We start from the raw sequence: 72,089 nt of genomic DNA, 5'->3' as shown, positions 1-72,089 counted from the left end.
TCCTTATTATTATTTTTTATTTCAATTGATTATTTACTTAGGAGAACAGACACCTATGTTGTGGGCTCGAACACTCACATCTCGCTCTCTTAATTTCTATTTCTAATTCTATATCTATTGCTACTCTATTTCTGATGTGAGACTGGCGAATGGAGGTTAAGACTGATAGACGGTATATCCCAACTGCAATGTGGGTCCCATTTCCTTAGTCACCTCCAAAACCTAGGGTGCATTTTATAATTCCACATCATAACTTGGAATATTTTCAGTTAATGCAGCGTTTTTTGTTTAATTTGTTTTTGTTTCGGCTTGTTTTTGAGCTAACTTATTGAACAGCTCAATATTTCAGCTGAATGGGCATTATATGGAATTTAATTACTATTTAGTTAGACGCAGGCACGAGGATAACATAAGCTACTATATCTAGGTATTGGAGTTATCGTTTAGCCTGTTAATACCAAGAATCACGTAAGATACCATTTAGTTTAAAATTTCTTTGTTGCTATGTACAAAGCGACACAACATCTGTGCTCTGCCCCCCATGGGTATCGAAACCCGATTTTTAGTAGTATAAATCCGCACTGTGCCACTGGGGTCAGTTTGGAAGTACCATAATAATGCTTTTAAACAGTTTAAGGCCCTAATGTTTGGCCCGAATTGGACCAGCGGTAACTTTACGGACTGAAATCCGGGCTCATTTCCACTGAGGATCGAGCTAAAAAGCAGCAACAACTAACAATTCATTGTAAAACAGATATAATTCTATAAAAAAATAACCAAAAAGCAGATGTGTAGTGCTTTCAGATAGTAAGTAGATGGTGGTTTCAGTTATAGGTTATTTTGAAGCAATTTGTGTTTATCGAGTACTTCATTATTAAAATAAAGTAGTCATCCGGAGACGCTAGACACGCATTCTAATTGGTTACTTCAGGCGGAGCTAGATCACCAAATAGCATCAGAGAGCGAAATACTTGGATTGGTATTATAGTTAGATATTAGAGGGCTTGTTGGTAGGGACGCATTATTAGAAGGTATAGTTCCACTAGAACATAATGCACGCACAGGAGCAAACCACTAACTTGACATCAATTGTATAGTTTTTGCTTCAGTAAGAACCAAAATTCTAAAACTAATATTTTATTTAATTTATGTAACATTGTTTTTACATTTGTTGGTACTGACGATTATCATTACTACAGTTTTACTTTATAAGTAAAACTACATTAAATCTATTGTTCTGAACTAGCATCCTACAAAGTTTGGTTGGGATTGGCCCTGTGATTTAGGATTAGTTAGATAATGGACAAACACAAAGAAGCATATATTTTTGTGTTTTTTATGTAAATATCAAGATCGTTCAAAGCAAAAATCCCTAATTTCATGAATTGAGCAATTTAAATGTATTTTCATGATCCACTTGGTATTCTAACTTGAATAATCTTGAATTGTATAACGAATAATTTAGAAATGAAGTTGGCTCTGTTAAATTATTATTAGTAGTGATTAGCATAATTACATTAACTAATGTTTGTTTGTTTTCTTATCACATGCAACGTTGTTTTAAAACGGATTTAAAAAAAAACATAGTATAAATTTGGCTAAATGCATAGTATATTCACAGAATAAACAACTTGGTATAAAATATTTTTAAAGTTTCCTTTGTTATGCCTGAAACAATAAACAAAATTGAATTCTCTCTTATAGTATGTCACTACTGTGTACGATTTTGGTGAAATTTTATTTATTATTTCTGTCACGTTCAGCGATTTTTAGCAACTTTGTTAAACATTTGTCTATAATTTAGGATGTTTTTATTTCTTACAAACGGAACAGAATTACTCTGCTGTACAAAATGATAGCAGTTTGTTATGGTAGGTAATAAGGGTTTAACACATATTTCATAATGATTCACTGGCTGACCAAACACTTGTGAAAACATTTAATACTTTGACACGTGCAAAATAAACTGACCATGTGCTGTAATACCAGGTGGTGCTTGATCCCTATAAGTTTACAGTTATGTAATCACATTGTGATTTAAGGCAGTGCATAAACCTTCCAAAGAGCATTACTGGTGCTCGTTTAACAGAAAAGTCATTATCAAAGCTTGTTTCATTGGTCAAATGGTCAAAGAAATCTGTCATCAGGATTTGTTAGTGGCAATTGAAAGGAGATACACAACCTATTTTTTATGGCCAAGATATTACTGATATTGTAAAAATTGTGTGTAGCAGTGAACAACCAGTTTCAAAACTGCTAATCGCAGATGACAATGTAAAGTACAAATGTAATGGTATTTAAAATGCATAGTGTGACCAGTGATTAGCTAAAATAGTGCGATACTGATTGGTGAACCATGTTTCATTCCTTTTTCCCAAAGACATTAGTGTGAATATACGAAAAAAAAAACAAATTAACTAGAAACAACGTATAACAATCGTCGCTTTGTTTTTGTTTCTTGCGAAATTTAACTATTAGAATCAATTTAGTGGTATGAAGAATGTTCTCACTAGAGAAGCTGGAGTCTTTGATTGTTTGAGGAGACATGGAACATTAATTGTGATAACAATTATCTCCACAACACTAGTTTTCTACCTTGAGAACTCTTCTAGGATGATAATGCAACAATCCCTTGCACTCATATTGAGTTGAGTTGTCTTGGCCAGCACAATCTTAGGATCTTTCAAATCTATTTTAAAAATAAAAATATGAAGTCGGCAGGAAATTCTGCAGGTAACTTGACAGGTAATGGTTTGCGTTACGGCATCCTTTCCTACATATGTCACGATGTTTTACTAAGTTACATTAACAATTTAATTAAACTACTTTTTCCTCGTGGTATTCAAATAATCTTGACAAAGAAAATAGTTAATAATCCAAATTTTGTTTGTTTGTTTTTGAATTTCGCACAAAGCTACTCGAGGGCTATCTGTGCTAGCCGTCCCTAATTTAGCAGTGTAAGATTAGAGGGAAGGCAGATAGTCATCACCACCCACCGCCAACTCTTGGGCTACTCTTTTACCAACGAATAGTGGGATTTACCGTCACATTATAACGCCCCCACGGCTGGGAGGGCGAGCATGTTTGGCGCGACTCGGACGCGAACCCGCGACCCTCAGATTACGAAGCGTACGCCTTAACGCGCTAGGCCATGCCAGGCCCAAATTTTAATATTATATAAGTTTTAAATTATTAATTTTGTATGACAATATCAAACAAAACTCTGAATTTCCTTTTGTAAGATAATTGTAACATTTTATCTCCTCTGTAGGCATCTCTTTTTCTCTAATGTATTTACTACCCCTCTGAGAAGTCCGAAATTTAACGTTAATTACTTATTATAAGATTGTCATCACTCAAGCAAAACATATTTTTTTATAACCTTCAATCTTATTTGGTTACAGAGCCATAAGCTAAATATCAGACCCATTTTGCCACATCCACCAGTCACGTCTTCTCTTTCAAAACTGTCAAAAGCTCTCTCTCTCTCTTGTTTAATACTATATTATTTACAACCAAAAGTAAGATACAGTTTTAGTCTGTCATGTGATGTATCTTATTACGTTTCTTGCTGTATAGAAAACTATTTATTTTGTTTTCAATTCAAACTTTATTCCTACGAGAAAGGCGTGGACGACCTTAGCTGAGCTTTTAACATTTTTTTTTGTTTCATAGTTAGAAATCAAAAAAAAAACTGTGATAGCTATAGGGCATTCTCTGTTTTTTGCGGTTTATTATTATATCTTCTTTAGTGTAGCACTGTCATTAACATAAAAACTTTTGTCAACAGATAAAAACAAGAAGACCCAAGTAATGAATACATTTCTTGTTCTTCATGTGTGTTATTTACTTATTATTACAAAATTAACTAAAATGTAAAAATGAGAAAACTTTCAAGCTAGATAAGATAAAATAAAAGAATAATAAAAAAATATTCTGCTACGTACGCTCGCTAGCAACGCACGAGTAGCCCGTGTTTTACCTAGTTCGATAGAGTGACATGAACTACATGTTCGCCAAGTGATTTGCAACTTTTATAGTGTGAATATTACAATTCAATAAAAAACAATAAAATTTAAATATAAACAGAGTTATGCCATTACGTGTTTAAAGCCATTTAGGATAAATAAATGTTGTTTCATGTTACAGTCTGAAGTCATTCTAAAAGGTAAAAGGATCATTTAGATTTATTTTTATTTTTTCTCGTTTGGTGTTTATGATTGTTTGTTTTGATGTTAATATATCTTGGATTTTGCACTTTACATAACAATGCAGAAAACTAAATGTACATTCATGAACTTATCAATATTTGATGGTATTATAGGCTAGTGCATTCTGTTTCTAAGTTGCTTCTCTCTATTTTGGAACTTCAACTTACTTGCTCTTTAAATATAACCTTACAAATATTTATATAAATAAGTTGTACTCTTCACTATACTTTAATTCTGACATTGAAGAAAAATTTATGTATGTCACTGAGAACGTTCCTATAAATTCACACAATATTAACCCAAGTTTCGAAGTTTATTTGTTATTAGAATATTATAAAGTGAAAACAAAATCCTTATTATCATCTTCAAAGCACCGTATGCTCGTGGGTTTTCTATAGTTTGATTTTTCCCCTTAGTAATAAATAATCTCGTGCTTTTTTACACTAAATTGATAGCTGTGACACATTATAACACTCTATTTTGGTATTAAAGGCTAATACAAATTAAAATTATTCTTAAAACCAAAATTATCTCTGAAAGTTAGTCTCAGTCGCACTCATCATGCGGTATAGAAATTTCATCTACTGAGATTATAATTATTAATAACAAAAGTTGCAAAATAAAAGTGCACATGACCACTAATAATCTCCCAAGTATGTACATATATTTACAGACAGTTTCACATTTCAAAGAAATGGGTTATTTTGTTAAATACATTCTATTATAATAAACATTTCAAGTGTGATTCTTTGTGAGAGATTTTTATTGTAAACATGGTATTTATGTGTATATTGTAATATTCTACTTGTTCTAAAACGTTTCCAAGTAGACTGCATAAAATTGTTAATCCAGAAATCATAAAGCACAGCTAAGAACATTTGTTATTAAAACAATTCTAACTGTACACTAATTACAATAGGTTTTATGATTTACTAATTGTCTTTCTATGATTAGTGGTTTTTTATTTATTTTCTTAGTTTATATAAATATTTTATCTCATTCTTAAACAATTTTAAAAAATATGTTTTGAAAGGCAACTTGGAGAGTGGATTCAAAGTCTTTAAAGAAAGCCAAATACTAAGTTAAACGTTCTTTTATGAAACGAAAGTAATTATACGATTTTTATTTTTGTAATATTAGACTATTAGTGATGATATACTAAAAACATAGATTAAAAACATAAATTGACGTTCATAGTCTTATTGAATAATATTGATATTTTTGTTTATTTGTTGAATTTGGCGTAAAGCTGCACAACTGCACTTGTCCTATCGCAATCCTTGTCAGACAGAATAGAGTGGAGTTGACCGTCACACATATAACGCACCCATGACCCTAAAGAGTAGAGTGCGAATTTTAAAATGTACAATGTTTACATTTTTAGACTGCTATAGACTCAGAAGCACCACTCTATGTAAACATAAGTTAGTGGTAATATAAAATATGCTGCATAAAATTCAAAAAAATAAAACTAGATTTCATTAGTTCATCAGTTCATTATGCCACTTGTTAAGTGTATTTTCAGTCATAATTTAATTTTATGTTTTAATTAGTTTTTAATGCCTAATTTGAAGATACATATCACATTTCTCTAATTTTGCGAGGCTTATATGATATTTTCTATAGTTATTTTAATTCTATTCTTTACTTTCTTAAATTCTTTAGAAAGTTTGGTATTTTACTGAAGTATGTTATTATATTATTAAACTAAAATATAATGCATTTCAGCTATAAAAACCTCACTTTAAACTCTGAAACTGTTTACTGTCTTTGCTTTTATATTATGAAAGAAGTTTTTAATTTAGCAATTATGTGAAATATTCTAGAAATTAAAAAGATTTGCTGCATTTAGGAGTTTTACTTACAACTATTTTATATGACAGATTTTAGATGAAATTGGTGTTTAAGTCAGATTTCTGAAAATGAGTAAATCCCAAAACTGTAGTGTAGTCGTGATACAATTACTGTACACTCTTTTATATCTTGAAAATCCTTAAGGGACTTTTGTTCGTTTTTTTTTAATTTCGCTCAAAGTTACTCGAGGGCTATATGCACTAGCCGTCCCTAATTTAACAGTGTACGACTAGAAGGAAGGCATCTAGCTAGTCATCACCACCCACCTCCAACTCTTGGGCTATTTTTTTACCAACGAATAGTGAGATTGGCAGTAACATTATAACGCCTCCACCTTACCCACCTGGCCATGCCAGGCCCCTTAAGGGGCTAGAAAAATAATGTAGGACTTAAAATGTAATGGGCCTAATACTAAATATTTAAGTATGGTTAAACAAAATTTTAATGAAAGTTTATTATGTAATGTACAATCTATTTTCGTCATTCATTTTTTATTATTTTAGATATGTTATTTTGAATCTTTTGAATACAATTATTTTTCGTTTTGTAGTTTCTTGATATTCTATAGTTTGCAGAAGTGAAACTTAGCAATAACTTAGCAGTTTTTTCTATCATTTATATATTTACATATGTTTCCGATATTCTTTGTTGAAGTAATAAAACCCCTAATCAAACACAATCCCACGAAGACATAAATACTTTTGTACCATATTTGACTACATATGGTTCCCATGTTTCATGAATTATTTAATAACTATAAATGAAATCTGCAAGAACCAGATTTCTTTACAATTTATAAATAGAGAAATACATCTGTAAACCTAGTCTAGTTGCCCAGCGTAAATTATGGTTCTTAGATGAACGTTTAATTGGATGTGCAACACTAAATAATACGTAAAAGGAAGCTAATGAAATGAAAGCTGCTCACCGGGCCTTTTGTTCTATCTTTCCTTCTCGCCTGACTGATCGATATTTGTTGAATGTTGGTTGATAAGTATCAGAGAACCAGTATTATGTAAGGAACACATTTCCTTTTGATATATTTGGAGGTGTTTGCCAGAGTTATGGTCATTTTGAGCCTAATGCATCATAATTGTATAGGAGAAAGTTAAGTGAAAGTTTCTTGAAATGGAGTATATAAGGAGATTGTGTATAGAGAAAGATAATTAAAAGTGACAATAAATACACAAGGCTGTATATTAAACAAGATATGTCAAAGTTTTGTATACCATTGTTACCTGTGAAGGCAAACACTTAAATTAACATTACGTGAAATACGTCGTGACTGTGTGCAATCTAAAATATTTATATTAATCTTGTATGTTCATATTCATCAAGAGATGAGATATCAAGAAGTATATGTTTATATTTTAGATAGGTTATGTCTTTAGCGTAAAATATATAGGATCACAAATAATATTTTGTTAGATTTTACAACTGATTCTACATTTTCTGGATGTGTAAGAAAAATATGTGTGTGGAACTAAAAATATAGAAAAATGGAGTTGGAAAATTCTGAAATGTAAATTACAAAGTAATTTGGTTAATGGTAAGATTCAGTTATTCGAAAAGGTAAATCATCCAATGTAATATTCCAAGTTATAAAAGCAGACTTACAGTTAAAATTTTTAATAAATTCAAACTAGCATTTAGGAACGTTTACGACATACGCACATTAAATCACGATTAAAATGTTATAAAGTGGCATAAAATCTACAAACTTGTACATCTAAAGATAATTATATTTTCAGTACATACATATTAAATCAATGTATTTCTAATTTGGACAGCTAATGTCTTTCTATAAGGGACAAGGAATGGCCTAATGACTAGCCTACCGGTATATGAAACTGAGAGTCATTGGTTTTGCAAAATTATACTATACACTTTGAGACTACAGGTGCATTATAGGAGTGATGGTTAAATCCCATTATTTGATTAGGATAGCTCAAACTTTAGCCGTATATGCTGTTTGATAGCTGTGTTTTCTCTGGTCTATCAGTTCAAAACTAGGGTTTGTTTGTTTGGAATTAAGTACAAAGCTGCATAATGGGCTATCTGTGTTCTGCCCATCACGGGTATCTAAACCTAATTTTTAATGATATCGGTCCGCAGATATACCGCTGTGCCACTAGGGAGGTGTTTATGTTTTAGAATTCTCTCTTTCTTTTTAAGTCACTTTGTAACTTTTTTTTTCAATTAAGCTAAGAATACATTTGGTATAGGCCAAGCATGGCCAGGTGGTTAAAGCGCTCTACTCGTAAATCGACGGTCGCAGGTTCGAATCCCCGTTACACCAAACATGCTCGTCCTTTCAGCCGTGGACGCATTATAATGTCACGGTCAATCCTACTATTAGTTGGTAAAAGAGTAGTCCAAGAGTTGGCGGTGGACGATGATGACTAGCTGCCTTCCCTCCAGTGTTACACTGCTAAATTAGGAGCGGCCAGCGCAGATAGCTCTCGTGTAGCTTAATTCAAAAATCAAACAAACAAACATTTGATATAACAATTTTCAGGTTCCAAGATTGGTAAATATATTAATAAAGCAACGTAACAGTTTAAGTTGGCAAACTCTTCCTTCAACAATAACAACGTTGTTTTGCTTTCTATTTATGGGCACTTTTATGGTAGATAGAAATATTGGAGTACTGAGATGTATGTATGAGAAAACGTATAATATCAGTAAGTGGTCAAGCTATTTCACCGGCTCGTAGTTTATTCTAGATAGCAAACAGAGGATAAAATGATGTGATGATTCTCGTAATTTATTGACAATCCTTTGTGCGCAACAACATAGGGCGTGCAATTAACTTTTAATGAAAGATTAAAGCGATAAAAGCGTTCATGGAAAGATCACGCAATTTACTGTAAAGAATAATTAAACTGCTAAAAAAAAGCTTAAATAAGATATGTACATAAGGAATAAAAATTTTAATGGTAAAACGTGTTACTTAAATATCGTCTAAGACCACATGACTAAGTTACTTAAGAATAAAGTGTAAAAAAAGAGTTTTACTTGGCATGCCTAATTAAACACAATATCTTATTCACTTATGGGTTATTAATTTTTGCCACTCTAATAGAGCTTTATATCTAGTGTAACGTATTAAAAAGACTCTCGAGAATTAATTAGTGCTCTGATAATTTTTGTATGGGATAATTTTGTAGATGAGTTAACTTACACTACTAAATTACAAATCACGATCCAGCGCAATTGAATTTCAAATACAGCTTAAAAATCTTTAAAAATATGTTGCTTAGCGTTACGTTTGAAATATTTACCGGACCCCATTAATATAATTTTGCTGAAACGTATTTATCATTTTCCTTCTTCTTTCAAAGTATATTAACATTCCGCAAATATGCTTATTGGGATCCAGTAGCATGCAAAATGTTTCATACAATTAAACCAACAAATAAATAAATAAATAAAAACATTCAGCAAATTGAAAATATAGCGTGTGTGTGTTTTATAACAAAGCTAAATCGGGCTAACGACTGCATCCACCAAGGGGAATAAACCCCCTGATTTTAGCGTTGTAAATTCGTATACTGGAGGACAAGATACACTACAAATTACAATGTAGACTGTACCCTAGTAAGAAATATTGCTTCGAAACTCTTCGTACAGCGGTAAGGAAACACTATGTGATTTAACGTTTGTTCTCAGATATTATAAGTGAAATAGCGTTTGAACCACAAAGGATATTTTTATAGATTAATAATAAATAATGAAGCCCACAACGCCTCACATCTAAAACATCTAATTATCGTTTTCAGTCAGTTATGGGAAGGAAAGTTTTCCTAAAGAACAGAAAAGCAAAGGAAGAAAGTTAAAGAATAATACAAGTTGTACTTTCAATGTAAATATACTCATTCTGTCCATCGTGAAGATTCGAATCCAGATGTTAATATTTTAAGTCCTTAGAGTTACCCATTAACCCACTTGTATGAACAGCATAATAAAACTTGAATTGTATAAAACAATAATTACTACCATTATAAAAATTAAAACTGAAACGAACTCTGTGACTAGCAAATACTTGCAAACATGTAGAAAGTAATTTTAGTTCGTTAACTTCACGAGAATGGTTAGAAGGTGTGTATGCGCGTTATTTACCATACAAGCCTATCAAATAATATTGACAATAAGAAACAATAGTATCTTAAACGTGCGACATAAATGTCACATTATTTAGGCGTTGGTTTCTATAGTAAATACTGAAATTACTGTCAAGCTCGAACCTATGGAGCGTTCATTTGAGTTTCTCTACCACATTCGGTATAAAATGGTTCAATCAGTTTCTTATAACGACTTGTGATACCACGACATCAAAGAGCCAGACAAACGAACAACTTTACATAGAGACACAGTGTGTCTCCTTCCTAAAGTGGGTATTCATTTATATAAACAAACTTAAATAACCTTGCATGTTTTTAATACGTGTGCTCAAGTTCCTAAATGTGAATATGATATTTGATGAGTGTCACAGCAAGAACACAAGGAAACCTACACAGAGCCTTTACTGATTATGAACTAACTAACTAGAGAGAAGGCAGCTAGTCAACAGCATTTACTCCGACAACACCTTACACACACGCTGACCTGAAGACGAAAGGCGGAAGACTTTCGAAACGTCGTCCTTTAAACTTGTGTCTCCACAACAGGTAGTTGCTATTCATTCTACAAAGTTTCATCATGAATATTCTGCCTAAACAATCTACCAAAGAATAGCATTCACCCCTAACTGTTGGAAAACTCTTGAATAACAAAATAGTCACTCTTACAATTTACCTGTGACTCGGAAGGGCAAAGCGTGCTTTTGTGGTAATGGGTTGCAAATCATGGGTTTTCTAATTTACAATCCAATTACGGTAGACCATTAGGCTCTGTTTGGCCTTGTTATAATTGAACTAATGAGTGTTAATGTTTTTACTGTAGATATTTTACACTCTAACATTGTTATTTTTCTACATTGAGTAACAATTTTGAATACTTATCATTGAATTTTGTGATGAAATATCCATACATGGTACAAAACCAAATAATCATTATGACTAAATTAAAATTTATAAAACATACTGATCACTTTGTGTAATTTCTTCATTTGTTAGATCCTGAAATTATGATATCGAGAAATTTATTGTCCCTATTCTTAAATCCTTGACTTCTAATGACTTTACCAATTATTATTTTACTTATTATATTCTTTAATTATGACATCGAGAAATTATTGATCCTATTATTAAGCCCTTGACTTTTAATGACTTCATTATTTAGGACTCTTTCTTGTATTCACCAACCAGATATATATATATATCAAACAACCTATTTCAAAGTAATCTTAGTTAGTATTAAAAATGTAATCAATTAGAACTGTCTGTTGAGCAAAAACAACAAAAACAGAAAACGATTTGACGTTTCGGAATCGATGTAATACTTAAGTATTGAGGCCAAAATGTCGATTTCTCTTCATTCAACAGACAGTTGCAGTTCATTAAAGCTCTTAAACCAAGTATGTGTATTCTGCCTAAGTTCCACTGAAACACAACGGCAATCTTAACCAATAGTTTTCTCCGCCACCAAGACCACTCTTGATTATACAATTGCTCGCTTGATATCAAACCTGTTTTATTTAAGCACTACATCGACGACTTGTTTATATGGTTTTGTTCTGTTAACCACATTCATGTCACATTGAAATTCTTGGTACTTTAAGTTTTAGTCGACTTCTGAACTTGAAGAAAACAGATCATTTTATTTTCTGTATACGAAGATAAATAGCGAAGGTAATAGATTTTATGGTTCTGTATACGTAAGAACACTATCAATAGTTTGAATACTAACTATAACAGCTTCATTCCTGTAATCTTTAAACATAGTCAAGGAACATCCCTTTTAAACGAAATCAGTTTTAATCATTACTCAAACGACACGCTTTATATTTGAAGAAATTAGTCTGACGTATAAACTGTAAAACCTTTTCTCTAAAAGTTCTCTAACTAATCCCACCAGCATGTTTGTGTTATCCGGAATAGTTTCTTCCAATACGTAATACAGAATATATCTTTATTTGTGCAATTTTTGTTATACTGCATGTATTTATTAAATATTTGTTAACTGAATGTCAAAGAGGTTGTAAACATGTGCTAGCCTTCCTATTATAATGTACCCCGCTGGTACAGCGGTAAGTCTACGGATTTGCAACGCAAAAGTGAGACGTTCGATTCCCCTCGATGGACTCAGCATATAGCCTGATGTGGCTTTGCTATAAGCAAAACACACACACACACACACACACACACACACCCTATTCTAATAAATATTACATATAACAATTTCTAGAAGCTCTTAACGCTTTGGCCCAATTGTAAGAAATTAAACAGATACTTCTGCAATATGATATGCGTTCGAGGTGTTAACGGGATCACTCATTGTTCTTTGCAGTTTTGGATTATTGTATACTGCACTTAGACCCGTTTTCTAATTGATTTGTTTTGAATTTACGCGCAAAGCTACACGAGGGCTATCTGCTTTAGCCCTTCCTAATTTTGCAATGGAAGACTAGAGGAAAGGTAACTAGTCATCACCACCCACCGCCAACTCTTTGGCTACTCTTTCACCCACGAATAGTAGGATTGACTGTCACATTACAATGGCTCCACAGCAAATAGGGCGAGCATGTTTGATGTGACGGGACTCGAACCCACGACCCTCAGATTACGAGTCGAGAACCTTAACCATCTGGCCCTGCCGGGCCTTTCTGATTGAAAATTGTGATGTACCAGAATTATTCTTATCTTTTTAGTTAATGTTATCAATTTGAAAATTTATAAATGAATCTGTAATGCCCTTATATTTAATGTATTTCTTGCATCAAAGTTATTTCCGGATCCACAACAACCCGGCGTTTTACATGAGATAAATTTGTATTGGTATAATCAATAGAAATCTAACGGTTTGTTTTGTACTCCTTCTATATACACACATAATACCATGATATGTTAAATTCACGTTTTAAGAAATAACCAAGTGTGACAGAATAGTTAGTGCTCTAGTCTGTGGGGCTGATTTGCGGATTTGCGTCCCGTTACGCAAAAAAACCTAAAACACTCCCCAAATTGGTGCAGTGATTGCATTATAAGAGTGACGATTATATTTAATTTTTATGTTTTGAAGGTAATCCTGTAATTATAATTGGGTGGTGTTGATTAACTGCCTCATTTCAAGAGGCCCGGCATAGTCAGGTGTGTTAAGGTGCTCGACTCGTAATCTGAGGGTCGTGGGTTCGAAGCTCCGTCACACCAAACATGCTTGCTTTTTTAGCCGTGGGGGCATTGTAATGTGACGGTCAATCCCACTATTCGTGGGATAAAGAGTAGCCCAAGAGTTGGCGGTGGGTGGTGACGACTAGCTGCCTTCCCATAGGGACGGCTAGCGCAGATAGTTCTCGTGTAGCTTTGCGCAAAATTAAAAAAAAAAGCCTCCTTTCAAATCTGTCATTTCAAAATTAGGGACAACAACTCAGATAATCCTTCTGTAGTTTTATGCGAAACACAATAAAGATATAAGCACGTATATGATTTTGCGTATTAATAAATAACCTAACTCACAAACTCGAAATTATACCGCAATTGGGATATTTTTATTTGTTAAAGAAACATGAATCTCCTTGAGCTTTTTCACAGAGTTTTCTATTATGAGTTTTATTCTTGTAAAGCTCTAATATATAGCTTAAATATGTATATCATAAATATTTGAAATAAAACATCTCACTCACAGTAGTTTAAAGCTTTCGAATATGTTTCTTTAGCCTTCATATTGCAAAACAGGTTCTTTTTTACATTTGTATATTCGAATAATAATAACAATATTGCTCTAAGCACTTGGCAACTGACTGAAGTAGGCTGTGAATTAGCGATAGCATTAAAATTGTATTACCTCAGATTTAAATTAGAGGTGTGTATCAGCAGATAACGCTTATGAAGCGTTGCGCGAAAAATCTAATTAAACGCATTTCATAATGGCAAAGTAATTTTATGTACATTAATTATAAATTGTGGAAAACATTTATCTGAATATTTTTATTAGAAACTTTGAGATTTATATTTAAATTCAGTTGCTTTGAATAAGTTTTCTTTTATGATGTTCGTTTATCCTGTGTATCATCATCGTACGAGGTCTGTTCAAAAAATACGAGGACTGACGTCATAAAACAAAATGTACTTTATTTAGAAGTTACAGATCTGGGACCCCTTCAAAGTACGCTCCTCCCCAACGCACACACTTATCCCAACGGTGTTTCTACTTGTTGAAACAGTCCTGGTACGCTTCTTTTGTAATGTCCTCCAGCTCCTTCGTCGCATTTGCCTTAATCTCGGGAATCGTATCAAATCTTCTTCCTTCCAAGGGTCTTTTGAGTTTGGGGAACAAGAAAAAATTGCAAGGAGCAAGGTCAGGTGAGTAGGGGGTGGGAAAGAACAGTGATCGAGTGTTTGGCCAAAAACTCACGAGTTCTGAGGGCTGAATTTCGCAGCAACGCGGTGCATCTTCAATTTTTCGGTCAAAATCTCGTAACAAGATCCAACTGATATCCCACACTCTTCAGCAAGTTCCCTGACAGTCAGACGTCGATTTGCCCGCACCAGGGTGTTGATTTTGTCGACGTGTGGGTCGTCAATTGACGTGGAAGGACGTCCAGGACGCTCATCATCTTCAATGGACTGTCGATCATCCTTAAAACGTTCATGCCACTTGAAACATGCCGTATGATTCATAGCAACATCACCGTAAGCCGTGTTAAGCGAAGCAAAAGTTTCAGTCGCAGATTTTCCAAGTTTAACACAAAATTTCACAGCAAGTCGTTGCTCCTTCAGGTCATTCATTCTGAAATCCGCCAAACGAAAAAATCGCACTTCACTTAAAACGGCGTAGCTAATACACAAATGAAGATATCTGCAATCGGGAAATGGCGTCGTAATCAGCTGATCTGTGCAAACCCAGCGACACCAAGCGGGTTCCCCGGAAACCAACTGGAGTTGCGCAATTCAAACAGTCCGCGTATTTTTTGAACAGCCCTCGTATATAAGGCACAAAATTGAAGTATTTGAGTTTTTGAGACGAATATCACGTAATACGAAAGCTCGTATTGATAGCTAGACTAGTCTTTTTAAAGTTATTAATCTAAACCTAGATTACAGACTACTGCACATGAATATTTTATTGAAATATTCAAGAAATATGACAACATTCATAAATCCAATACGTTATTTCCTCTCTAAGATGCCCCAGCATGGCCAGGTGGTTAAGGCACTCGACTCGTAATCTAAGGGTCGCGGGTTCGAATCCCGTCACACCAAACATGCTCGCTCTTTCAGCCGTGGTAGCGTTATAAAGTGACGACCAATCCCACTATTCACTGGTAAAAGAGTAGCCCAAGAGTTGGCGGTGGGTGGTGATGACTAGTTGCCTTCCCTCTAGTCTTACACTGCTAAATTAGGGACGGCTAGCACAGATAGCCCTCGAGTAGCTTTGTGCGAAATTCCCAAACAAACAAACAAAACTCTCAGATTCGAATTCAAGCCACGTTGATGGAAAAAAGTGCATGCAAACGGCTTTAGAGAGAAAAAAAGATAAAATCGTTTGCTGTGAAACACTTAAATAGATGATTGAGAACAGTTTAAAGCTGTTACTCAATAAACTTCATGCTCAACGACTGACACGAGATATGGAAGCCGTCGACATAGATCCTGTTTGTAATGTTAGCAGGAAGTTGTCCAGTGATACCATTAATCTTCACACTCAAAAGTTGGACACTCAAGACATAGCCTTGATGGACCCCAAATTCCTGTGAGAAAGAATGGGAAAGTATCAAACCCACACGGACTTTACCGGTCCATTATTTTTTTTTTATAAAAGTGAGTAAATGTCGAAGAATACAAAAAAAAAAGATGCTGTCACTTAAGAAACGCTTCTCTAACTGATGTTTCAAGTTAAATCAGGTGGTCCATAGTGTAGTACTGTCGTAGAAACCCACATTGGTTTGGCATGAGCAGACTGTTTGATTTGAATAACCAAACAAGACAAACATTAACCATCCTCTCTAAGTTTTTTTACAGATACGGCTCATCAAAGCAATTAGACGATAGTTTGAAGGAATCTTTGGATCCTTCCCAGGCCTAGAAAAACGAAATGCAATAGCCTGGTGCCAAGCATCAGGGAAAGCACTCTCCTGCTGCATGCAGTTAAAACAATCAGAAGAATAGCAAGAGAAGCAGGAGAGAAATGGCGAAGCATCTCGTAATGAATATAATAATGTTCAACCAATGTACTGTCAGACCAATTAAGAACAAGATTGAGCTCCATCAGTGTAAAGAGACACAGTCATCTATCAATGCCATACAGAGGACGGCAAGATTAAATTCTGAGATAGCAGTAAAAGAGGGCTAGTTATCCTGGTCCATCTTCTATTCTGGCACATAGGTCGTGTAACACTGACCACGGTCAGTCTCCCTCAAAATGATAGGAAAATGATCACTTCTCTTGAGGGTCATTGTGAACTCCAAAGAGAAGTGAGAAAATAGTGAAGGAAAGCAGAAAGAGAAACAAATAGCATTAAAATACTGACAAGGTGCATGAAAATAAGTATACAAACCAATACTGAAGAGAGAAAGGTTGCGATCCGAAAGCATACACTGTATGGAATTATCTCTCCCATGAATATCAGCAACACCCCAGAGGGAATTATGTCCATTAAAATTCCCACACGATTAACAAGGGAGATGGAAACTGTTCAATGAGGGCATCAAGGTCTCATTGATCATAGGTCTCTTTAGGAGACAGGCAGAGAGAACAAACAGTGATGGCACGACCCAAGAAAATACTGATGGCTATAACCTCCAAGAGTGGCAAAGCTAGAGCGGGCACATGCTGGTCGACCAGAAGTGCCACACCTCCATGCACTCGTTCATCACGCAACCTGTCTTTGCAGTACAAAGAAAACTGCTAAAAGCTGACTGACCGTATTAGCAGGTTTCAAAAACGTTTACTGTAAGAAAAGTCACACAGGGTAATAAGAGTCAATAAGCACCTTGATGTCTTTTAAATTAGAATGGAATCTTCGATAGTTCTATTGTATCAAAATGGCCATTTTTACTTAGGTGGAGGATAATTGGGCGGAGAGCTCATCTGTTTTCGACCACGTCGTTTCTCTTTTTCAGAGGATGTCTGTCGTCGTTTATGGATCCTGCCCTGGGTCGGGTGGGCAGGTTTCTATTAGTAGACGAAGATTCTAGCGACTGAGAGTATGAATGAATAATCGTTCTGTATCTCGGGGCCGAAGAAGAGGAAAATAAACCCGAGGAAATGCCAGAACCTATAGCCAAAGGAAGTAGATCCAGTGAGCCACTGGAAGCTGTTGTGGGAACAGAAATGGGAGTAGACGTCGACTCGTCAATTCTTTTAACCATGGAGGGCAAAAGACTCTACAAATTATTTAAGAACACTTCTATCAGAGGCGCAGAAAAATCTGTCTGCACTCCCATTGTAACAGTGGAGCATAGTGCAGCAGCATATGTCCTAGATGGACTGGGGAACAGTTACTTCCGAGCCTCTTAGTAAAAAGTATTGTTCACTGCATTCAAACGTTGGACCTATTATGGTAACAACGAAAGTAAAAATGGTGAGAACCACTACAGTTAATACAGTTAGGTTCCAGTTCGCATTCGTAGGCGTCGCGTTTTTTGCCATCACAACGAGCACACGTTAAAGGCCTACGACAAGACGTTTTTGAATGACCGAATTTCTGACGCTGGAAAAATTGAAAAGGGTTTGGAAAACATGCCCATATCTCACAGTTTAAGTAACCTGCCTTGATAGTGGAAAGTGGGCATAGTGGTATAAACATTAAAATAAAAACATTGGTAAACAGCATTATTCCATCCTTACGGTGGAGATACAGCGCACCACTGAAACATCATGGCTGGAGAAACCAGCAAAGATTTCTGACTCAGGAATGTTCATTAAATCCTTTTGAACAATAATTCATCTTGAAGTATTCAAAGTTGCATGGGGAGTAACCTCAATGGCTATAACCCCAACGGTTTTCAAAGTCAGGAGGAGTTTAGTGTGTTGTGAGGTTGATGTTTCCATCAAAATGTCTCCAGAGCACAACTTCATTACTGACTTGGGGGAGCCAGCAAGCCATTTTAATCCCAGTTGGATGAAAAAGGGTGACATCTGGTCTAAGGATTTCTTGGATAAGGAATGCACAATGAGAAATCGAGGTACGGAATCCGACTGTGATAGTGACTGTGCAACAGTGTCGTCCATGCGTGGTTATTTTCCAATGATCTGTTTTTATCAGTTTTATTTATTATTTTTTTTCATGGATGAGAGTATTCATAATAAATAGAATACATTTCAGTGCCCACTAATCCCACTCACCATGGAACCCTAGAAGAGGATGTACTTCAATGCAAAATAAGGACACTGCAACAAACACTTGTTTTCTTGAACACTATATCCAAACACCAACATCAGACACATTTTCCACAAGACTCGTTCAGAACGTCCAACACTTGACTGTACTAGCCAACTGAACCGGGGGACACTCTAAGACCACCTGTCTACAGGAATTCAAAGCCAAACACCACGATCTTCTCCTTCCCTTCACGAGTCCCCAAGCACGCAAAACACGTGGGTAAAGTGAAAATACAGAACCGTCTCTGCGAGGTCCTCTCACCACGTATAAGAATCTACCTCGTTGGGTTGTATGGCACTCTCTGAAACGAATGTACACCGCCACCTTTCTAGAATGGAGTAACACCTGATGAAATTATAATAAGTACGCCTAACTTACACTGAATGTTTTAATTTTGTTTGGTTAAGAATAATATCTAATTTAATTTCTAGACTTATTCTGTTGCTTATGAAAAGTAGACTACTCGTCTAGAGTTAACACAATTTTCGTGAAACTCAAGAAAAAGTACTTTGCCTTTGCTACAACTTAGATAAAAAAAAACAAGATATTATTCCCAGTTAAAAGTGGCTAGGGAAGCGGGAGGTACTAATAGTCTACCTGTAGGTAATCGTAAATGATTAGAACGTCCGCGGTGTGTACCATTACGTGTGTGGGTGGGTGTAAAGTAGAAAAAAAAGCAAAATACAGGAAAGCAGAAGGTCTGTATCCTGCAAGTCTCATTGCAATTATGTAGTGATCAGCCACTAACTTCTTTAGTGCTTTGAAGTTGTCTATTCAATTATCTTGTTTTTTCGAGAGTAATATCGAAATTAATTAATTTTCTGCTGTCTTAGTCTGTAGTTTCTAAGAGAAACTAAAAAAATGAATCAATGTTTGGAGAATGGAAATTTGTAACGCCATATCTTCATTATTCAAAAAAACTAGATATCGAAAGCACACAAGACTGAGTAAGTTATGTTAAAACAACTGTGAATATGAAAATCAACACGTCGAGTGGCAACAGAGCCAATATAAAATCTCGATGGTACAGTTTGTATAAGAACCACATTTTGACATTGCTTATCGTTTTGTGAAGAGTGTGGTGTCAGTGAAAATGAATTGTTTAGGGAAAAGCTATGTAACAACTTTTTGACGAAAAACATTTATGGACTCAGGTCATAAAAATGCGTTCAGATCGGAGATATAAAATTTCCAAGAGAGAAATATATCTTGTAATTAATGATGTTGCAAAAAAGAAGATGAATATTGGGGTACCAGAATGAATCAGGAAGAGACCTGCAATAAGTTGTGCCTCAGACGGGGTAAACAAAGCAGAGTATTTTGTAATAGATAAGAGTACATGAACAAAAAGGCAAAATCCGTCCATGTGCCATAGACATAATAGTATGTAACATGTAAAAAGACATACAAGTCATGCCTACAGAAGCCTCCTCCACGACATGTACGTTCAAATAGTACAAGCCTCGAGTAGTTCAAGAATGAGCGGTAATGCTTGTTACTTCATACGCAGACATATTTGTTAAGTCTACGGAGGCTTAATCTATAGATTTTTGTTCGATCGGATTTAAGAGTACTTGGGTAACAGTCGTGCTTTTATATAAGATGGATTATGGAAATTAATCAGGAAGGGAAATATGCTTTGTAAATTAAGCCAGTGGAAACTACAGTGTAGGACCGTTTTCAATACGCACGATCGTTACATAACATTACCAAACGTGACGACATGGACTACAATGACGTTGGCTTGTTCCAGTAACGTTTTACTATTAACTCACACAACCTCTCTATAGATAACTCATTCCATTTTAGTGGCAGCACTAACAGTTACAACACAAAGGTTTCGTAGTCCTGAGTCCCCAGTGGTTTTTTTGCTCATTACTTAAAAAGTATCAAGATTAGGCTAATAGACGTACCGTACATTATAAATATTATACTAACACATATCAACATAAATTTTCATGTAAATTTAACGACAAATAAACTGTTTATAAACAAATAACCAAAAATAGGAGGAGCAGAAAGGGTTCGTACATTTCAGAACGTGTGAAAAACACTAATATTTCTGAAAAAAATGTGTTTAGATTGGCGAATAAACTACATTATACCATTTCAAAAGTAGACACTGGGTTCATAATTATTGGAATTTAGCCAGCAAAACATTTACTCGGCAATTTAGCTTGGTCATCATGGCGAAACAACTGTCCAGTGATTTAAAAAACCGAATTATTGTACAATACAAGTCTCGTGTGTCTCTTTCCAGTATTGCTACACAACTTAATTGCCGAAATCTACTGTTCAATGCATAATTGTCAAGCTTAAGCTTACAGGATCAACTGCTAACCTCCCTCGTTCCGGACACCCCACCAAAATTACAGAGAGAACCAAGAAGAAGGTTCTCAGAGAAGTTAGTAGGAACCCTCGTTTAACAGGTAATGACATACAGAAACTGGTAAGGGAAACTGGGGTTGAAGTAAGTACCTCTACAGTTACGAACATGTTACGCTCTTCTGGGTTCAAAGCATGCCGTCCTCGTAGAATTCCATATTTAAAGTCTGTTCATTTAGAAGCACGATTGAGGTATGCAAAAAAGCATGTAGATAAATCCTTTACCTATTGGAAGAGTATTCTTTGGTCAGACGAGACTAAAGTCAAGATTTTCGGCCACAATGTCGTTCGCTATATTTTCCGTAAGAAGGGGGAACGAAATCTTCCAAAAAACATCGTCCCTACAGTTAAACACGGATGTGGCTCGATCATGCTATGGGGTTCCTTCAGCTATTCTGGTGTAGGCAGACTTCACCGCGTCAACGCAATCATGAAAAAAGAAGAGTACGTTGATATATTAGGCACTTATATCACGAATGATGCTCGGAACGTGCGGCTTGGACGTCGTTGAATCTTCCAGCACGACAATGACCTTAAGCACACATCGAAATATGTGCAATCCTGGTTGCAGAGGAACCATATAAGCGTTCTGGAGTGGCCATCGCAGTCACTCGATCTTAACCCAATTGAAAACGTGTGGCATGAGTTGAAGACCAGGGTTAACCAGCGTCATCCGAAAAACTTGCAAGAGTTGGAGGCCTTCTGTAAAGAAGAATGGGAGAAAATATCAGTCGAGTACTGTCAAATGATGATGGAGGGCTATGAGGAGAGATTGCGCCAAGTAATTCACCTGGAAAGCTACACAACTGACCATTAAAGTAGATGCAGGAACACTTTCTGCATCTGCTATGTCTGGTTATTTGTTTATAAACAGTTCATTTGTTGTGCAATTTACATAAAAAAATAAGTAGATGTATGATAGTACAATATTTATAATATACTATACTTTCATTTTCCTCATCGTGATACTTTTTAAGTTATGAGTAAAAACTACTCATGACGCAGGGGTACGAACACTTTCTGTCGTAACTGTATCAGGACTGTCGTAGTTAGTAAAGCAGTTTCAGGAGACAAGTTTTATCGTAATTCAGTAAAAAATGTATCGTCTTTTAGACTAGATAAGGCTGTGAGATTTCTAAAATTTCATTCGATTCTGAATGTATTTTTAGCACATACGTATGGTTTTGTTTAACCTTTGTTTGTCTTTGTACTAGTCACTATCATATGTGTAGCAGATTTAGCATAAAATGAATGCAAGTATTGACATGGAACTTTTAGCGGCTCAAATGCAAAATAAAAACTACACTTTACTGTTCAATTGATAAAATAAGGAAAGAGCTTCTCTTTAGTGTTTTTTTAATATAAAAACTCAAATTAAATCTAACTGAGGTATAACACATTCAATTATTTGTTTGCTTCATATCATAGTAAGAGAGTGCGGGTTTATGCATGTTATATAAGTTATATAACTGTTTTAAAAGTTCACCAATGGTACAGCGGTAAGTCTACGAATTTACAATCCTAAAATCAAGGTCTTGATTCGCCTCGGGAGATAGCGTGATGTGGTTTTGTTATAAGAAAACTCACATACACCGTGCTTTAAAAATTGTTGTGAAACTTTGATGTAGCCTTACAAGCTTATAAGGAAAGTTATATATATACTTAGAAATATCTTTATGTTATTTCTTTTTTCTCGCGAAGGGTCGGAGTTATGTAAGTATACCAATAATGGTATACAGTCCTTAAAAGAAAGTATCTGAAATGTAAGCAAAAACAAATCTGAGAGAAATGTTCTTTAAAAGCAAGATGTCTTAAGAGATTTCTATTCGTATATACAGCATTTCACGTCTGTGGGAAATATTATTCATGTAAAATGTTAGATAACGTATGTGTGACCGGTATTTCACAGTAAAAACAAAAACTGTTAAAATATATCGCATTTGACTTACTTTTTTTACAAGAGAAAAGTAAATAATATGAAATGTGTTGTTAAATGATAAAAAAAAACGGAGAAGTAATACGAAAAGTCTTAATCTATTGATACACCCAATGTTTTGCAGAAAAATAAACTGAAAAATAACAGCTTTATACTGAAATGTTACATAATCGTCATAATAACTTGCCTTATAGATATCAGTTATAATATTTTATAATATTCTGCATTAAAACTTTCAGTTATTTTGAGCGATTTATAATTTTTGCCTCCAAGTTTGAATTATCGTTTCGATAGTGTAACATTATTGTTTGAAACACAGGTGAAAACAAGCTCACCGGACAAGTTCCCTGTATGAACACACATACCAAAGTCATATTAGTTTGTAATCGAAACGTTCGAAGGAGGTAGTTTGTTAGCAGTACAATGATGAAATGAATAATTCAATATTTTATGCACTATGTATAAATATTAGGACAAGTAATACAAGAATGTAACACAAAAGATTGAACAACTGTGTTTGTAATTTTAATTTCTAGTATTTGTAAACAAACGAAATATGATCAGAATTAGCCAATAATTTAAACTGCATGTGTAAATATGGATCAACAATTCTGGGAATCATTATGGTTCTCAAGCAAAATAACTTAAAATATACGATCAAATACATTCGGAAAATTATTAATCGATACCTTAATACTGTTTCGAATGGGGAAATGTATTTTGTAACATTTGTCATAGTGGAGAAAAGAAAGTTTCTTCTACCCTACAGTTTGAACTACGTTACATGAAACCAAAAATACAAAGTTCGCCAAGGTGAAACACGTTATATGGGTAAAAGTAAAGGTTACTTATAAAAAAGAAATTAAAAATTAATCCCAATAAGAAAAGTAAATACTACCGTACGAGTATATGCACACATATACATGTATATATATATAGATGTCAGGTCATCCCATAAGTAATGTCCAAAAATTGAATACAGATAGTGCATCATTATTTCACTCTTTGTAGAAGGCTTTAATGACTGAAACATGTAGTAGAACGTGTATAAAAATGTTCAGACATATAAAAGAAACTAGCTCAACTCCACATTTTCAGATCACTAATCAGATAAACTGTTATGAAGATGGATGTGTCTGAGGAGCACATTAGGCATATAATGCTTTATGAGTGTAAAAAAGGATATAGGGCAACAGAAACTACATAAAACATTCAAGGTGTTTATGGTGCGGAGTCTCTCAATGAAAGAAAATGTCGAAGGTGTTTTCAGAAGCTCAGATCAGGTGACTACAGCTTTAGTGATGCGCTACGTTCATGTCGTCCTGTTGAATTTAATGATGACTTGTTGCTGGCTGCACGTGATGTAGATTGTGCTATAACAGTTAAAGAACTAACACAGAAGCTTAATTCATCCCATTCAATAATTCACCGTCATTTGCAACATCATGAAAAAGTGTTAAAACTTAGAAAATGGGTCCCCCATGATTTGACAGAAGCTAACCTCAGGGCAAATGTGGACATTTGCGCTTCTCTGCACTCTTGTTAACATAATTCACTTTTTTGGACAGGTTACTGACTGGAGATGAAAAATGGATATATTGTAAAAATGTTAAGCGCCGCAAACAATGGCTCAGTGCAGATAAACTGGCTAAAGCACAGCCCGAAATGGACTTGCACCCTAGGAAAGTCTTATTAAGCATTTGGTGGTATATTGTTGGTGTGATTCACTTCGAGTTGCTGCCACTCAATGTAACAATTACATCAGACTTCTGTTGTCCACAGTTAGAGCGCTTGAATGTTCCACTAAAAGAAAAGAGACCTGATTTGATCAATCGTGAAGGTGTTGTGTTATACCGGGATAATGCATGGCCCGATACAGCAAGGATCACATCTGCCAAAATTGAAGAGCTAGACTGGAAAATACTTCCACATCCTCCTTATTCTCCAGACCTTGCCCCAACTGATTTTCATTTATTCGATGTTTTCAGAACTATATTGATGGAAAAGAGCTTGAAAAATATGAAGATGTCAAAACTACCTTCTCTACATTATTTTCCTCTAAACTCCAAGAATTTTATGAAAGTGGCATTCAGAATCTTGTGAATCGTTGGCAGGAAGTAATTAATAATAATGAAACATACATTTTTGATTAAATAACATTAAAATCATTTGACATCCTTTCTCATTTTCTGAATCTAAAATCGAACAATACTTAAGAGATGACCTGATATATACATGTATGGATAGATCTTTTACTTCAAAAATGTTTTCTCGTTATTCAGTTGCACATTCATGAAGTCAGTTCTCATGAACATGTGATTGATGGTTACTCAAACTACCGCAGACCCTGCTTTGTATGAATTTTGATCGAGCTCGTAGGTTACGTAAAAACATTAATCACTGCTTTGTGCGCTTTTCTGATTAAATGCTAACTTTTCCTGTGAACCTAATGAGCTATATGCTTTTATTTCTTGGCTATCATTTATTTCTCTGTCTTGACACAGATAAATAGATGCAGACAATGTGAACCTGTTCTTCGTGAACTCAACATCCTTAGATTTTGCGCTGGCCATTGTCCACCATTACTCTCAAGTCAGTGTTGCTCAGCTCATAGCGGTCGGCGGAGATCTGGGAAAGAGTGGCCCGCCTTTTCTTGGTCCCGCCGCTTTCGGCTGGGATCATCTTATATCAAGTACGGGTCCCTGTTCCCAGCCACTTGACCTTTTCGTTCCAATATACAGGGGGAGCGCCGTTAAGCCGCGGTATTTGGGGGTCAACCTGCTTAACCGCGGCTTAAGTGGTCCGCGGCTTAAACCTTTGTGACTGAAAAGCCGAAGTCGCCAACAGCTCCGCCGAGGAGCCTCATCTGGGCCATTGCGTGATCATTATATCGGATTATCGAATTAAAAGTAATACTTTAATTATTGATCACTTTTTTCACGGATTTACCGCGGATTAACTTTAATGTATGGAGAGGTGTGATTCGGTAACAATGGCGGCCTCCATAAAGCTGACATGGAGAGCGGATAAGGTAGATTAACGGTCGATTTCTATTGTAATATATTTTATTTCCCAAATTAAAGCAAATCCTTTTTTAAATATCCCCTTGAAGTTATAAAGCCAGGATTAAATTCGTAAGTCGCGTTTTTACACGTTCTTAAATTAGCGGTGAGCCGCGATAATCCTCGCTCACATCGCTCACAAGACATGCTACAGCGGCTTAAGCGATTTCGCGGTTTACTGATCCGCGGCTTAATGGCGCTCCACTGTATTTTGATTATAGATAAGGCCAGGTATAATCTATTACTCCGTCTCGAGGCGGACTTTAGGATAAATGCCCTATCTCCGCATTTATCTTTAATTATTATTATTATTTTGTATATACGAATGTATTTGTTCCTTATTTTCATTTTGTATATGTTTGTATGATTATCATTTTTATTGTTGTTGTTTCTCACTTTGTATCTATATGTAATGCATTATTATTATTTTAATTTTTCACTTTGTATATATTTATGATTTTATTTTCTTGTTGTTATTATTATAAACTTTTCACTTTTGGTTTTAATTTTTTCACAGTATATATCGGTTTTTCTATTTTGTCACGATTCATTGTACTGTTATTTTTGTTGTAAATAAATTCTGAAAGAGCGGTCTGCAACGTTGTTTTTTTTTCAGTGATTCTTTACGGGCATGTGCTTGTATTGTATCATGTGCTTCATCGTGTGCCATTAAGTTCACGTACTTTATTCGTGTGTAGTTAAGATTTTGTGCTTTAGTCGTTTTCTCCTCTTGTGTGTAACCCAACAGCAGGTCGGCATGGCTACGGCCATCCGCCCTATTCTGTTCGGCCGCGGTCGAGTCGCTTTGTGGTGCCCGCGGACTCACTAACCTCAGCAGTGATAGACGCCTTGAACACCAATTTAGGAGAATAGCCACGTGAAGCGTTTGCAACACTTTGGTAACGTGCGTTACACGGCGACACTGACATCGACCACACGTGTAATTACTCGGGCATGCGGGGTTGTGTCGCTGCTGTGGTCTCGAAGGCCATTTACTAAGTGCCTACCAGACCCTGTGGTGCAAAAATGTCTGGCTTATGGACACATAGACAATTACTGTACCATCAAGTGTATTTTGTGTGTAGTGGTGGCCACACGTCCTTGCATTGCCCGAGGCGTGTGGTATTGTATGCTGCGATAGCTGCAGGGCAATCACGCGCTAAGAGTAGAGTGGAAAGGAGTGGTGGGCTTCCACCGTTCAGCCCCCAAATTCGACAGTTGCCAGGGATAGGTTCTTTGAGAGGGCACCTGCCCCTAGCAGCTCCCGTTATTTCGACAGGAGGGTTTCGTTCCCCTGAGGAGAACTGAGCCTCCCCAGCCCTTGTAAAAGAGGCCTCAGCCCCTGTGGAGGTGAGAGATGCTTTGGGAGCCATTCAGGTGGGCAGGGCCTCTGAGGAGGCTCAGACCCATCCTTCTGGACTGGATGCAGTTGAGCCCCCTGAGGGGACTCTGGCCAACCCATTTGCCCTAGGGTTGGTCCTTATTTTTGTGGAGGATCACGCCTCCTTGTCTCACAACGTAGAGGTTGAAAGCTGCATCAACAACCACATTCATGCTTCACAAGTAAGTGCTGGTGTGGAATCCTCTTAGGAGAATCAGACCCCTCTATTCAGGGTAGGCAAGTTGGGGAGATGGTACCTGTAAAGTGGCCCAGGCTTCCCAGGCTGGTAGGGATGTGGTTCAAGGCTCTGACAAGCCCTTGGGTGTTGTCATGGATTGGTCAGGGCGTTTCATGTCGTCTGGACAGGTTCTGTGTAACATCTGGCCTTTGGCAGAGCCTTTGCAGGGCTGCAGTTCACCGGGTTGGGGACGTCTCTTTTCACGTTTCTGACCATCAGGCACTTTTCACCATATTCTAGGACTTTGTCCCCTTTTATCGCGGCCCTGGTGTGTGGAGGCTCAGTGTCTCCCTTCTTGCTGAGGATGAGGTTGGAGACAATTTGATTGCCTTGGTTCAAGGGCTTTGTTCTATGGAATCTATCAGCGGGTCATGGTAGGCAAGTTTCAAGGAAGCCTGTGCCTTGTTGTTGAGACGGGCTGGCATGTGGCATTGGCGAGCCTGCCGCCTGGCCTTGCGAGGCAAGCAAAACACCTTATTTGTTTTGCTTTGTGGCAGGCTGATGGATCACTGGGTCCTTTTGTGGGGAAATATATTTGGAGTATTCCAAACTTTTCCGTGCGGTGAGCGTCTTTAGTCTGATGGAATCTCACGATCCCAATAGTGTTACTACAGTTCCACTGCGCAAAGCACGGGAGATAGACCAGGCCAGACACATCTGATATTCTAGACGGTTTTCTCGGTTTTTATCGCCGTTGATATTTGGCTTTACACGTGGATGAGGGGTTGTGGAGAGACATCATTCAGTTTTTGCCCTCCCTCAACCCTTGTTTTCACGATCAACTAGTGGAACCCCTCAGCTTGGGTGAATGTTGGTCGACCATTTGATCCATACTGTTTGCTAAGTGTCCTGGGCCAGATGGACTGTCGGTGGAATTCTATCACCACGTTTGGCATGTGGTCGGACCCTTCTTCGTCAGACTTTAACAGCTGTCATTTTGTATACTCGTACGATGATGATAAACAGGATAAACGAACATCATAAAAGAAAACTTATTCAAAGCAACTCGTAGTTTTTGTGTTGACGTTGCTTCCAAAGACAGTTTAGAACTCGGTAGTGAGTGTTACAACTGTGGACAAACGATTTTTATGCGCTACGCGCTTCAGCACTCGGCAGTTTCATTCTGTGAGCTTGTGTGGCCTGCTGTTACATGTCTGAGCTGTTGTTGCTCCCAAACGTTTCCACCTCACAATAACAGCACTTACAGTTGACCGGGGCAGCTCTAGTAGTGCAGAAATTTGGCGAACTGATTTGTCGGAAAGGTGGAATCCTATGAGAGTGCTACGTTAAAAGTCACTAAGCTCTTCAATTTTGAGTTTATTTACAACAAAAATGACATTACAAATAATCATGACAATTGAATAAAAAACGCGATACATACTTACACCGAATATAAATACACTGTATATATACAAAAAATATGAATACTAAGAAAGAAAAATAAATACATGCATATATACGCAAAATGAAAAATAATAATTTCTTTCTCCTGGCATATACCAGGATTCGGCATTCCAATGCCGCATGCCGAATAATAATAAGAAAGCAAAATAAATACATACATATATACAAAATGACAGCTGTTAAAGTCTGACGAAGAAGGGTCCGACCACATGCCAAACGTGGTAATAGAATTCCACCGACAGTCCATCTGGCCCAGGACACTTAGCAAACAGCCCTCGTATTCTTTCAGAGCTTCATAAAATAGGTTTCCATGGCCGAGTACCCTAAGATCACCATGCGCAATGCCGAGCGTCGGCTGGATGGTCTAAAGCAGGGGTGGGCAACAGGCGGCCCGCGGGCCACAACCCGGCTCGCCAAGCCATTTAGTGTGGCCCTAGTTGTTGTAATCTAACCATGTGGCCTGATCTGTAATCCAACGCAAATGGAATATTTTTAAAAGCATCGATCCTACGGGATTCCCAGGCTTCGACTCGACAAACTTCTAAAATTATCTTTGCTAGAGAGGAGCAGGCCGAATTCGATTGGTCGGCCTCCTTAGGGCATGAATAGGTGACGTGCACTAGCACTATTGTCTACGACTCAACGTCATGTCCTGAACCTCGCCTTCGCCCGCTGGCGACAATTTTCCCTAACCTCTGCTGTCCGTCATTCATTATTGGTGAAAATTTTTTTACCTTTTACAGTTACTACAAGAGATTGAAGGTAAATTTATTATTATTTAGCATATTGTTGTGACTTTACTGAATTTATTAAAATTTTTGCTTTCAGATGCATCTGATTCTATGTACAGTGTGACCTCGTTATTCGCGGGGTTACGTTCTTTACCCTCCCGCGAATAGCGAAAACCGCGAATATTGGATGCAGTTTTAAAACGTATATGTATGCGATTATATACTATATGAAATGCTTCCCAAACACTAATGATACTTATACTCATTGATGCAGTAATAATGTAGCAATATTGCATACTGTTATGTATTTCACTAAATTGTACCGTGCGTTACCGGGCTGTGCTTTGCCGTTTGCGTTGTTGGGGAAGCTGAGGCAGTCAGCCAATAGCAGTCCAATCTTGTTTGGTGAAGACGACAATTGATAAAACGGCTTGATTGAGTAAATACAACAGAAATCTCCTCGAAAAGCCCTTTCAGTCTCTGTGACCTACAAAACGCAGTTCGCGCATAACCCGCGAATATGCGGGGCCGCGAATGGCGAACCGCGAATAGGCGAGGTCACACTGTATTTTGCTATTCTCAATTAATTTAAGTACCGGAAGGCTATGATCGGGATGCCAATTTAGAAACATGTGTTTCTGTCCATAAGAGGTTCCATGTGTAAATAAATTCTATGTTTTTTCTACTTTGCTATTTTCGTGAGAATAATTTTTGTTTTGATTTCAGGGCTAGTAAAATGTCAGCAGTTAAGAAACGAAAAATTGATGATGAGGGAAGGTTATTCAACAGTGAATGGTGCATAAAATATCTTGTTGTCCCACATAATCAAGGTGTTGTCTGCCTCGTCTGTCAAACTACAATTGCAGTCATGAAAGAGTACAATATTAAGCGACATTACGCAACTAAGCACTCCTCCCAGTTTGATGAAATTGTTGGTCAGGCACGAAAGGACAAAATTGAACATTTAAAAGATCCATTGAAAAGCAACAAGGTGTTTTACCACTTTCAAGAAAAATTCAGAACTGGTGACAAAACTGAGTTTTAAGCTTTGTGAATGTATGGCAGAAAAGGGAAAGCCTTTCAGTGATGGAGAATTTATTAAAATTGTTTAACAATATTCACAGAATATGCATGTCCAGAGAAAAAATATTTGGTGGAGCAAACTAGCCTTTCCCGCTTTACTGTCTCACGCAGGACAAAAGATCTTTCAGAGGACATCAAAGAAACTTTGAAAGAGAGATTGAATTCGTGTGAAGCTTTCAGTCTGGCTTTGGATGAAAGCACTGATATCAATGACACATCCCAACTTGTCATTTTCATCAGAGCTGTTACTGCAGGCTTTGATGTTTTCGAAGAGTTTTTAGATATGGCAAGCCTTTCCTCCACAACTACAGGACAGGATATTTGTGAACAAGTGCTTAAGGTTGTAGAAAAGTTTGAACTGAATCCTTATAAATTATGTGGTGTTACAACAGATGGTGCTCCTTCCATGACAGGTAGGACAAATGGATTCACCAAGAAATTTCTAACTGCAATTGGAGCACAAGACGTAGTTGTAAGCCATTGCATTATTCACCAAGAGAGCTTGTGCACCAAAGTTCTGGATTTTGCAGAAGTCATGAAAAATGTCGTCCAATGCGTAAATTATATTCGAACACGAGGATTAAATCATCGACAATTTAAAACTTTTTTAGATGTGCTGGACAGTGAGTATTCAGATGTTTTGTACTTCTCTGCTGTACGTTGGCTTAGTAGAGCTGCTACTTTGAAGAGATTCTGGAATCTGCGAGAGGAGATTAAGTTCTTCATGGAGAGCAAACGTCAGAATGTGGACTTCTTGAGCAATGAGAACTGGCTGAATGACTTAGCATTCCTCACAGACATTACACAGCATCTGTCTGATTTAAACTTAAAACTACAAGGGAAAAGTCAACTTGTGAATAAGTTGTTTGAGCATATTTGTGCTTTTGAGAAGAAATTGGAACTTTTCCAGGTTCAGTTGAGAAGAGCCATATTGACCCATTTTACATGTCTTTCAACTAGGAAACTGGAATTTCCTAATCTGGATTGCACCAAATATGGAACCAGTGTACAAAAGCCGCGTGATGAGTTTGCAAACAGATTTCCAGATTTCAGACAAACTGAAATTAGATTGAAATTGTTCGCTCAACCTTTTGATTTGGCAGTGTAAGACAGTCCTGATGATTGCCAAATGGAACTCATTGAACTGCAGGCTGACATGGACACTAAAAGGAAATTCTCTGAAAACAGTTTGCTAGACTTTTACAAACTCTGTGTACGTGAAAAGTTTCCCAATTTGTCCCGTCATGCACAAAGAATTGCCTCCCTTTTTGGTAGCACCTACTGCTGTGAGCAATTTTTCTCCAAAATGAAGCTCATCAAAACCAAATGTAGAAGTCAGCTGACTGATGAACATTTAACCAGTCAGTTAAGAGTGGCAACCACTTCTGTCAAAGCTGATATTGACAAGCTCTGCAAGGACTCTAAATTTCAAGTGTCGCACTAAAATGATCACTCATGCAAAAATATAAAATATTATTGCTTGCATTTTGAGAATTTTTTTAATTTATTGTGCATGTACACGAATAAGCTTGTTTTTTAAGTGGCCCCGCTTGATTGATGAAGTTGGTTATATGGCCCACCGATGAAAAATGTTGCACACCCCTGGTCTAAAGCATACCGCCAATGGACTCTGGAACAGTGGAAACGCGTTCTCTGGAGTGATAAATCACGCTTCGCTATATGGCAGTCTGACTGACGAACCTGGGTTTGGCGAATGCCAGAAGAAAGCTACCCACCTGAATGCATAGTGCCAACTGTAAAGTTTTTTGGAGAAGGAATAATAGTCTGGGGCTGTTTTCCATCGTTAGGGCTAGGCTGTTTAGTTCCAGTGAAGGGAAATCTTAATGCTACAGCATACAATGACATTCTAGAGAATTGTTTGCTTCCAACTTTGTGGCGACGGTTTGGGGAAGGCCCTTTTTGTTTCAGCATAACACTTCCCCATCCACAAAGCGATGTCTATAAAGACATAGTTTTCCGAGTTTGGTGTGAAAGAACTTAACTGGCCTGCACAGAGCCCTGCCCTCAACCCCATCGAACATCTTTGGGATGAATTCGAACGCCGACTGCGCGCCAGACCTTCTCGCCCGATCTCACTAGTGCTCTTGTGGCTGAATAGGAGTGAATCCCCGCAGCCATGTTCTAAAATCTTGTGAAAAGCCTTCCCAGAAGAGTGTAGACTGTCATAGCATCATAGGAGAGGACCAGCTCCATATTAATGCCCATGATTTGGGAATAAAATGTTCAACAAGCACATATATGTATGATGGTCCGGTGTCCATATTCGTTTAGCCACTTAGTGTAAGTTAGCAATAGGATACTGATGTCAACAAGCAATATGGTGTAATTCACTTTCTGGTTGCTATTAAAATATGATATAGCCTACTAGTGAGTTATAATACAATTCAAAATTGCTTGTTTTAAAATAACATTTTTGAAGAACAATATATGTATGTGCTTAATTAAAAAAAAAAAACATTTTTCACTGCTTTCATAAATAAACATTTCATGCGTCTAAAATTTATAAACTTACCAAAAAGTAAATAAAATTCTATAACCAGTAGTTATAGCCCCCACGTCGGGCTATCTGCTGAGTCAACCGAGGGGAAGTAAACCCCTGATTTTGTGTTGTAAATCCGAAGACATACCGCTGTACTAGCGGTGGGCTCGAAATAGTAACTATAAAAAATGTATGAATAATATATTGCTAAATACATTTCATTGCAGCTGCTATGCACTTTGAACAGTAAAAGTTTCCTTAAACATTGTTTATACTAGAACTTTGCCATGACCTTTATCTGTCATAGGCTGAGCATGGCCAGATGATTAAGACACTCGACTCGTAATCCGAGTGTCACGGGTTTGAATCCCCGTCACACCAAACATGCTTGCCCCTTCAGCCGTGGGAGCGTTATAATGTATGATCAGTCTTTGTTTGTAAAAGAGTGGTTTGTGGTTTTCTTATAGCAAAGCCACATAGGGTTATCTGCTCAGCCCACCGAGGGGAATCGAACCCCTGATTTTAGCGTTGTAAATCCGGAGACATACCGCTGTACTAGCGGGGGGTTGTAAAAGAGTAGCTCAAGAGTTGGCGGTGGGTGGTGATGACTAGCTGCCTTCCCTCTAGTCTTACACTGCTAAATTAGGGACGGCTACAGCAGATAACCCTCGTGTAGCTTTGCGCGAAATTCAAAAAACAAACAAATTCTTTGAGTTAAAAATCTTTCACCCCACCCTCGCCAGCTTTGCGCGAAATTCAAAAAACAAACAAATTCTTTGAGTTAAAAATCTTTCACCCCACCCTCGCCAGTATATACAATATACGTATTGTGTGCGGACGGGTTTATATATCCGTGATGGGCAGTAAAACAGATAGCCTATTGTGTGGCTTTGTGGTTAACTGGAAACAAACAAAAAGATAAATGATTAAAAAGAGTGTTAATTGTTTAACGAACAAAAGTTACAATATTTAACATTGTATAAGAAATTTAAAAATCACGTAATTAATTTTTATTTTTGCACATATAGTTAATTCTTTAAATCCATACAATTATTTATAAATAGCATATATTAATATAATTACATGTGAGTAATTGTAAACATAATATCTTATTCAGAATGTTAAAATATTCGAGAGTTATTAGGCAAATAAAAAAGACGTGACTAATTTTTTAATATTATTGTGAAATTAAATCACTTCTCTTGTAACTAAATAACTGTCTGCTATACAGAATTGTTGTTAGCCCTTGCTTCACTTAATATTATTTTTGTTAATCCCATATTTAACGTTATTACTTTAATTTTCGCACCGTTTTCGCTCTGGAGGTGTTATTGCTAATTTCTAGCGCCAATGTACATTATGGGCTATCTCAGCTATGTCCAACAAAGGGAAACGTTTTATGTCCACGAAGCTGCTGCTCTCCCATTAGGGTACTCGATGTTTAGAACATCACATTTCAATTGCTTTTATTATTATTATATAATTAATATTCTTACTGATGGCAAAACATAACATTATAAAACTGTAAAGGAACGCATGTTTTGTTATTTTTCAATTTCAGTTCTGCGCCCCACTTAAATCAATGTTCCTTACTATATAAAACGAGAACTTTCAAGGATATATCTTAATCATTCAAATTAGTTTAATTAAGACTATTTTACATATACGACTGGAATAATTCAAGAATCTGGGAAACGCGTTTATGGAGAAACAGTGAAAAGCTTATTACATGTAGATAGGTTTAAGTTGAAAAGAATATCAGCGATTTGCATTTAAATTAGACTCTTGGGTGTCTTCATTAACTAAGTACGTTTAGAGTTTTCTTGTTTTCATTAGATACGGAACGTCAGAACTTTGATTTCAATGTAATCTGCTGATATTCTATTGAATGTTTTAAGAACACGTCGTGCACAGCGATCCAGCTACGTCTAATGTCATTAATCAATGTGAAATTGTTCGGTCTTGTTAAATCCTTTGGCAAAACACCTTTACTTGCTACTTTTCTTTATACCATTTAATTCACTCCTGTAAACATAAAATTTTCGAATTAAATGTTTCACTGAACCCGGCAAAAGCTAAGCACTTTCAGTCAATTGTAATTTTACAATGTGGAAAATTAGCCCAAATACCTCCATCTATGTAGGCAATTTTATTTTTAAGATATGAATTCGTTATATGTAACTGGGCTTTGAAACTATTCATTAAAGATGCAGATAGTCACTGGAAAACAATCTTATCTTCGTTCTAGTTTGTTTTTTTTATTCTTCTCGCTGAGCAGTTTAATCTTAAATGTAGCATCAAACTATTGAAAGCATTTTTAAAACATAAATAAATAGTTCGGTGACTATGAATATTGAAAGTAATTTGTATTTAAGAACAAAAACTATTATTTCTAACTCACTGGATCCTTAAGAAGCTGAAATTGACGATGTTATTAAGGCTGCCGTGAAATATGCTTCAACTGTACTCCCTTCCCCCGCAGTCGTACAGCAGTACGTCTGAGAACTCTCAGCGCTAAAACCGGGTTTCGATGCCCCTGATGGGCAAAGCACAGATACTCCATTGTGTAGCTTTGTGCTTAATTCCAAACAAGCAAACAAACTGTTTTTCAGTGCTTAAGATCAAATTAATAAATATGCAAATAAAATTCCGTATCTATAAAATATCAGGAAAGTTTAAATGTGTACACACACGAGGTGTGATCAGAACGTTCTAAGACTTCACTTTTATTCCAAAGAATAATGTACATACATCAGTATTATATGCTATCTCCTTCAAAGTAATCTACCCCAGCTGATACACACTTGTTCTAACGTTCCTGCCATTTTAGGAAGAATGCTGGAAGTCTTCAACTGTTATGCGACTAAGTTCTGCTTTCACATTATTATGAATTGTTGAAAAGTCATCAAATCTCTTTCCTTTCAATTTAATTTTGATTTTTGGGAACAGAAAAATATCATACGGGGCAAGATTGGAAGAATACGGAAAGTGTGGTGTCATAAATTGTTTTCTTCTTCCAGAGGGCGTGTTGTCATGATTAAGAAACCAGTGACTATTCTCCCACCAGTCGTGGCAATTTCTTCTAAATTTCTTCCTCAAACGAATTAACACCTCTTTATAAAAGACCTGGTTAACTGCCTTTCATCATACCGGCACTAGCTGGATTATTGGCACCAGCTAGTGAAAATGGGTTTTCTCGAGGTTCTCCCGTTTCCCCCACATCTAAATTCTAGCATTGGATCTATAGATCTCAGCCGCCCTGATAGATCCTAAGTCATGCATAGGCCGTTGTTTTTGTAGTATCCACGCATCACCTACAGGTGTCTGGTGTCAGTTAGCCAGCCTTTCGTCTTTTTTGCTTGCTCATTGCTCGCAACTTATATCAAGATGATCTCGTCCGTCACGGTTTCTCTCTCTCTCTCTTTTTCTCTCTTCTTTTCTTCATTTCTCTTCATCCATTTTTCTTCTTTTCTTATATTTATGTACTCTTTCATTATTTTATTCATTGTAATTATACTCTATTTTTTTCGTTTTTTCTCTTCTTCCTCTTCTTTTCGGGTAGATTCACCAATATCCCAAATTCACGAGCGGGGCGAAGAGAAAGTCCATCTTTGTGATTACCCCCCGGTTATCTCTATCTCCTCTGAGGATAAAGAATTTCAAACCGAAATTTCTGTCAGTTTTTTTTTTTTTTTTTTGTTTCACCATAGCAACCTTTTCATCACTGGACAATGTCGACGGTTACCCAGAACTAGGTCCTCTTTCACCAATTCCCGGCCATCTTGGAAGCATTTTATTTACTGATAAACGACAACCTTTCTTAAGCAGTCATCACCAAAGGCAGTTCTTAATATATCGAGAATTTCTGTTCCTCCTTTATAATTTTTCACACAAAACTTGATGTAAGCACGTTGCTCTTCTTTTCCGTCCGTCCATTTCAATTACAAGAGATACGTCTGTTTTTGAACATGTTTTATGCAACATGGGTATAAGGTCTAGAGAAATTACTTGTTTGTAGGGTAGATCATTATTTGTACTTTGTACATAACTCATTAAAGCTCACTGCCTCTGTACTGGCACCTGTAAGAGAATAAGTCTCAGAACTTTTTGAGCAGACCTCGTATATGTTTGTGTTTATGTACTCCTAGAACTTAAAATGCTGATCCTGAAAATAATCGCAGGCTTATATTTATATCTGCAAGGAGTCCTAATGTCATAAGCATTCAGGATATGGCTGAAACTTCGATATGAGTAAGTATTTATTCTATTTTGTCTTTTTTTTTACAGTTTCCATTAACTATAAAACCACTGAGCGTAGTATAAAGCCAGAATTAAATGAGGAGCAAGCAACTAGTTCGATAATATCTTGTAAATTACAGAAATAAAAAAACAGACACATCAGTACTGAGTTATTTTACATAAAGTAGTACTGATAAACGAATGGCGCAAAATTAAGTTTCTGGTTACGTCTTAGTTTAGAAAGCTTGTCGTTTTTGATTTGTCATCCCATTATATATAATAAAATGTAAACCTTATTAAATGAAATTGAATTTTAAAGTACTTTAAGTATTTAAACACCAAGGCTCAGTTATGAATTATTTTATGGTTGCATAATAGTCAGTGATCTGATGGTAGAAGATTTTATTGAAGTTTTGTAACCAAATGTATTGTAAAACAAACAGATTAAAACTCAAATGAATTTAAAGGTTGCAGATGTTAAGTATTTTAATATCCCTGAATACATGTCTTCATTATTCAAAAGTTATTAAACCTATGCAGAAGATTACAATATATATTTTTTCACACTATTCAGGCAAGTTCACGTTTTTTACTATAAAAATGCGTTAAGGATGTGAATTAGCAATACAACATATGAAATAGTTTAAATGAATGAAGAAAATCATTTATCAATTTGAATTAAACGTTTCTTAGACCTCTTTGTGAAAAACTATTTTTCACAGCTGTTTGAAGAGTACATTTTAGTAATTTACTAAATTAGTTTTTGACAAGAATTACAACTGATGGAGGTGAAATATTGAAGTACTACGCGGTAGGATAAAATTACTTAAAGGATTGGTGCTGTAGCTAATTATTTTCAAACTTTACGCATTGAATTACTTTTCAGAGCTCAGTATAGTCTCGAAATATTGCATATACAAAAGACCTAGACAAAAACAAGGCACAAGAATAGTTAGCTCTATAACGATGCCTAACTTATCTTCTAACTACTTTAAATATTTCATAATTTTTACATTCTTCTACAGTTGAGAGAAAAACTGGTCATCTTAGGGTTAGGGAATGAATAAACGTCTTAGATACTGAAAAGTATTTTGTATGTTTGAAAAAATTATTTATTTACACACAAAAAGAACACGAACAAGAAAGATCAAGCTCTCCCCAGATTTCTCCTTACGATAAATGTACTGAAAACATAAAAAGAAATATCATACATCGACATCATGTAAATGTAGTTTGGGAACAGCAAAAGAAAAAACTGCTATTTATAATTTATGGTATCACAAAATTACAACTGATGTACCAGAGTAGATCCTCATTAGGGACGTTTTATCGGAGATAAAACTAAATACTGAACAATGCATATGTATTCGTATTCGTATACGCATATGTATTCATGAAATATTTAAAAAATGTACAAAAGCAGGCCTCTGTTCAAAAACTTTTATGATTTTTCAGAAAAACAATTTAAAAAGCAATAAAATTTGTAGTGTTGACGTAACATCAGTATGTGAAAAGCGCACATAATATTGGAAACATTTTTCCTTTTATCTTATGTTTCTTATGAATTTCTCATCTATATAGTAATCGTTTTCTTATGTTCGTGCAAAAACATTCAGTACATTACGCTTCAAGTTTAATCCTAACAACAAAATAAAGAGTTATTCATAATCTATTTCTCTACATACATTCGAGCAACTTTTACGACAAGCTTTCTAAGATTAGGGACAGAAATGTTCGACCAACTGAAAAGCAGTCTCCATTTAAACTTATCTTTGAGTTGTTTTTATGATGTTTTTACAATCTATATTTTACTGTTAAATGTGCAGTTATTGCATTTTTGCTCTTTTCATCCGCTTCCATATCCGACGAGAAGAAAGAAAATTGAAAAAAAAATACACTTACCGAAATTACTGTCAAAATATTATTGGTAGAGAAGAAACATCTGAAATCATACTTTAAACAATATGTGACATAGATGCTACGTAATACGTGAACTGGAAATTCCGTATTAATAAAATTTGTGAACGGATAAGCGAATTATAAAACTTTCCCTAAGTGTGAGGAATGTTCTATTTTCGAATTTTATACCAGTACACTCGGAGACTTTATAAGCCAGACAACCATAAAGAATATTCTGGGTTACAACGTTTTTATGGCGAAGATCTATGAATTAAGTTTGAAAGAGCAATAAGTGCAAAGATTTATATGCTTCTTTGTTAATTTATGGAATAGACTCCAGATTTTACAGTCTATATTTCGCAAATGAATACTTCTTATGGTAGTTTAAAATAATGGTAACAAGGAAGCATTTCCCGATTTAATAAACATATAAAAATTGTATCTCACCAATGCACCATATCGTTCTGTAATAAAGAGTCGTAAAATATAAATATAGATCTTTTTTTTGTGTGTGTATGTATGTGTGTTGTTGTTTTTTTATCTGCTTCTTCTGACAGACGTCTACCATCGTTTTATAAACTCCTGCTGAAATACTCTACCAACGGTTTCGTGCTCGAGGTAGAAAAGTCTAACGGAAACCTTCCTGTTGCTTGGCGGTAAGCCTGAAGACTTTAAAGAACACAATAAGTAGAGTTCCATATCTGAGTTTGGAAATACCTATGAGAAACTATACTAAACTGTGTCTACTATAGTAAAAAATTAAAATTATTTTGATGGAATGATTTCAATATATTACTTTATTACCATTACTTTGCGTCTAATATTAATAAGTTTTATTAACAAAAGGTTATTTGTTGTGTAAAAATTATTTTAAAATATTAAATCCGTGTTGTGTGTTGAATTAATTTTCTTAGTAATTTTTCCCTTAAATTTCATTCAGTATGTCCTTTTTTTTTTAGAAGTAGCAGTTTTGACTGATTCTGCCTCGAATCCTAGGTACTGTGTTATTACACAATCACACTCATTTTTATCGTTAATTAGGGTAATAAATAATCCAGTCTTCGCCTTTTTAAATACATTTTCGTTGTTTATTTTATTAATTTTCTATTATTTCAATAAATATGTATTAATAATGTTCATTATGCATAGCTTGCACAATTAACATGTATATTAAATTGAAATTTAATCTTACTTGGGGTTTCACTTTATCTTTCAAACCTCAAACAAGGATCCAGAAAAAGGTCAATTAATGAGTTCGGATACACGGCTAAAAAACTTGAGTTCAATTTCAACTGAAGTCCAAACCTGTGAAACAAGATTAGGGGCTACTCTACTTCAGCAAACAGCCTATTGCTATTACAACACAAATGAAATTGCATCACGAAAACATATAGAACAATTATCTAACAATATAAATTGACTCTACAGTGGAACGAAACACATTAATTTACACTTATTTGTATACTTTTATATCTCAAGGTAGAACGTAAAACTACATCTCTAAGATAAATATTCGGGAAACGAAATGGCTGCTACTCCCACATCAGTAATCATTTTTCATAAATCATTAACCATACTTGTATTTAAATATCAGTCATGAAAAGTGTGCTGCAATAATGACTATCGAGGGCATGTACAAATGGGAATTATAAATTTTAATGTTGCTACCTAACCATTCACAAGTCTTAAATAACCTTCTTTGACCTGTGTAATTCTAATGTGGACCTTCTCGCTTCTGTCTGTTTTTAGTTGGCTCTCTGCCAATATAAATATGTTGTTTGACAGCACTTTATTACAATGTTGCACTTCGCTTTTAATTACTATGCCTATTGACTTTACTAATTTTGTATTTATTCCTTTCAGGAACCGACTCATGTCAATGTAACATAAACTGGTGTTTGGTATTATAATCACTAAAAAATAGGTTTTCGAATCAGATTTACTTATAACTCTCCCGGTTCATTCGTTCTTTCTCTTATATTCTTGTCTTTTTGTCTTATCGTTAAACTCCTTTATTTTATATTTCTATCTTAAACAAATCCCTTTTCTTTTGGAACTTGCACCTGTTTCTTCTAGATCGGATTATAATATTTCGTAGTCATAGACTATCCCACCATTTTATAACGACTTGAAATGCTAACTTTGAGACTGACCTTTCTCAGCTCCAACTAATCTTCTTTAGATCTAACTTCTTACTACTCCTGGCCAAGCAAGGCCATGTGGTTAGGGAGCTCGATTCATAATCTAAAGGTGGCGTGTTCGAATCCCCCTCGCACCAAATATGCTCGCCCTTTCAGCATGTATATTGATTTGAAAATTAATCTTACTTGTGGTCTTGTTTGAATTTTTTTGTATCTCTAGGTAAAACATAGAACTACATCTCTAAAATAAAACAAGCAGTGGAACGAAACTCATTAATTTACACTTATTTGTACACTTTTGTATCTCTAGGTAGAACTTGGACCTACATCTCTAAAATAAGTCGACTCTACAGAGGAACGAAACTCATTATAGACTACTGTTTGTGATGGATGATGCTGACTAGCTGCTTTCCCTTTAGTCTTACACTGCTAAATTAGGAACGGCTAGTGCAGATAGCCTTCGTGTAGCTTTGCGCGAAATTCAAAAACAAACTTATCACCCCTTACAAAAAAAAAAAAAAGATGGCAAGGCAAAGTATGTAAATTTATATTAATTAACAGAGCAAGTCGCTTAGAATGAAGCTAAAATACAAATTGGTATCGGTAATAAATGCAGCTAATTAAATAGAATTTTCTTATGTTGTTATTTATAAAGATTAGCATGTGTTATTTCATCCTTTGGGTACCCTTGATATCAAAGATAGTCTTGGCCTTAATTGCTATAATATCTTACGGGGTTTGGACAGGGTTAAGGATTTTGATTATTTCTAAATACGCATACTAAGTTAACAATGCAAAATAATCATTATAGTGAAAGTATAATAAAAAATAAAATTAAAAAGAAGTAAATCTAGTTACATTTGACATTCCAAACACTACTGTTAATGAAAATAACCACAAATAAATAATATAATTTATCTTATTTATGAACCAAAAACACTATATTCAGCCCTTCATTTTGTTTGTTTGTTTTCTGAATTTCGCACAAAGCTACTCGAGGGCTATCTGTGCTAGCCGTCCCTAATTTAGCAGTGTAAGACTAGAGGGAAGACAGCTGGTCATCACCACCTACCGCCAACTCTTGGGCTACTCTTTTACCAACGAATAGTGGGATTGACCTTCACATTATACGCCCCCACGGCTGGGAGGGCGAGCATGTTTAGCGCGACGCGGGCGCGAACCCGCCACCCTCAGATTACGAAGCGCACGCCTTAACGCGCTAGGCCATGCCAGGCCCCAGCCCTTCATAGTGCCGAACGTCTAACTCAGCAGATATTCACAGTTTCTAAAACTTTTATGAGGGAATGCTCAGTCGTTTATGAATGTAAACAAGACTGAGTGTGTGTCTCTTTCTCATAGGAAATCCACAACGGACTATCTGGTGTGTCCACCGAGGGGAATCGAACCCCTGATTTTAGCGTTCTAAATCCAAAGACTTACCGCTGTCCCAGCAGCGACAAAAGACTGACTTTTGGAGTCTTGCATCACACGCTTCATCTATTAGAAACCTTATATAGTTAAAAAGAATTAACTGTAAGATTATCGTACGAACAATTGACTTTAGAGCATTGTGTAGGATTTAAAGATACGTTTCCTTGTTTTACTCTTTTTATATATTGGTTTATAGAAAAATAAATCATAAGTATTTATAAAGCCGACTCTTTACAGCTCTGGATTTGGTATTTGCCAATTTGTATATATTATATAAATTTCAATTTCGAAACCGATTAAATATCTTGTAATATCAGTAGCAATGTTGATAAATATTCCGCAAATTGTATATAAATATATGCTTATTATGTTGACAGAAAGCAAATCACAAAACCCCATAATGTAGGATTATTTTGCTTCTGTGAAACATCCACGTAACATATGATCCACCTTTAAGTCATGATTGTATTGCATTTTATTCAGCACGTAGTTCTGTTAAAGAATATTGACTTTGGTAGACAATGTTTAGGGTACTTTAGGGTAACTGTTCTTTCTTAAGCTTAAAAGCATACGTCCCACGCATAAAACAGTCGAAGGACACTTCGAGAAAATTGTAACTTGAACTAAAACCTTTTGACCGTGTTTGAGCCCATTTTATTTGTTATACTTATTTTCGTCAAAACTTAGAGATTTTAAAAATAATATATGTGACATAAAGTCTTGGTATGTTTAGACTTCACTAATATTTACGTAACGCTTTGAATGATTTTTTATTTTTGACGATGTTACATGTTCGACAAAGAACTACAGTTACGCGTAATTTTGAGTACAATCACAGAGGTGCTATGCATTTACTTTTTTACTTTTCTTCTTGATATTCTAATTTGTATATTTCTATATATGAGCTCGTTATGAATTATAATAGACTTTCTTGCTTAATGTACATACCAGAAGCATTCCTATAAGCTCGTGTGTAGCAACCAAAATTTTTCTTAACTGTGCTGTGCAGAGTGTACTGGCGTTTGTCTGTTATTTAAGTTAACAGTTTCGTTTAGAATATATTTCTTTATAAGCAAACAATCTCTATCGTAGTAAGCAGAAAATCATTTAAAAATTTACTTGATGCTAAATGTGGATAAAGAAAGTCATCTTTTTGTGTTTAATGCCCGTGCTAAGCTGTCTGTGTTTGGATGCACTAGACCATAGATACGTAAAATAAAATTAGCGTCAATGTTTTTTAGAAGTTTACCGTGGTTCAAAAGTTATTGTTAGCAGTTTAATAACTCAAATATTTGTCCTGGAATCTGTTCATCACTAGAGTAAATTGGTTAGGTGATTGCGTGACAACAGAAAGAAGCACTGTACTGTAAGAGCTCAAGCAAAAACTGACATTTATCATACACAATGACAATATCGAGTTGTGCCTGTGAACACATGGACTGAAAGAAACGAAAACGATTTATTTTGTTCTGAAAAGGTAACGTTAAAGCTGGCGCAGACCACTAACCAGATAACATATATACTTTCTATATGTTACAGGAAAGTACAGACATTTCCTTTTACAGATAACAGGCAGTCTTGTTTCTTGTACATTTTCAGTTACAATAATAAAAATATTCTTAACATGTATATTCAGCTTACTTCGATTTCTTTAAAAAATAAAGGCATTTTTAGAAAGTTAACGTTTTCCTTTGAATTTATTAATATCTCCATCATCAATTTCTAGCAAAATTAGTCAGTTCTTTTCTTTGTTTTTCAACTACGCCTAGTCCTCACTCATTGTAGAAAATAAACAAGCTACTTTCAGATTCTAGTTAAAAAGAACGAAAAGAAGGTTTTTCGTCGGACCTCATTATTTATTTGTTTCAAGTTAAGCACAAAGCTACACAATAAGCTATATGTACTACGTCCACCACGGGTATCGAAACCCGATTTCTAGTGTTATAAGTCAGCAGACATACAGAGAGTTCTGACTTTATAGTTGTCTTTATTGCTTTTCATATAATGGAACATTTTTAATCACAAAGTGCAGAGTTTCAAATGTTCTTACGATTAGTTTAGCTTTGTATTTGTTATATATAAATATCATCTATATATTACTGTAAGCAATGAGATCAGATGCTGTGACAAATTTTTTTACTTGTCTTCTATTTTTTTATTACTTCAAGTATTCTACACACTAAACAACTAAGGCTTCTAACTTCCCTTCCAAATGAGCTTTATAAGTAAGTATTATATTATAATTTTCGTTTAAAGCAACGTCTTTAAATAATTATGCTTATTTTGAATCAATTAAGTAGTCGAACATAAAGTTTATTATATTATCAAAAATCGCATTGACTAATATTTAGAACTATGAAACTGATTCAGCTTTTATTATGTTTAAAACCATAGCGTTTCGTAGCTATTTCGGAAAATTGTTCTGACCGACAAATCATGTCTTTTAAGCTCATTAACTAACCGCTCTACAAACAGTAATATTGCTTATAGTTTATTTGTTGTTGTTTTTAGTAGTACTCTTTTATAAACTAAATTTGTTTGTTTATTTTGAATTTAGTGCAAAGTTAAACGAGGGCTATTTGCGCTGGCCATCCCTAATTTAGCAGTGTTCGACTAAAGGGAAGGCAATTAGTCATCACCACTCATCACCGCCTCTTGGTCTACTCTTTTTACCAACGAATAGTGAGATTAATCGTCACATTATAACGTCCCCACGGGTGAAAGGGTGAGAATATTTGGTGTGACGGGAATTCAAACCCGTGACCCTCAAATTACAAGTCAAGCGCCCTAACCACCTGACTATGCCACGCCAAAATAAACTAAATAGAACAGTGATTTGCTGTCCATCTGTTTGCTTGTTTTCTTAGCAGTTAGTTGCATTTTGTTATATTACAGAAATAATGGGTTTGTAAAAACATTCTAACACTGATTTTTGATTTTTTTACTCTGGTTTGATTTTGATATATTTTTTTTTAAATCAAAGGTTTGTTTTCTATGTCAGGTTTTAACCCCAGTGACTGGATGATAAACAGTACCTTCTTCCTCAGTGACTCTCAGGTTATTTCCTATGTAGTAATTTAAAAGCCTCAAATAGATACGTAAAATCCTGTTTATACCATATTAATACATTTACATTCATTTTTTTGCTAGGATATTTTTATAATACATCAAACATGATTGATATTATAGGTATTTAATTATAGATTCGATAGATATCCTCTGAAATAATTAGGAGAAAGCCCAAAGGCGTTAGAAATAAACTAATGTACCAGGGCTAAGCTTTATCTAAGATAAAAGAACTAACAAAAAAAAATCTATTACATTTATTTCAGTTCTCGAAACTGAATACAGTTTCCGTTTCTTGCTTGCGTTCCTTTGAAACTTTATGTAACTTTTATATAAAATAATGTCCTGTTAGTTCTTTTAAATTTTGCTATCGCTTCGGAAAAAATAAGAGGCCACAATTCTGTGCGTTCAAATACAAAAACAAAATTTATAATGTGTGGATAATTGAAGATTTTGACTGTCAATCTAAATAGAATAATTCAAATCACTGCAGTTAAACGTTTTTGCGAAATAGTGGTCTCAGATTACCTGACTTGTTAATACTGTTTTCCATTGAAGCATATGGAATGTTTGTCTTTTCCTTTATATTTCTGAATTGAATGAAATTATTTCGTCACATGTTTACTATATGTTTTATATGAGAAGAAATTATATAACCTTAAATAACAGTTTTCTATTGCATTAAGAAAACAGAAAGAAGTGGTTTAACGAGAAAGCGCCATTATAAACTATCGCAAAAATCTATTTATTCTCTCTGTGATTTTGTTAATTGGATTAAAAAGTCTTACTGCGTTTGTTTCCAAATGTTGAAAATTGATTCATCTCATATGCAAAGCTCTGGTGACGGTACACAAGTTCAAAGCAAACTAAGTCACTGTTAGGAAATTATCCATGTTCTGACACAAAAAACTACTTATAAATCAGTATTTCATGAAAATTAAACTATGAATTGCTTAGAAATTTTTGTTTAAAAAACCTCCTTTCATAGCCATCAGGGTTTTCATTTGTTATATACAATACACATTTTATATTCCAAAATTCTCTGCTTCGAAGTTCCTTCTCATGTTCTATAAAAATTCTCTACTTTTATAGTTGTATTGTTAAGCAATGTAGTAAAAGGAATAGTAATTTCGTACCATAGTATTTTTATTTCACTAGGTAGTAAGAGCTGGAGTAAGAAACTTTATAGATATGACTTTCCATGGTTTGTTTTCTTTAAACAATTTTCTCAAATATTTTGACTTTTTTTTAAATGTGCATATATAACACCATGTGACAAATGCTAAATTAAGGGGTCCGAGGGTTTTTGACTGGACGTCTCTTTTGTCTTCGATATAAAAATAAAACATAGTACATATAAATTTTTTTGTCAGGGGTTTATTATGTATGTGTGATCTGGGATTCTTCTACTGTAGGTGTCTGTGACTTGTTGGTAATAAATGTGATCAACAAACGAAGAGCACACACTCCATTTGTTTTAAAATAACATATTAAAAAAAATCAAACATATTTACAAAGAAATTTTTACACTATAGAATATCACAGTTGTATCTAAAACTTTAAATAATTCGCTTATCTTGTCAAAAGTCCACATAGGCTGATTCAGTTATTTTAGAATCCAATTGACAAGACGATTTATTTTTCGTAAATTTACTCTTATCAGTGAATAAATAATTCACTTACGTTTTCTTCGTTGGTCACAGCAGTTGCATCTTGAAGATTAAATAATTGTCGCCTTTTGTTACAGTCAATATAGACGAATCTAGTTACCTTAAAACAAGACAAAGTATTCTCCTTATCTCTATAAATCTGTCTATTAGAGTATCGCCAATTATGGCTATTCACTCACAACCCGAGGAACTTCACTTTTTCTTATTCAACTTTACTTGACTTCACTTTACTTCTTAACTGACGCTCACGAGCCACCTGTATATATATTGTTCACTGAGACTTCGAAAACTGCCGAATATTCGAGTAACGTGACATCAACAATACTACAAAAATTGAACTATACACACATGTACACTTTTACTGAGTTATGTAACCAAACCTCTCATAATTAACGCCTTTAAAATGATTTACTTTAAACACTCCTCTTATTAAACAATAAACAAAATTAAACATTAACTCACATAATAAATTAAATAATAACGTTTACACTAAACAGTTTTTATATCTAACAATCGTCATGATCATTCTCTGTAGGTCCAGGTTTAAAAATCTCTGCGTATGTATCAGAGTATTTCTTCCCTTATCAATAGCTCAGTATCATACACATACACGCACACTAAAAGAATTATGTCGTATTTACCTTTAAGAATAATTATATTTTCTTTAAGTTGCTAAGCATACGTATAGTAAAAAGAAAATGGGAACAAATAAGATAAACTGTAAAAATGTGTAAATAAATTTATAATAATAATGGAGTAGCTATCATTATTTTATTTCATATAAATTATTAGTTAGTAATATTTTTCATCTCGTATCTCTTTAATAATAAATTTGCAACTTTTCGTTATTCGAAAATTTAAAAATATAAGAGACAGCTATCGAAGAATAGTTTGTCTGGAAACTGGGATATAAGGAAAATATAATTATTTCTTCTCTAGCCTGTTTTATTCTTTCTTTTATAACACGGACGTTGCTGTAAAGTACATTACCACCCTCATAAGGTGTAACATACAAAGAATGTTTTGAACTTAATCTCTGAGAAGTACTTTGAATACTTACCAACTTTTACAAAATCCGACAAAATCATTTATAACGAAGAAACAGGAGTAGAAAGGTGTCACAGACATCAAACAAAAAAAAACATATAGAAAGGTGATAGCTTTGGAGTTAAATCTATTCTTCTGGATGCACGGAAAGGTTGTAAAGCTTACATGTCCAATATCTTACTCGAAGCAATTCAATCAGTATTTTTATATTTTTGAGTAGTGACAAGCGTACTATTGGAATTGAGATTTATGTCACCATAAAGTGTTAAGAGTAAAATAAACGTGATGCTATTGAGGTTTCTCATTATTATTTATTCAAAAACCTATAGACGCCACCATCTCTGATACACAAGATTATGCACTAAATATTACCTCGTGTAATTCAGTTTTTAATACTTGATTTGTTAACTTTATTAAGAACGAGTTACCACTGTAATTATTTTGATGTTGTTTTGAAAATTTACCAAATGCAAATACATATAAATTTACGCTGCCTAATAGTGGCTACTAAATCGTCTGTGATTTTTTAACATAATATAATAACACGGTAAAAGTCGTTTCTTTTATAATATGTTAAAGAGTCATGAACAGAATTTATTTGATTTTAATTTTAAGTGACATTTAATTTCAGTGATTTCATTGAAATTTCTAATAATGCTGGAAGTAGGAGTAGAATTTAATACCATCTAAGTTAGTCTTAACTGCTAATTAAATGCTAATTTACCTGGCTGTTCAGAAAATTCAATCATATGTAATAATTTAGATAGTAAGCATCACCAATGTAAAAAAATGTAACCTAAAGCTGGATATATAAAATATTTTAGAAACCTGTATCTATCATACAAAACGAAGAAAAAAATGAATGGACACAATTAAAGAAGATATTTTAGTTCTGAATTTTAAAAATGTTCTAAATTTTCTTGAACTGTGTAGTAAAACAACACTTTTATGCCCTTAGTAACTCCACGTTTTCCTAAAATACTGTGATGAATACTCGTGTCAGTTGCAACAGGAAATTACAATCCATTGCTATAATTTATGTCACTTCTCTCGTTTGTTAATGAGATATCTTACGCAACTTTCTATATACATATATAAATGAAGCTCAATATCTGGAAACGTTTCATTTTAATAGGACATTTTCAATTCTGTCAGCCCTTATGGAGCTACATAAAACATTTACCTTCTAGATTTGAAAAAAATGATTTGTTACTATCAGTACGGTTGGTGATACAAACACGATAAAATCGAAACCATATCAGTCCTTGTCTCTGTGTCGTTCTGTGACATCAGACATAATTGCACTTATTTAATTTGCTTTTCATATTACAAATCTAAATTTAATTCTCAGAAAGTTATTTCTTTCTCATTGTTTGTTGTTTTTTTCTTTTGAATTGAACTCTTCAGTTTCACACTCTGCCTTAGTTTGAGGTTTACTTCCAAGGACACAGAAACATGTTTTAATAACTTGATAAGTTTTAACCAATTTGCTCAGTTAATTCACTTCTTCAGATCAAATCTTGATAAGAGTTTTCAGTTCTTAAATTCCATCACAAACCTCAAAGTTAATTATAAAGTTTTCTTGGCTAGTTTGATGTTATTTCACTATTACTAAGATAAAATGGATGAAAAATAGGCTCAGTCATAGGTTTGGTTAAGTGCCTTCCAGATTAGTTTTTAAAATGTGTAGAATTCACAATAAAATAGTCATGCTTTTCATTTAATTGGGGAAATTTTCAAATAAATTGATGATTTAACTATGGAAGTTCTCCAGCACCATTTTTGTTATATATATTCGTGACACATCACGACAAAGCATGTTTCAATAATTTCCAGCTGATTTCAAATCTATGGTATACACATGCTATAATGACGTCATGTTTTTAATATTTTAAAACTGTAGTTATCTACACTACTTCATTGACTCTCTCTGACGGAAAACGGATGCGAAACGGGAACGTTTGTTTGTTTTGTTGTTGTTGTTTTTAATTTCGCGCAAAACTACGCGAAGGCTATATGCGCTAGCTGACACTAATTTATCAGTGTAAGACTATAGGGAAGGCAACTAGACATCATCACCTACTGCCAACTCTTGAGCTACTCTTTCACCAACGAATAGTGAGATTGACCGTCACATTATAATGCTCCCACGGTTGAAAGGGCGAGCATGTTTGGTCTGATGGGGATTTGAACCTATTGCTCTTATATTACGAGTCAAGTGCTCCTAACCACCTGGCTATGCCGGGCCTAGTTAAGGCAATAGGCTCGTAATGTGAGAGTCCCGAGTTCGAATCCCCGAGGTTTTTAGTACACATAAGCATTATCCATTATCGCATGATATGCATCCATTACCACCGACATACGCATATCGTTGAAAAATCACGTAAAGTTGAAGAAATGGTTATCGTCTACAAAAAGCAATATAATAGAAATGCGTGAATATTTTAATAAATAACTATAAAATAACTGTTTGTTGATTCCACATTTTTTGTATTTCTTGCGTTTAAACTTTAGAATAATACAAAATTGAAAGTCAGAATTAATTATACTATATTTTTCATTGAAATCAGGATATAATTTTATAACTCTGATAGGAACAATGGACTAAACAATAGCCATGACTCCACACACAAAAAAAAAACAACAAACAGAAACTATTTTAGATTAAGTGACTGAAAGAAGAGAGCTAACTACAGTCGTAAAGCGTGTGTGAATGTTCACAGAGAAAAGTAAGCGTTTGCTAGTCTTGAATTTCCCATGAGAAAACACTCTAATCAGAGAACTCTCTAGAAAGAGCCAGGATGATGGACTCACATATGATCTTTAGGTTCATTACTAAAATATACGAGATCGTAGATGGGAAGCTGTTTTCGCTCTTTTTATTTTCCAAATAAAAGTAGCATTGTAAAATGTATAAACTTTTAATTAAAAACGTAACTATTGAGAGATTCAATTGTTTTACGTTCATAGTGAAATTAACGATATCAGACACGATTTACAGAGGTAAGTTTTTGTTTGTCTTTTTGTTTCCAATACTTTTTTCTGTTATAATGTATAGTTTCAAACGCTTCAGAATCTAAGCATTATTACGTGTTCAGTTCCATCAAACCTTTTTTATACACTTTTAAAAACTGCATTGAAAAAGCTTTGATGAAATGGATAGTCTTCTAGAGTACGTCACGAATTACGTCAAAACATGGAATCAATAGTGTAAAAACATACATCTCGGTCCATAACCCATGCATTCTTTCAGTCAGTAGAATGCCAGTAATGAAGTTTATTATTCAACTAACCAAAGCTAAGCAATTACTTTATTAAATCGCAGGATAAAGAAAAAATAAACAAGCATAAATTAAGCATTAACTGAGGTGTTGATCCAAACTATCTTTTCTCTACAAATTACCAAATGCAGAGAAAGGATAAAGAAAAATGCAATTTGGTCTTGCTATTCTATTATCTACTGCTGTATGTTAAAATTATCTCAGGCTGGCCAAGATTGGTTAGTATGTTGATATAATAACCAACTACAAAAATAAATGTGTCGTAATGATGTTGAGCATTCTACATTTTTGTACAGTATTGCAAAATATTCCTGCACTTGAGCTGTAGATGTGTTATAATAGTGAAAGCCAATTCCCTTAGTGTGGATGGCAGTTGTTGCTGATTGGTTTCCTTACCTTTCATCAGTAGTCCAGCTTTGTCATAAAAGACAAAAACACAAATTATAAAAATTCAGAATAATATATAAACCGAAGTAAACTACAAATGTGGGAAGACTCTAATACTCGGTTTAAATTATTATAATTTTCACTGACTAAATGCTCTAGCTAGTAATTGCTAAAAAATTTTAGTTTCAGAATAGTATGTAAAGTTTCTAACCTGAGAACCAAGATTTTCAGCTAAGTTATATTTTGCGTTTTAAAACAGTCGCAGTAAATTAAGAAACTTCTTTGCATTGTTTTTTATTACTTCATTCATCGTCTTTTTCTTTTTTCATATAGCAATTTATTTCTGTAAGTTTCCTAATGTTTAATTCCCGATATATTTTCAATGTGCAGTGTCAGAATTGTTTGCATAGAATCACAGAATGTAACTCGATCCGACAGAAAACCGTTGCTGCTAGTAATGGAATTGGAATTTTCAACTTGAACGTAATCTTACAAGCACGTGAGCTTAGTAGTCAGGTCAGGTCAGGCCATTAGGAAACCTGAATGGTTTCTGACCTGACATCTAGCTGTCGCTAATTGTGAGCTATTAATTAGAGGAAGAACAACCAACTAGCATCGCCCATCTTCGCAAGTGCTTTGTATGGCTACTTAAACTGAATAATGGAAATGGCTGTCAGTTTTATGATGTGGCCAAAATTATATTTGAACTTGTTCAACAACATCACCTCTCAAACCTTGGACTATTCGATCCGAAGCCCAACATGTTGAATAGTAAGTCATATCAGGTCCTTTATCACATTATAAATATAGTACAAACTACGCTCTTCGGGCTTTATTTCTATTTATCTATTATAACATATGGAAACCTCTCGTGTATATCATCGGAAATTACTTGCTCTAAGTTAATACACAATCAACTATAACTTCTTTTTTCACGCACGAATGCTTACGCTTCTTAACATTTAGGAAATAAAGTAACTTTTCATTACCTTTTTTCTAAAATCTAGCTTATTTCAGGATAAAAACGAGACACCGTAACAAAAATATCTGAAGTGTTTGTTTGTTTCGAAGTTAAGCATAAACCTATTCAATGGGCTATTTGTGCTCTGTCCGTCCACCAGGGGTATTGAAACCTGGTTTCCAGTATTGTAAGTCCGCAGAAATACTGCTGTGCCACTGGGGAAACATATTAGAACATGCTCGCCCTTTCAGCCGTGAGGGCGTTAAAACGTGATGGTCAATCCCACTCTTTGTTGGTGAAAGAGTAGCCCAAGAGTTGGAGATGGGTGGTGATGACTAGCTACCTTCCCTCTAGTCTTACACTGCTAAATTAGGGATGGCTAGCGCAGATAGCCCTTGTGTAGCTTTAAGCGAAATTCAAACCAAACCATATTAGAAATGATTGAAAATTTCTCAGATTATTTTTTTCTTTATAAACCGGCCTCTAAAAATGTTCTAAGTTTATATTAGATGAATGACTAGAATACTTCATTCAAAACAAGTCATAAATGTAATCACATAAGTTCATAAAAGTATTAAAATATACTTTAACTGTCTCAGGCAAGCATTCATTAAAAATATATATGTAAAAACGGCTCGTTTGGGTTGAGAAAAATATTTTACGTAGAGGAGAGAACAACGTTTCGACCTTCTTCGGTCATCGTCAGGTTCACGAAGGCAAATATTTGTATTACAGATCTTTCTTTAGTAAGAATGAAATGTTATTTTATGCCTCTTGTTTTGGAAGTTGTTTTGTGCTTTCCTACACATTATTTAATGAGGAAATAAGCCTGTAGGAAACATTTATATTCAATATAAATTTACTTCGTAAGTTAAAAATCACCTCGAAGTCTCCTACCTTTATAAAACTAAAAAAGAACAAAGTTCATTAGATCAATTTGCTGAATTTACTTAAGAACCTTCATAACTGTTTGTTAACTCCCTCAAGATTAAAAGTCAAATTGTTAATTGCTGCCACTTTACCGTACAAAGAAACGTATTGAAAAGCTAAAAAAGGAAAACTCTTCAACGTTTACGTAAGTAGAAAGACATATACAGGATTCTAAATTCACAAGTAGTTTGTTTCTCTCTATTTTTCTTCCTGCTACTTCTATAAAACTTTCTGTGACCTCCCTGTCATAGAACTGAGGTTCTATAAATATGTCTTTATCAGTATGTATGTATCAGTCGCATCAGAATTACAAGTATTCGTGAACATTGCATCGTATACGAGAAAATACAGAATATGCTTTTTTTTTCAAGTTAAACATAATCAACAATATCCGATATTTCCTCTATGAGGATACTAATTATTATTAATTTATTAATATTTTCACTGTATATGCTAGTTATAAAAACAACCAAAAAAACATAATCAGTAATTCCCTAAACCCAGTTTCTTTTGCATTATTGCGTATATCATTGTAATTTTGTCATTAAAAAACGGCAAAAAAACACGTTTGCTATTACCAGCAGCGCAAGACTGGATGTTACCTTAAAGTAAGTTAACAAAAATGTTTTATCAAAGAAATGACCACGTTAAAAAAATGGAAACACTGTATAAATGATGAATAAAATTTATTGATTAAAAATATTTACTGAGATTTAAGCATGTTTTTAATCTTTAAGATCATATTTTATATTAAAACGGTGATTACCATACGATGTAAATTAACAATTCTTTCACGACAGATCACGATTAAGTATTTGTTTTTGTTGAAGTTCACGCGAAGGGCCATCTCTTATAACACATTCACGATCTAAGATTACAAATTACGAATTTTTCGGGATGGTTATGGCAGTAACTATATGCGAACTATTTGTTTTTGTTTGTTTTAGAATTTCGCACAAAGCTACTCGAGGGCTATCTGTGCTAGCCGTCCCTAATTCAGCAGTGTAAGACTAGAGGGAAGGCAGCTAGTCATCACCACCCACCGCCAACTCTTGGGCTACTCTTTTACCAACGAATAGTGGGATTGACCGTCACATTATACGCCCCCACGGCTGGGAGAGCGAGCATGTTTAGCGCGGCGCGGGCGCGAACCCGCGACCCTCGGATTACGAGTCGCACGCCTTACGCGCTTGGCCATGTCAGGCCCGTATGCGAACTAAGAAACATATGATTCATAGTCCGAATCGCTAACTATTGAGTCTTTATCGTCCCATGCCCAGCAAGGTAAGGTAGTTAGGGCGATTGACTCGCAATCTGAGGGTCGGGGGTCGAAACCCCATCGCACCAAACATTCTCGCTCTTTCAACCGTGGAGGCATTATAATGTGACGGTCAATTAAACTATTCGTTGATGAAAAGGGTAGTTAAAGAGTTGGCCGTGGGTGGTGATGACTATCTGCCTTTCCTCTAGTCTTACGCTGCCAAATTAGTAACGGCTAGCGCAGATAATCCTCGTGTAATTTTGCATGAAATTCAAAAAAACAAACAAACAAATCTTTCGGGCCAACATTTTATTAATCGGTAGGTCCATATGTTTGTAAGAAAATTAAGAAATACAAGTCTTTCGAGAACTTTGACTCCTTGGCAATATATGGCGTTTTAATATCTTCAAAAACAACCTGGGATTTATGTTTTATTACGGTCGAGGTTCCTGTTATTCTGTACTTATGCAAATAATTCTTCACCTTATGTACTTAAAGATTTCAGTCTTCATACCCGTATTGTCAACTATTAATTTTTTTTTCTTCAATCATACTGTTTTTCTTCACACGGGGTCAAATAAATTTATTTAACAAAACTTAATTAACGCAGGTAACTGTGACACTGTGGTAATTACTCATTGCTTTTTGAAGGTATCCAGAAAATACCAGTTTCGTCATAGTATTGCGAAACAAACGCTTTTCTGGTTTTTATCCTGTTCAACTGCATTTACGTCTAATATAAACTGAAGCCAGAAAGTGTGCATACTCTAATATAATTTACTAAAATCACGCTATTAACAATACATACATACATTACGTTCTCAGTCAGGTCGTAAAAGTACAGAGGTATAAATGAAAAACATCTTATGCAACTGAGTTATATCATAAACTGACTAATTTATCATAATTATATTCGACATATTTATCGAAAGTGTAGTTGTCTTGGTAAACTAAGGGTATATTAACATAAGTAACTACACAATTATTACGAAGCATATCACTCCATCAAAAGTCTAGTTACCGAGGAAAATTAAATCTATATAAACTATAATAACTAGACAATACTTCCTCAGCATATCACTCCATCGAAACTGTAGTCATCAAGGTAAAATAAGGGTTTTTTAACTTTAATAACCAGACAATACTTCTAAGCATATCACTCCAGCAAAAGTATAATTATCTTGGTAATTAAAGGGTATATTAACTTTACCTACTTCACAATACTTCGTAAGAATATCACTCCATCGAAAGTATATGCATCGTGTTAAATTAACAGTATATTACAATTAACAACTAGACAATAATTTCTAAGCTTATAACTCCATCGAAAGTATAATTAACGAGGTAAGATAAAGGTATATTAACTTTAAAAACTAGACAATACTTCATAAGCATATCACTTCATTGAAAGAATAGTTGTCCAGCTTAATTAAGGGCATATTAACATTAATAACTAGACAATATTTTTTAAGCATATCACTCCATCGAAATTGTAGTTATCTAGGAAAATTAGGGTATATTAACTTTAATAATAACTGGACAAAACTTTGTAAGCATTGTACTTCCTAACCATATCCCCCCATCGAAAGTGTAGTTCTCGAGGTAAATTAAGGGTACATTACCTTTAATAACTAAACATAACTTCCTAAGCATATCACTCCGTCGAAAATGTTGTTATTTAGGTACATTAAGGGTATATTATATTTAATTACGAAACCACACTTCCTAAGCATATCACTTTGTCAAAGGTGTGTTATCTAGATGAATTAGGATATATTAACTTTCATAACTAGAATATACTTCCTAAGCATTACACCCCATCGAAAGAATAGTTATCAAGGTAAATTAGGGGTTTATGAACTTTATTAACTAGACAATACATCCTAAGCCTATCGCTTAATCGATAATGAAGTTTCCTAGATAAATTCATGGTATATTATCTTTCATAACTATACAATACTTCTTGAGCATATTACTCCATCAAAAGAGTAGTTATCTAAGAATATTAAGGGTATATTAACATTAATAACTGGACAATTATTTTTACGAACATCACTCCATTGAAAGTGTAGTTATCAAGGTAAGTTATGGGTATATTAACTTTAATAACAAAATAATACTTCCTAAGCATATCAATTCATCCAAAGTATAGTTTTCTAGGTTTTATAAGGGTATATTAACTTTAATAATTAGACAATACTTCCTAACAATATCCCCCCACCGAAAGTGTAGTTATCGAGGTAAATTAAGGACATATTATCTTTAATAAGTAAACATTACTTACTAAGCGTATCACTCCGTCGAAAGTTTAGTTATCTAGGTAAATTCAAGGTATATTATCTTTAATAACCAGCCAACACATCCTAAGCATATTACTCCATCGAAAGTGTAGTTATCTAAGTAAATTATGGGCATATTAACTTAAATAATTAGACAATACTTCCTAAGCATATCACTCCATCGAAAAGGTAGTTATCAAGATAAATTAAGGGTATATTAACATGAATAACTAGACAATAATTCCTAAGAATACCACGTTGTTGTAAGTCTAGTTATCCAGGTTATTTAAAGGTATATTATCTTTAATAACTGGACAATACTTCGTAAGCATATCATTCCATCAAAAGTGTAGTTATCGAGGAAAATTAAGGGTATATTAACTTTAATAACAAAACAATACATTATAAGCATATCACTCCATCGAAAGTATAGTTTGCAGGTAATTTAAAGATATATTATCTTTAATAACTAGACAATACTTCCTAACCATAACCCCCATCGAAAGTGTAGTTATCGAGGTAACTTAAGGGTATAATATATTTTTAATAATAAACATCACTTCCTAAGCTTATCACTCCATCGAAAGTGTAGTTATCTAAGTAAATTAAGGGTATATTAACTTGAATAACTAGACATTACTTCCTAAGCATACCACGTTGTTGAAAGTGTAGTTCTCTAGATAAATTAGAATAAAATAACTTTAATAACTAGATAATATTTTCTAAGCATATAATTCCATCTAAAGTGAAGTTACCTAAGTAAATTCAAAGTTTATTATCTTTGATAACTAGACAACACTTCTTAAGCATATCATTCCATCGAATCTGTATTTATCTAGGTAAATTAAAGGTATATTATCTTTAATAACTAGACAATACTATCTATGCATATCACTTCATCGAAAGCATAGTAATCAAGGTAAATTATGGGTATATTAACTTTAATAAATAGACAATACTTCTTAAGAATATCATTCCATAGAAAGTGTTCTGATCTCAGCAAATGAAGATTATTTTAACTTTAATAACCAAACAATACATTCTAAGCATCTCACTTTGTTGAAAATGTAGTTATCTCGATTAATTACGATATATTAACTTTAATAACTAGACAATACTTCCTAAGCATATCACTTCATTGAAAGATTAGTTTTCCATGTTAATTAAGGGCATATTATCTTTAATAACTAGAAAATACTTCCTAGCCATACCACGTTGTTAAAAGTGTAGTTATCTTGATAAATTAGGATAAAATAACTTTAATAACTAGACAATACTACCTAAGCATATCACACCATAGAAAGTGTAGTTATCGAGGTAAATTAAGGATATACTAACTTTAATAACAAAACAATACTTCCTAATCATGTCACTTTCTCAAAAGTGTAGTTATCTAGATAAATTAGTATATCTTAACTTTAATAACTATACAATACTTCCTAAGCTTATCACTCCATCGATATAGTTTTCTAGGTATATGAAGGGTACATTAACTTTAATAACTAGACAATACTTCCTAAGCATATTACTGTATCGAAAGTGAAGTTATCTAAGTAAATTAAGGGCATATTAACTTTAATAATTAGACAATAGTTCCTATGCATATCAATTCTTCGAAAGTGTAGTTATCAAGATAAATGAGAGTAAAATTAACTTTATTAACTAGACAATACTTTCTTTGCATATCGCTCAATCGAAAATGAAGTTACCTAGGTAAATTCATGGTGAATTATCTTTGATAACCAGACAATACTTCTTAAGCATATCACTTCGTCGAAAGAGTAGTTATGTAAATAAATTAAAGCTATATTATATTTAATAACTACACAATACTTTCTAAGCATATCACTCCCTCCAAAGTGTAGTTATCTAGATAAATAAAGGTATATTATCTTTAATAACTAGACAATACTTCCTAAGCATATCACTCCATTGAAAGCGAGGTTACGAAGGTAAACTATGGTTATATTAAATTTAATAAATAGACAATACTTCTTAAGCATATCATTCCATAGAAATTGTTGTGATCTGAGCAAGTCAAGGGTTTATTAACTTTAATAACTAAACAATACTTCCGAAGCATATCACTTTTTCGAAAGTGTAGTTATCTCTATAAATTAGGATATATTAACTTTAATAACTATACAATACTTCCTAAGCATATCACACAATCAAAAGTATAGTTATCGTGGTAAATTAAGGGTATATTAACTTTAATAACAAAACAATACTTCCTAACCATATCACTCCATCGATATAGTTTTCTAGGTATATTAAGGGTTCATTAACTTTAATAACTAGACAATACTTCCTAAGCATATTACTGCCTCGAAAGTGAAGTTATCTAAGTAAATTAAGGGCATATTAACTTTAATAATTAGACAATAGTTCCTAAACACACCACTTAATCGAAAGTGTAGTTATCAAGATAAATGAGGGGAAAATTAACTTTATTAACTAGACAATACTTCCTTTGCCTATCGCTCTGTCGAAAATGAAGTTACCTAGGTAAATTCATGGTGAATTATCTTTGATAACTAGACCACACTTCTTAATCATATTATTCCATCGTTAGTGTTTTTGTCTATGTAAATTAAAGGTATATAATTTTAATAACTAGACAATACTTCCTAATCATAACCCCCCATCGAAAGTGTTGTTATCGAGGTAAATTAAGGGTATATTATCTTTAATAACTAAACATTACTTCCTAAGCATACCACTTCGTCGAAAGTGTAGTTATCTCAGTAAATTAAAAGAATATTAACTTATATAAATAGACAATACTTCCTGAGCATATAACACCATCGAAAGTGTAGTTATCAAGAAATATTAAAGGTATATTAACTTTAATAACTAGACAATACTTCATGAGCATACCACGTTGTTGAAAGTGTAGTTATCTAGATAAATTAGGATAAATTAGCTATAATAATTAGACAATACTACCTAAGCATATCACCCCATCGAAAGTGTAGTTATCGATGTAAATTAAGGGTATACTAACTTTAAGAACAAAACAATACTTTCTAAGCATATCATTTTGTCAAAAGTGTAGTTATCTAGATAAATTAGGATATATTAACTTTAATAACTAGACAATACTCCTTAAGCATATCACTCCATCGAAAGTATAGTTTTCAAGGTATAATAAGGGAACATTAACTTTAATAACTAGACAATACTTCCTAAGCATTTTATTCCATAGAAAGTGTAGTTATTCAGGTAAATTAAAAGCTTTTTAACTTTAATAACTAGACAATACTTTTTAAACATATTACTCCATTGAAAGGGTAGTTATCCAGGAAAATTAAGGGCATAGCAACTTTAATAATTAGACAATACTTCCTAACCATAAACCCCCACCGAAAGTGTAGTTATCGAGGTAAATTAAGCGTATATTACCTTTAATAACTAGACAATATTTCCTAAGCATATCACATTGTTGAAAATGTAGTTATCTAGATAAATTGGGATATATTAACTTTAATAACTAGACAATTATTCCTATGCACATCGCTCCATTGAAACTGTAGTTATCTAGGTACTTTATGGGTATATTAACTTTTACAAGTAGACAATACTTCATAAGCATATCACTCCATCGAAAGCGCAGTAATCAAGGTAAATTATGGATATATTAACTTTAATAAATAAACAATACTTCCTAAACATATGACTCCATCGAAAGTGTAGTCATCTGAGCAAATTAAGGGTATATAAACTTTAATAACAAGACAATACTTCCAAAGCATATCACTTTGTCGAAAATGTAGATATCTAAATAAATTAAGGGTATATTAACTTTAATACCAAAACAATACTTCCTATGCATATCACTCCATCAAAAGTATAGTCTTATAGGTATATTAAGGGTATATTAACTGTAATAACTAGACCATCCTTCCTAAGCATATCACACCATGAAAAGCGTAGTTATCAAACAAAATAAAAGGTTTATTAACTTTAATAACTAGACAATACTTCCTAAGCATATCACTTTGTCGAAAGTGTAGTGATCTCAATAAATTAAAGGTATATTATCTTTAATAACTACACAATACTTCCTAAGCACATCACTCCATCGAAAATGAAGTTACCTAAGTGAATTCAGGGTATATTATCTTCGATAACTAGACAACACTTCTTAAGCATATCATTCCATCGAAAGTGTATTTATCTATTTAAATTAAAGGTATATTATCTTTAATAACTAGACAATATTTCCTAACCATAACCCCCCATCGAAAGTGTAGTTCTCGAGGTAAACTAAAAGTATATTATCTTTAATAACTAAACATTACTTCCTAAGCATATCACTCCGTCGAAAGTGTAGTTATCTAGGTAAATTAAGGGTATATTTTCTTTAATAACAAAACAACACTTCCTAAGCATATTACTCCATCGAAAGTGTAGTTATCTAAGTAAATTAAGGGCATATTAACTTAAATAATTAGACAATACTTCGTGAGCATATACTCCATCGAAAGTGTAGTTGTCTAGATAAATTAGGATATATTAACTTTAATAACTAGAATATACTTCCTAAGCATTTCACCCCATCGAAAGTGAAAATACTTAGTTAAATTAAAAGTATATTATCTTTGATAACCAGACACTACTTCCTAAGCATGTCACTCCGTCTAAAATGTAGTTATCGAAATAAATTAGGGTATATTAACTTTAATAACTAGACAATACTTCCTGAGCATATAACCCCAAGAAAAGCAGTTATCGAGCTAAATTAATGGTATATTAACTCTAATAAAAAGCAATACTTTCTAAGCATATCACCCCATCGAAAGTGTAGTTATCGAGGTACATTAAATGTATATTATCTTTAATAACCAGACAATTCTTAATAAGTATATCACTCCATCGCAAGTGAAGTTACTTAGTTAAAATAAAAGTATATTATCTTTGATAACCAGACAATACTTCCTAAGCATGTCACTCCATCGAAAATGTAGTTATCGAGGTACATTATGGTATATTAACTTTAATAACTAAACAATACTTCCTAAGCATAACACTCTATCGAATGTGTAGTTACCTAAGTAAATTAAGGATATATTAACTTCAATATCTAGACAATTATTCCTATGCACATCGCTCCATTTAAACTGTAGTTATCTAGGTACTTTATGGGTATATTAACTTTTATAAGTAGACAATACTTCCTAAGCATATCACTCCATTGAATGTGAAGTTACCTAGATAAATTAAGGGTATATTATCATTGACAACCACACAATACTTCCTAAACATTTAACTCCATCGAAAGTGTTGACATCTGAGGAAATTAAGGGTATAATAACTTTAATACCAAAACAATACTTTCTACGCATATCACTCCATCCAAAGTAGAGTTGTACAGGTATATTAAGGGTATATTAACTTTAATAACTAGACCATACTTCTTAAAGATATCACCGCATGGAAAGCGTAGTTATCGAGCAAAATAAAATATTTATTAACTTTAATAACTAGATAATGCTTCCTAAGCATATCACTCCATCGAAAGCGGCGTAATCAAGATAGATTATGGGTATATTAACCTTAATAAATAAACAATACTTCTTAAGCATATAATTCCATAGAAAGTGTTGTGGTCTGAGCAAATGAAGGGTGTATTAACTTTAATAACTAGACAATACTTCCTAAGCATATCACTCCATTGAAATAGGAGTAATCAAGGTAAATTGTGGATGTATTTACTTTAATAAATAAACAATACTTCCTAAGCATATCACACCATCAAAAGTATAATTTTCTAGGTATAATAAGGGTATATTAACTTTAATAACTAAACAATACTTCCTAAGCATATCACTCCATCGAAAGTGTAGTAATTAAGATAAATTAAGGTACATTAACTTGAATAAACAGACAATACTTCCTAAGCATACCACGTTGTTGAAAGTGTAGTTATCTAGATAAATTACGATAAAATAACTTTAATAACAAGACAATACTTCCCAAGCATATCACTCCATCGAAATCGAGGTAATCAAGGTAAATTATGGTTATATTAACTTTAATGAATAGTCATAGTTCTTAAGCATATCATTCCATAGAAAGTGTTGTGATGTGAGCAAATGAAGGATATATTAACTTTAATAACTAGACAATACTTCCTAAGCATATCACCCCATGAAAAGCTGTTATAGAGATAAATTAACGGTATATTAACTTTAGTAACAAAACAAATATTCCTAAGCATATCACTCCATCGAAAGTATAGTTTTCTAGGTATAATAAGGGTATATTAACTTTAATAACTAGACAATAGTTCCTAAGCATATTACTCCATCGAGAAAGTTGTTATCCAAATATATTGAGGGCATATTAACTTTAATAATTAGACACTACGTTTTAAGTATATCACTCCAGCGATAGTGTAGTTATCGAGATAAATTAAGAGTATAATAACTTTAATAACAAGACAATACATCCTAAGCATACCACTCTATCGAAAGTATAGTTGTCCAGGTTAATTAAAGGTATATTATCTTTAATAACTAGTCAATACTTCCTAAGTATATCACTCCATCGAAATTGAAGTTACCCAATTGAATTAAAAGTATATTATTTTTGATAAACAGAATATACTTCATAAGCACTCCGTCGAAAATGTAGTTATCTAGGTGAATTAAGTGCATATTATCTTTCATAACTAGACAATACTTTCTAAGCATATTACTCAATCGAAAGTGTAGTTATCTAAGTAAATTAATGATATATTAACTTTAATATCTAGACTATTATTCCAATGCACATACGCTCCATTGAAACTGTAGTTATCTAGGTACGTGATGGGTATATTATCTTTTATAAGTAGATTATACTTTATAAGCATATCACTCTATCGAAAACGTAGTAATCAAGGTAAATTATGGATATATTAACTTTAATAACTAGACAATACTTCCTAAGCATATCACCTTATCGGAAGTGTGATTATCGAGCTACATTAAAAGTATATTAACTTTAATAACTAAACAATACTTCCTAAGCATATCACTCTATCGAAAGTGAAGTTACTTAGGTAAATTAAGGGTATATTATCATTGATAACCAAACAATACTTCCTAAGCATATCACTCCATCGAAAGCGGCGTAATCAAGGTAGATTATGGGTATATTAACCTTAATAAATAAACAATACTTCTTAAGCATATAATTCCATAGAAAGTGTTGTGGTCTGAGCAAATGAAGGGTGTATTAACTTTAATAACTAGACAATACTTCCTAAGCATATCACTCCATTGAAATCGGAGTAATCAAGGTAAATTATGGATGTATTAACTTTAATAAATAGACAATACTTCCTAAGCATATCACTCCATGAAAAACTGTTATAGAGATAAATTAAGGGTATATTAACTTTAGTAACAAAACAATATTTCCTAAGCATATCACTCCATCGAAAGTATAGTTTTCTAGGTATAATAAAGGTATATTAACTTTAACAACTAGACAATACTTCCTAAGCATATTACTCCATCGAGAAAGTAGTTATCCAAATATATTAAGGGCATATTAACTTTAATAATTAGACACTACGTTTTAAGTATATCACTCCATCGAAACTGTAGTTATCAAGATAAATTAGGGATATTTAACTTTAATAACTGGACAAAACTTCGTAAGTATATCACTCCATCGATAGTGTAGTTATCGAGGTAAATTAAGAGCATAATAACTTTAATAACAAGACAATACATCCTGAGCATATCACTCCATCGAAAGTATAATTTTTTAGGTATAATAAGGGTATATTAACTTTAATAACTATACAATACTACCTAAGCATATCACCCCATCGAAAGTGTAGTTATCTAGGTAAATTAAAGGTATATTATCTTTAATTACTAGATAATACTTCGTAAGCATATCACTCCATCGAATGCGTAGTACTCAAGGTAAATTATGGGTATATTAACTTTAGTATATAGACAATACTTCGTAAGCATATCACTCCATCGAATGCGTAGTACTCAAGGTAAATTATGGGTATATTAACTTTAGTATATAGACAATACTTCCTAAACATATCACTCCATCGAAATTGTTTTGGTCTGAGCAAATGAATGGTATATTAATTTTAATAATAAAACAATACTTCCTAAGCATATCACTCCATCGAAAGTATAGTTTTCTAGGTATAATAAGGGTATATTATCTTTAATAACTGGACAATAATTCCTAAGTATATTACTCCATCGAAAGTGTAGTTATCAATATAAATTAAAGGTTTATTAACTTTAATAACTAGACAATTCTTCCTAAGCATATCACATTGTTGAAAGTGTAGTTATCTAGATAAATTAGGATATATTAACTTTAATAACTAGAGAATACTTCATAAGCATATCACTCCATCGAAAGTGCAGTTATCTAGATAGATTAGGGAATATTAACTTTAATAAGTAAATAATACTTCCCAAGCATTTTAGCCAATCAAAAATGTAGTTATCTAGTTAAATCAAGGGCGTATTACCTTTAATAACTAGACAATAACTCCTGAGCATATCATCCATCGAAAGTGTAGTTATCTAGATAAATTAAGAGCATATTAACTTTTATATGTGGACAATGCATCTTAAGCATATCACTCCATCGAAAGTGTAGTTATCAAGATAAATTAAAGGTATATTAGCTTTAATAACTAGACAATAATTTCTAATCATATAACCCTTTAAAAGTCTACTTATCGAGGTAAATTAAGGGTATATTAACTTTAATAACTAGATAATTTTTCATAAGCATATCACTCCATCGAAAGTGTAGTTATCTAGGTAAATTAAGGGTATATTAACTTTAATAACTTGTCAATTTTTCTAAGTATATCACCTGATCGAAAGTGTAGTTATCGAGGTAAATTAGGGTATATTATCTTTAATAACTAGACAATACTTCCTAAGCATATCACTCTATTCAAAATGTAGTTATCTAGGTGTGTTTTGGTGATACTATTTTGGAAAAATATTTAAGCTTAATAACCTTAAACATCTAATATTCTGTCTTATGAAACTTATTGAGTATGACCTTTTATATACAGTCATGTGAAAAAGTTAGGACAACCTATGAAAGCCTGTGGTTTTTTCTAACATTTTTAGATATATCGATATTTAATCTCAATGTTAAGAATACTGAGAGATTATAGGAATATAACTAAACAATTAAAACTGAAGAAGAGACTTTTCAAGATCTTCTGTAAATGTAATTCTACAAAAATGCATATTCTATCTGAGGAAAAAGTTAGGAAACCCCAACATTTATTCCCCTATAAAATGGCTCAACTCACACACAGATGTATCACACCAGATGCACCTGATTAGAAGATCGTTACTCAGCATTTTGAATGAGGTTTGCGCTATTTAAACCCCAGACACTTAGTTTGGTGTGCTTCTGACTGTTGAAGTGAGAGTGAGCACCATGGTGAGAGCAAAAGAGCTGTCCGCGGACTTCAGAAAGAAAATTGTAGCAGCTTACGAGTTTGGTAAGGGATTTAAAAAGATCCCAAAATATTTAGAAATGAACCATTCCAGTCTCCGGAAAATAATCAACAAGTGGAGGGCTTTCAAACCAACTGCCAACATGCCCAGGTCTGGTCGTCCAAGCAAATTCACCCCGAGAGCAGACCGCAAGATGCTAAAAGAGGTCTCTAAACACACTAACATGTCATCACGGAACCTGCAGCAGGCTCTAGCTACTGTTGATGTGTAAGTGCATGCCTCTAGAATCAGAAAGAGACTGCACAAGTTTAACTTGCATGGGAGGTGTGCAAGGAAAAATCCTTTGATCTCTAAGAGAAACATCAAGACTAGACTGAAGTTTGCCAGATATAATGTAGACAAAGACCAGGACTTCTGGAATAATGTTCTTTGGACAGATTAGTCCAAAATTGAATTATTTGGACATCAGAACATAGGACATGTTTGGTGTAAACCAAATACAGCATTCCAGGAAAAGAACCTCATACCAACTGTGAAACATGGAGGTGGAAGTGTCATGGTTTGGGGCTGCTTTGCTGCAGCAGGACCTGGACAGCTCACAGTCATAGATTCCACTATGAATTCTACTGTGTACCAGAGGTGTGCGTGAGGATCACGTGAGACCATCTGTACGAAAATTAAAGCTGAAGCAGAACTGGACTTTGCAACACGACAATGACACAAAACATACTAGTAAATCCACCAAGGACTAGTTGAAAACTAAGAAATGGAGAGTTCTGAAGTGGCCGAGTCAAAGCCCAGATCTTAATCCCATTGAAATGCTGTGGGGTGACTTTAAACGGACTGTACATGCAAGAATTCTTTCAAACATCTCACAGCTGAAAGAATTCTGCATAGAGGAGTGGGGCAAACCTTCTTCAGACCGATGTCAGAGACTGGTAAATGGCTACAAGAAGCGTCTCACTGCAGTTATTTCAGCCAAATGGGATAAAACTATCTATTATTTTCTTTAGATTTAATTGTTTAGTTATATTCCTATAATCTCTGTATTTTATATACAGTCATGTGAAAAAGTTAGGACAACCTATGAAAGCCTGTGGTTTTTTGTAACATTTTTAGATATATCGATATTTAATCTCAATGTTAAGAATACTGAGAGATTATAGGAATATAACTAAACAATTAAAACAGTAGAAGAGACTTTTCAAGATCTTCTGTAAATGTAATTCTACAAAAATGCATATTCTAACTGAGGAAAAGTTAGGACACCCTACCCCCTAATAGCTAGTATATCCCATTTGGCTGAAATAACTGCAGTGAGACGCTCCTTGTAGCCATCTACCAGTCTCTGACATCGGTCTGAAGAAAGTTTGCCCCACTCCTCAATGCAGAATTCTTTCAGCTGTGTGATGTTTGAAGGGCTTCTTGCATGTACAGCCCGTTTCAAGTCATCCCACAGCATCTCAGTGGGATTAATATCTGGGCTTTGACTCAGCCATTCCAGGTCTCTCCATTTCTTAGTTTTCATCCAGTCCTTGGTGGATTTACTGGTATGTTTTGGGTCATTGTTGTGTTGCAGGGTCCAGTTCCGCTTCAACTTTAATTTTCGTACAGATAGTCTCACATGATCCTCAAGCGCCCTCTGATACACAGTAGAATTCATAGTGGATTCTATGATTGTGAACTGTCCAGGTCCTGCTGCAGCAAAGCAGCCCCAAACCATGACAATTCCACCTCCATGCTTTACAGTTGGTATGAGGTTCTTTTCCTGGAATGCTGTATTTGGTTTACGCCAAGCGTGTCCTCTGTTCTGTGACCAAATAATTCAATTTTAGACTCATCTGTCCAAAGAACATTATTACAGAAGTCCTGGTCTTTGTCTACATTCTCTCTGGCAAACTTCAGTCTAGCCTTGATGTTTCTCTTAGAGAGCAAAGGTTTCCTCCTTGCACACATCCCATGCAAGTTAAACTTGTGGAGTTTCTTTCTGATTGTAGAGGCATGCACTTTCACATCAACGGTAGCCAGAGCCTGCTGTAGGTCCCGTGATGACATGTTAGTGTCTTTTAGCATCTTGCGGTCTGCTCTCGGGGTGAATTTGCTTGGACGACCAAACCTGGGCATGTTGGCAGTTGTTTTGAAAGCCCTCCACTTGTTGACTACTTTTTCGGAGGAGCCTTCGATTTATTATGTTACGTACGTTACACATTACGAGTTCAAACAGCCAGAAATTTTAATGCAGAGGTTAATTAAATGTCGATACGTATTAAATTTCCAATATTTCCAAACAAGATTGATGCACACAATTTTATTTCTTAGCACAAATATATTTAATATACAATATATAATAACAGTTAATACAAATAATTATTTATATGCAATAATTTTACAAACTCACAAAAACTCTTCGGCCTTCTTTCTGATCTGAATCCATTATCCAGGTCCACGAAGCGCAAATTAATTTTATGTCACACACAGATACGCTTCACTTTACGGGAATACTAGCTAGCTCTGTTCTTCACACGTGAGTTTTTTTTTTACGACGAAAATATCGATTGTCCTTGTAGAAATACTAAAGTCCGCAGTTAATTCGTAGAAGTCTGTAACGTTCGAAATCTATAAACGTTCCGAGGCAAATATCTGTAATTTTCCAATAAATAAGTGTTTATCACAATCATAGCTTCCGAGCCTTATAGCAAACTGACTGTAGCAGACCAACAATATTCTAAAACTGTCTCTTGGCGAGTTGATTTATAATCTTTAGGCGAAGTTCTAGAAAGTGCAGTTGGCCAAACAATATCGGTAATCATTAGTATTTTACACACATCGTACAATATTGATTCTTACGTTCGAGAGTCTTGAAGAAATTTAGAGAACAGGCGGAACTTGTGCAATACACATTAAACAATATAAGTTACATACATTTCTAAATATATATTAAATTAAAACAAACATAGTTATTAAAATAATTAAATCCGTCACAGTACCAGCAATACGAAGCGTAAGTCTCATGTGTGCCTTCAAATTGAAATTATTGTAGGCATGACTACAGAAACTAACCTACAAAACCTTGAGCGTGATAAAATACATAAGTCGATAGGATTTGATCTCCTGAGTCCAAAACTTTAATTAAATCTCAAATCGTTAAAAAAAAAAGTGACGAAGCTACGAGGTAAAAAATTTGTAATTGAAAAACTCAAAACTGTTCAATGAGCCGCTATGCCGCGACTAAAACTCACTCTAGCATGGTCTCCAGCAGTACATTAGTAAATAGTCTAATTAGACGTTTTTTAAGAAAACATTTGAAACACCTTTATTAATCTTTTCAGTATTATGAATGCTAATCAAGCTTCTCATTTAGACACGTTTTGATCTTTATAAAGAAAAAAGCGGAAAAAATTTCCAGGCTTTCAAATAATGATTACAAAAGAAATAATTCGGAAGAAATGTGTGCGTGTTAAAGATTGCTGTTATAAAGCTGCTTCTTCAGAATTATAACATATTTCAATAAAAAAAAAAGACAATGAACATTAAAAAACGTACAATTTCGACTGTCAGTGCTAATGAAGTATCAAGCTTAAATAGAACATTTTAAAATCAAAAAGCTTTTATCGGAGGAAAGAATATTCCTCTGTCTGTTTTCTTATTGCTATATATAGACTAACTAGCATACTTTTTTATTTCTTCCTAGAACTACCATTATCTTAAAATCCTTCACATTTTATTTTCTTCGTCTAAGTCATTAGTCTTAAAGTTCTTTTAATCTCACTACACGTGTACAAATGTGTACGGTTAGTTTCTACGCAGTGATCTTGTGTTGTCTCTGTGATTTCTGTACATTACAATTTATTTCTACAGTAATAGTTGCAATGTATTTAATTAAGGAATACGTGAGACTTAACATTTATATTTGAAACGTTTTTTTCTCATGTAATGGGAAATGTTAAATCATGACATTTGGCAATCATGAAATACACTACCTTGATAATACATTACATGATTGATATCATTAGTTGCTTTAAAAAGTATTATGAAAATACAGTTTTAAGTTTTATCTCTGAATCAATCAAATGAAGCATTACATATTTCCCACAGCTCGTACGGAAAGAAATTCCCAGACCTTTCCCTAATCGAAATATGTTATTTCCTAACAATTTGATCCATACTTGTAATGTAACATTGAAATCTACTTACAATATTAGGTGAAACTGCAAAACATTGTTCATGTATTATTTTAATAAAAACAAGACAGGCTGTAAGTTAATCACAGTTTGCCTAAAAGTCATCTTCCAAATTTAATACGATCATCACGATGTTTTAGAATTACCGATAGTTTACCAGAACATGCATAAGAAAGACAATTTATCCATTTATTTATGATAATGTATACGAAACACGTTCATTAATGTTCATGTATTCACAAAAACATTATTACAGCGAAAACAATGCAAAATTTCAATATTTGATATTATTACACTTTAATTTTTAATACACAGAAAGAACATGTTTATTGTCATAAAATGGAATGTTCTCAAAATATGTCAAATATTTGTTAAATAAATATTTTATGATGTTCGTACGTGCATAAAAACATACAAAGCTTTCATATCCTAATCATACGCTGCAATAAACTTATAACTCAGATATATCTATAAAACAATTTCCCATCTTAACGAAATCATCCACTGCTCCAAAGAACACTGTATTAGTTTTGTACGTGTTTTGAAATTCTCTGTATCGAGCTCATCTATATCTATTTTTTTGCTT

The sequence above is a fragment of the Tachypleus tridentatus genome, chromosome 6, assembly GCF_004210375.1.
Source record: "Tachypleus tridentatus isolate NWPU-2018 chromosome 6, ASM421037v1, whole genome shotgun sequence".
NCBI lineage: Eukaryota > Metazoa > Arthropoda > Merostomata > Xiphosura > Limulidae > Tachypleus > Tachypleus tridentatus.
Note: the sequence above shows the minus strand (reverse complement) of the source record.